The sequence below is a fragment of the Diadema setosum genome, chromosome 16 (genome assembly GCF_964275005.1).
Source record: "Diadema setosum chromosome 16, eeDiaSeto1, whole genome shotgun sequence".
Taxonomy (NCBI): domain Eukaryota; kingdom Metazoa; phylum Echinodermata; class Echinoidea; order Diadematoida; family Diadematidae; genus Diadema; species Diadema setosum.
Window position 1 is genome coordinate 31,312,431 of NC_092700.1, and position 72,089 is coordinate 31,384,519.

The 72,089-nt window shown below is 38.3% G+C and overlaps 5 protein-coding genes across 5 annotated transcripts; 4 read left to right on the forward strand and 1 right to left on the reverse strand.

The window, feature by feature from the left end:
* Positions 1–5,024: 5,024 nt before the first annotated feature.
* LOC140240070 (cytochrome P450 2J2-like) lies at positions 5,025–9,986 on the forward strand. The gene is made up of 5 exons (XM_072319879.1): positions 5,025–5,251; positions 6,268–6,419; positions 7,496–8,106; positions 8,585–8,912; positions 9,808–9,986. Exons 1-5 carry the CDS (start codon positions 5,025–5,027, stop codon positions 9,984–9,986), a joined length of 1,497 nt encoding a protein of 498 aa, XP_072175980.1.
* Positions 9,987–16,106: 6,120 nt separating this feature from the next.
* On the forward strand, positions 16,107–21,677 carry LOC140239821 (cytochrome P450 2J2-like). Its single transcript, XM_072319642.1, has 6 exons — positions 16,107–16,177; positions 17,128–17,380; positions 18,552–18,703; positions 19,824–20,434; positions 20,949–21,276; positions 21,499–21,677. Exons 2-6 carry the CDS (start codon positions 17,154–17,156, stop codon positions 21,675–21,677), a joined length of 1,497 nt encoding a protein of 498 aa, XP_072175743.1. The 5' UTR covers positions 16,107–16,177; positions 17,128–17,153.
* A 5,666-nt stretch (positions 21,678–27,343) lies between these two features.
* On the forward strand, positions 27,344–36,034 carry LOC140240069 (cytochrome P450 2J2-like). Its single transcript, XM_072319878.1, has 5 exons — positions 27,344–27,573; positions 32,789–32,940; positions 33,875–34,485; positions 35,220–35,547; positions 35,773–36,034. Exons 1-5 carry the CDS (start codon positions 27,344–27,346, stop codon positions 35,949–35,951), a joined length of 1,500 nt encoding a protein of 499 aa, XP_072175979.1. The 3' UTR covers positions 35,952–36,034.
* Positions 36,035–46,784: 10,750 nt separating this feature from the next.
* Positions 46,785–54,876, forward strand: LOC140240035 (cytochrome P450 2J2-like). The gene is made up of 5 exons (XM_072319846.1): positions 46,785–47,011; positions 49,392–49,543; positions 51,716–52,326; positions 53,440–53,767; positions 54,617–54,876. Exons 1-5 carry the CDS (start codon positions 46,785–46,787, stop codon positions 54,796–54,798), a joined length of 1,500 nt encoding a protein of 499 aa, XP_072175947.1. The 3' UTR covers positions 54,799–54,876.
* Positions 54,877–63,794: 8,918 nt separating this feature from the next.
* LOC140240034 (cytochrome P450 2J4-like) lies at positions 63,795–69,324 on the reverse strand. Its single transcript, XM_072319845.1, has 5 exons — positions 69,098–69,324; positions 66,489–66,640; positions 65,553–66,163; positions 64,557–64,884; positions 63,795–63,973 (listed from the first exon to the last, which is right to left on the reverse strand). The coding sequence occupies exons 1-5, from the start codon at positions 69,322–69,324 to the stop codon at positions 63,795–63,797; spliced, it is 1,497 nt and encodes a 498-aa protein (XP_072175946.1).
* Between the last annotated feature and the right edge of the window lie 2,765 nt (positions 69,325–72,089).

A 72,089-nucleotide genomic window follows, 5' to 3' on the forward strand; every position in this document is an offset into this window, starting at 1 on the left:
AATAGTAAACTTTACTCTTTATGTTCAGACTGAATTCATTTGTTCGGAAATTGCCCTCTAATTCTTTTCTTGCAAAATTGCTGAATTCCATTCACTTTTTACCTAATTTGTTCTTATATATCTGTAATCATTAATTACAAGTTAACAATGGGGTAAATTCCTCCTCTAAAACTATCACTATCACAGTCATGTGTGAAATTTTGTGCTGACAGTATACGTAATGTGAAAACTGTGGATCGATCCGTATGTAAGTGATGGGATTGATTTGGCGGAAGTGAATGGCGGAAGCGATGGATGGATGTTCATGAGGCCCATATTCATGAAACATAGACTATAGTCATGCAAGAATCTTCAACTTAAGGAAGGAAGCAGATTTAACCAGAAGAAGAAGAAGATAGTAGAGCAATGTAGATCCATCAAACACCATGATGAACACACAGTACGTGTTTAAAACACTTAACACACAATCAAGGTCGATCCCGCTTCATTCATTCATCGCGAAGAGCAGGGTGTTTAATCCGGTGAATTGGTCCCACCTCACATCCAACTCTACCTCATGGAAGACCAGGCAAGCATAGCTGAATATGGGCTATCCAGCCATCTTCTCAGATGGAAAATTAACAAACAAACTAATAGAAAAAAACAATTTACAATGGAAATATCTAGACTTGTACCCAGATTGCGTTTGAATGGAGTCTAGTGTATAAAATCACGGACCTCCTCTACTACAATGGCGCCGGGACGGCAAGACCGCCATCATCATGATCATGTCAGCAGCCACTTCATACTGGACGACATGGACGGCGTCCATCAGAGCCGGGGACTGTGGTAGATAATCTCACCTTTACATCACCATTATAGCTTTGGCTTAGATAGTCATTTTCTGCAGTTATAAACAATGCGCCTAAAATATCTGACTTCATTCTTATATACCTTCCATTGTATGTAGGTGAAACCTGTGGCCGGGGGAGATGATGTTTTCTCTTCCGTATGTTTATCTGTCCGTCTGTTTGTGTACGAGATAACTCGAGAACAGATGAACGGATTTTCACCAAACATGCAGGGTGCGTTCATAATGAAGTAAGAGAGAAACGATTGTAAAACTTAGTGGTAGTGAGGTCAAAGATCAAAGGTCATAGGGGGTCACACAGGATATAAGCTTCATCTCCTAATATAAACCCGGATAACACCGGATGATCAGAGTTTTACCAAATTCTTGTGTAGACGACCCTATAGTGGTATAGACCTCTACGTTTGTATAATGCTGTGATGATATATTATATACTGCCTATGAAATCATGGCTGCTTGGAAGAAGTGTGATCTTGGGAGTGCTCATCTAGTTTCTGAGTTTCTTTCTTTTTTCTTCTTATTGATATTTCTAGCACCTCTCCTTTCGTCCCGTCTCTGTCTGCTTTCGTCTTCTTCTTTTGTTTGCAAAATTCTTCCTCGCGTTCCTCCTCTTCATCACTTAGTCCACAGGATCAAATTTACTCAGATATAAGCTCTGGAAGGGACGTGTTAAGTGTATGTCCATGAATAGAGAGCTTTCCTATCAATGTTGAAATAAGCTATGTACACAATCATGACGATGTTTATCTGGTAATCTCTTAGAATATAAAGAGTATATACTCATATTTGATGTTGCGTAGAGTACACAAGAGAGAGCTATCGTAAAGTCAACGTCGCGAGAAAACTGAACCCTCACTCACCTTATCACTTGACGTCACAGTGGGCGTTTGTAAACATGTCGCAGAAAAAGGTTGCGTGACCTCTATTTTGTAGTCACAAAAGGTCGCACGACCTCTGTCCTTTACTCCATGTAAAGTATTATTATGGAGCTATAAGCTCCATGCTAATACTATTAATTGTATGGCTATACATCTATCGTAATCAACGCTTGTTGAAGAGGATAATCGATGATATTTGGGTTATGAAAGATGATGGATGTATATGATAACGTCATACAAACTGCATGGTTACAGCAGTATACACGTGTTATCCATGTTGTTTTCAAGAGATTCTAACATTCTATGTATCATAACAAAATCGTTGTTTCCTAACTAGTCTTCATTAACTTTCATCAAAAATGACAAGATAGCTGTTTAGATGGAACAAGTTTCCGTACTTTCAGTTACTCTGGAAAGGCCTTCGAATTTTTAGCTTTATGTCAACCATGTTCCAATTAATCAGTAATTACACTCTAGTAAAATGGAAACACTTTGAGAACTCTGCTGTTCTTTCAAGTCGAGTAATGTAAGAATGTCATAGTGCTAGATTTACACTTAATAACAATGATAATGATGATGTTGATAATGGTGATGATGATGAAATAACGATAATGATAATGATGATGATGATAACAATGATAATAATAATAATAAAAAAAATAAAAATAATAATAATAGTAATAATAAAAATCATATAAATAATGATAATAATAATGTTGAAAATGATAATACATACAATTTCTATAGCGCCACTTTCGATTCTGGTTAAATGCTCAAGGCTCTTTACACCGAAGCAAAAATCAAAACAAAAACAAAACCAAACAAACAAAACAACAACAACAAAAACAACAAAAACGACCAACAAAAAAGCAAAAAACAAATCAAAACAAAACAAAACTTAAAATACCATAAAAGAAGAAGAACAAGAAGAACAAGAAATGCATATCTGCTTGTGAAAATCAAGGCCATATTTTCATTTCTTAAGGTATCAAATTTTGAATGCAATGGCTTTTTTGTTGTTGTTGTTAGATCAACTACTTGCAGCAAAGATGATTTTTTTTTTTTCTATCTGCCTAAATTTCCGAGGGCATTTACTTAATCTGTCCCTGACACACCGAACGCTTTGTTCATTATCATTTTTCCAGAGCAAACACTTTTCCATACACTTTACTTCTATTGTGTTTGAAGTACATGGGTGCAAACACAGATATAAAAGGGCTTGATTTGCTGAAAGAAATGATATCGAATGAGGAGATTTCTTTCTTCATATTTGCCTAGCTCGACTGGACGAGGGTATGATTATTTGCAGGGCATATTCTTATCTATCAGAAACTTTTATTGGTGGACTGTGATCACGTGATTTCTTATCGCCGAGGGGGAGTTCTTTATGCTCCCTCTAACGAGGTTTCCTTTTGTCGATATAAGCGGCTATATGTCGGCGTTTTAAGATATTCATCGTCAGGTAATTGGTCTCAATAGGACCAATCTCAACACTCCGGGGTAAGAAATACATTTCTTCATTGTTGAATCAAAGTAAGTATACCTTTATCTAATTAATCTTCTGTTTGATTGCAATATATAGATGAGAGCCACTGGGTAGGCATTCATGTTTTGTAAACTAGTGTACGTGAAACAGGAACGTGAAATTATTGAGAATTTGAGTGCTGATTGTGGGGGCGCTGTGGCATAGTGGATAAGACTCCCGACTCCTGATCGAAGGACCCGAGTTCGAATCCTGCCCAGTGCTCTACGTCCTTGGACAAGACGTTTTTACCCGCCATGTCCCTCTCGACCTAGGTGTATGAATGGGTACCTGGCAACGCCAGGGTAATAATAATGGCAGGGCCGTCTGGTAGAGCAGTGGCAACACTAAAGAGGCTGCCCTGGGTAAATAAGACATTATTATTATTATATTAGGTCCCCCACATTTCATGTTTGTAAAATTGTCTTCTCTTGTATTCTTTGTAATTACGACGCTATGTCCAGTCTTATGTTCAATCGGTTGTATAATGTTACTTGTGTTTGAGATGTGGAACAACAAAATCAAATCAAAATTATTCAAATCAAATATCATTATCATAAAGACACGCTTATATCTGGTGTAAAACGGTGTAAAGACTTTTTTTCTTTGCTTTACAAGCGTATCTTCTCGAATGTCTAATATCTTCAACTCTCTGTTGAGACGTGGTGGCTTCATTCCTGTCCTCTCCGCTAGGGAAAAAAAAAACACACGCACATGCAGTGTCCCACAGTATGAAACACTACGTGAAACACAATTTGAGCACATTGTAGTTACAGTGTGAAAAATCTTCACACTGTTAAATTCAAGTGTTTTAACATTTTGAACACATTGTGAATTATCTATTCATATTATGAAACAGAATATCGCTATGTGAGCACTGTGTGAAAACCTACACCACGGTGTGGAATCATCTTCACACAGTTAAATTTGAGCGTTTTTACGTAGCCGAAAATTTGAACACACTATGAACATATTGTGGGACACTGTTCTTTGCAGCAGGGCTTATTCGTTGTGTGTGTTTGATTTGCATTTGCCCTTTTGAAATTTGAAAATTAATTTCTGTTGATAATCCCTTTGAATCGACACGTAGAGAACCTATAGTCATGCTATGTGTTTATAGAGCCAACAGCTGGAACAATTGAATGTGTTTGGTAGGGGGAATGTATAAGATTTTTATTGTTTTAAGCACATTTTAGGAATGTGTGTGGTACTTTTTATCAACTTACTGGATGGTGGTTTGAGAGAAGTTAAAGCGTAGAACAGCTAAAAGACATCGCCGGAAGACATCCCTTTCTAACTGAGTTTGGTCATCTTATTTAAGGAAACTCAGTAATCTGAGTTTCAGTCTTTAAAAATGCTCCCCCGGTTGGTCAGGAAATCATTCACCTGGTATATACTGCATCCGTTGCTTATCAAAATTGAAGTTTTGACTTAAAAGTTACTTTTTCTGTACAATAGTTTAGTAGGGTGGCATGCTTAATTTCGTGATGCGGAATTCCTTCCAATTATGTTCAATAACTATATATCTTTTTGCTTGAAATTTCGTGCATTACACACTTCTTCCTCGTGATACAAAAAATAACTGTAGGCACCGCGCAATAATGCATACGTTTGTGATATAATTCCTGATTTATTTTGTGTTATGTTCTGGTGGAAATAAATGAATTGAATTGCATTGCATTGAATTGAATAATATGAATTTACAAACTAAGTTCTGTAACATTTCTACAACATTTTCTTTTCTAAGGACGAAGCTCTCGTCATCGTCGTCATCATGATCGACCTCGTGATCAACGCGTTGTCGGAAATCGGACGAACCGGCGTTCTACTTGGTGTTGTGTGTTGTCTCGGCCTGAGTTGGGTGCTGAGGAGTACCAAGGGCAGTGGACGCTACAATCTTCCACCAGGGCCTACCAGCCTCCCCTGGCCCCAGAACTACTTCTTTGCGTTCTCTAGTATCTTCAAGAATCCGATTTTAGTCATCTACGACCTCTCCAAGAGGTGAGAAAAATAACCCAGGGCACACCACCGTTCTTTTTTTTCTTCACATAAATTACTTTCACCCGGACTTCAATGTGTATAGCTATCTTCGATGATAGTGGCGTTCCAAGGGCCTCTTATTTTTGCCGACGGACCATGCCAATGGAATTGATTGATGATTAAAAATCGATTTGTACAAAAGCGCATAGACCTAACTACAACCGAGAAAACTGGATGTTATTCGCCTTTTAGAACACAGTGGACCCAATTCGTAGTGTCACATATGAGATAAAATATCGTCATTTTGATCTTCCGGGGTCCAAGAAGGCGAAAGGGAAAGTTGTGAGATCTCAAATATCTCGTCGTTCAGAGAACACTGCCAGTTCCTTGTAAAAAGCTGAAAAGGGCTTTCGCTGGAGCGACCCAACGTGTTTAAAGTAAGCGCATATCAAAGTTATAAAAAGTACAACTCCGTGTCATTGATGCCACACGGTCGAGTTGATGAATCATATAACACTGCAATCGTGAAATTGGTATAGGTTTTGTTTTCTGTGTGTGTGTGTGTGTGTTTGTTTGTTTTTCTCAAATTCCTCTGGGAGGTCCTGAAAAAGATAATTTTTTTTTTTTTCATAATTCACGCTGAAGTAAATGTAGTCCCCTCGCCCTTATAGACATGAAATAAAGCATATCCAGCATTAAAACAGGTGATTTTTTTTTTATTTATTTTTTCTTGCAGAGGGGTAAAACCCTTAACAACCATGTGTAATGAGATATTTACATGATTGCACGACACTTTCCCCAAAAATCAATTATAGTATATTCTCTATTTAATACGAAAAAAGTTCCATTTTATTTTCAGTTGGTCAGTAATGCCAATTACTCCGGAGCCATCTCAGAGACCATGCAATGCGATGTTGTGGTGAATACACTAAGTAATAAAGCATGCTGTCTTTCCCTTTCAGATTCAATTGTTATTGTTATACCATCACCACTGCTCTAGTTATCACATTTGTTATGACATTTCTTACCATTTATAGATATGGAGACGTAATGTACTTCACCTTGGGTGATAGAAAGTTGGTATTCCTGGCAACCCACGAACTGGTGAACGAAATTCTCGTTAAGAAAGCTGACGTCACAACGGGAAGGGAGCCGGATTCAGAATTCAAGGCATTTATTAAGTACAACGGTAAGAGATTGTCTGGCATTATAGTAGTTATTTTCCTTACCCAATTATCTGGGGCAAATTATTTGATGTATAGGGCCGCAATTTTTATCTCTTTCTCTTCTTTCTTTAAAACAATTAACAACAACAACAATTATCTGTGCGCGTTTCATGTTTATACTTACATAATGTCAACCTATCTGTATTTATCTATCTTCCTCTTTACTTTACCAATGTATTTTTCAGTCTCCCCGTCTCTCTTTTACATTTCAAATCATTTCCCCTCACCCCTTGTCTACTATCATCAAGATTCCGTTCTCATCAAGTGTTGAAAATCATTATGATATCAACAGTGCATGGTCTTGGGGTACTTTATCTTATTTGTTTGAACAAACGTAAGAGAAGAATCACCCCTGGCTCCCTTTGATTATGAAATGCACCTTGTTTGACTCTTCATATTTGAGATGGTACATTGTATTTTGTTCAAACAAAGATCAACACTGTTATATTGATCAACGTTTACGTCTCTGGCTTTGTTGTAGAATGTATATCTGTCTAGTCAGTATAACAGCAAGCTTCCGATCTCAGTATTCAGTGCGTTTATTTTTCTATCCATCTCTCAAACCGATTACTTGATCATCTCCTATGGGGCGCCAAGTGTCGCATGGTCTTTTTCGTAACGAAATCGGTCATAACGTCGATGAAATGTTCACTTCGTCGTTGTTCGTTACGAAATGAAGCGTTTTATCGCAAAACGAGCTAACTCCGTTCTTATTAAGTTGAGACCTTTGTGATCAAAGCTGCTAAAAACAAAAGAAATTAGTTTAAAAATACAGGATATTTTAAACATAACTTCTAGAATATTTTTGTTATGTAATCAGAGAGGTATTACTGAAAAGGTTTACCTTTGATCTATCTGATGAAAAAAATGGCGCTTAGCTCATTTTCCAATAAAACTCTTTCAAATGTTCATTTCGTTACGAAATAAAGTCATTTTGTAAAGAAGTGAACATTTCGTCCACAAAATGGCTACATTTTCTGGACGAAATGACGAAATGTTCATGCAACACTTGGCCCCCATATTCTCCTACACTTCTCAGGTGGGGTGGTCTTCTCGGAGGGCGCAGATTGGGTCGACCATCGGCGATTCGGTCTTAACGCTCTGCGTAATTTCGGCATGGGGAAAAGGAGCTTAGAAAGTCGCATCAATGAGGAAGCGCGAATGCTGACGGACGACTTTGCAAGCAAGGGTGGCGCCCCGCTAGACCCACATGCAAACTTCATGTGGGCCGTCTCAAATATCATATGTGCCATCACTTTTGGACACAGGTTTGAATATTCGGATCCAGTCTTCCAGAATATGACGAGATACCTGAACGACATATTTGCTGAGGAACCAACTATCATCAGGTATTTTCCTACTTTTATTCGCAACGGGAGGAGAAATAAACTGGTCGGCGTCAGAGAATTTTTGAATAAGGCAGTGAAGGAGCACGAGAAGACCTTTGATCCAAATGACATCAGAGACGTGATTGATATGTACATCAACCAAGTACGTGAGTTGGAAAAAACGGGTCAAAGGTCGGAGCTAAGTTTGGAGAAGGCGACGACCGTCGCTTTCGATTTTTTCGTCGGAGGGACGGAAACGACATCAACAATAATGGCGTGGGTGATACTTTTCATGGCTGCGTATCCTGATATTCAGAAAAAGGTGAGAATATAAGTACTAAAAACATACAATTTAAACTGTTGCCATTTTCCTGTCACCGGTCACTGATAACTGCTATTCATTATACAGAGTGTTAACAGCACTGAAAAACTCGAGTGTGCTTTTCAGCCAGACTAAAATGAATCTATAGTGGAAGATGCTTTCAAAATAGCATAGTGCTACGTAGGCAGAGATTGCTCGGGTCCTGGTTGATGCTTATTAACTTGGAATACCAACAGAAGAAAAGACAAACTTGTCAGCATCGCACTATTATGTGCATATCTCATTGTTTATTTATCTTAATGTCAAGGGTTATTGACCTTTAGATTCTTTACATTAAATTTGCCTAAACTTTCCAGAAATATTTCATTAAATTTTTGCACAGTCTCCTTGTTGAGGACAAAAAAAAAAAATTATCTCTGATGTTCATTTTGTGTTTAAAAAGAGGAAAATAATCGTCATCTAAACGGAACGGTTTCAGGTCGTTGCTGAAATTCAACGAGAGATCGGATTCGACTCAGTGCCGTCATACGAGCATCAGAAGGTAATGCCGTACACTCAGGCAGTCCTCACAGAAGCGCTGCGATTTCGGCCTATAGCTCCTATCGGTCTTCCACATCGAGCCACGGCTGATATTAAGATCAAGGACTACGACATTCCAAAGGGAACAAACATCGGGATGAACATCTTGTACATCCACCATGACCCCAAGGTTTGGGGCGACCCTGAAGTGTTTCGACCTGAGCGCTTCCTGTCCAAAGATGGGAAAAGCTTTGTGAAGCACGACGCGTTCATGCCCTTCGGCGCAGGTGAGCATGACCTTTGCCCGGTTGATCGTTTTTGAAACTTAAAGAGGAAAGCCATCTAAAAAAAAAAACAACAACAATGAACTTTATAAGAAATAAAGAAAAAAATCCGACAGAACGTTGCAAAAATGACAAAAATCGGACATTTATTTTTTCGGCAAACATTTATTGACCATTCCTTTTGAATATTCAAATAAGTGAGTTGATGATGTCATATTCTCACAATTTTTCATGTAGGTTCTATATGAAATGTAGGAAATTTCTCTTTTCCCAACATACGTAAAAGCATAGTCCCATATACCAAAGTATATCATAGTTAATATTGGTTCTCATCTATTCTGGGTGGTTATAAGGCCAGTTCTATACTTATACAGCTGAAATGAATTTTTTTTTTTTGTATTCTGTATACATTCTGTATATTCTGTATACATTTGGTATATGATACGAATAAGAAATTGTGATGGCATGTCATGGCTTTAATGCTACAAAATAGTTCTCAAATGTGAGTTTGGGATAGAAACAAACAAGGTAAAAATCAATGTTAAGTATTGTTGAATATACAAAACGTGAATAATTGTTATAACTGAATTGTTTCTGTAGAATAAACAGTCCAAAATTATGGTTTATTGAGGAAAATAGTGATATCTCCTTTATATTTTAGGGTTTGTTGGGTAATTTTTATATGGTAGGATGTTTCGTTATACAACTGACCTACACATATGCATCAAGTGTGATAAACAGCATTTTTTTAATTACTGCTCCCAAAGATCTGTGAAGTGTATTTAAATATACTGATAAAATGATTCCTAATACTTATCATTAATGATATCACTATCATCTTCATTGTTATCATCTTTAATATGTTGATATGTTATTGATTTTTTTTTTTCTTTGACAGGTCGTCGCAAGTGTCTTGGTGAGCAGCTGGCCAAGATGGAAATGTTTCTCTTCTTCACCAACATCATGCAGCGGTTCAAGGTGTCTCTTCCCCCGGGAGCCAAGGCTGACTTTAGCTACGGCCACCGATCCTTAAGTTTGCTCCCGAAGCCCTATAAGGTGATATGTCAGGAGCGCTAAGGAGCGGATGCTCCCCGTAGGGAACCAAAACTTATAGGCCCGAAGTCACGAAGGTACCGTGGTACAATCTTGTCCATGGTTTAAGACCATGGAGTGTCAAGTGTCGCATGGAATATTTCGTGACGAAAACAGTCATTTCAGCGACGAAATGATTATTTTGTAACGAAATGACTGATTTCGAAACGAATATTCCGTGCGTGTGACACTTGGCGCCCCATGGTCTTTGTCCATGGTTTAAACCATGGACAAGATTGTAACATAGCACCTTCGTGAATTCGGGCCATAACGGCGGACAACAGCAACAAGGAGGTCACAAGAAATACAATTCACAAGGGGAAAAAAAGAAATAAGAGTGCCTATTATTGCTTTGATTTTGTGTTCAACCAAGGAGGTATGAGCTCCTTGGTTCAACATAACGTCAGTTTTGGTTTCCATGTAATAGCCAGAGGGTCACTTTCTTCTTTCTCAGTTGTAAAGATGTTACGGTTATGAAATACATTGTGGACATTGTGTCTTTATTGGAGGGATTAAAAGTTTGTGTCATTAGATGTGATGTACGTGTATGATTCATTTTGAATCGATTTGATTTGATGTGATTTAGTCACAAAATGCATATAGAGCTGTACATACTTATACACAAATATATAAATAGTTTGAACATGGAATAGGCCTGTATCAGATACATTTTGTGTGGATTGCCATAAAATATTTAAAGCTTGACTAGGACGTCAAGCATACAACTGTCATGACTTACGCACAATTATGGACAGAAACGTTACACAAAATATATTATTCACGCTCAGTAGTTTTTATAGCTAGGGATATAATCACTTCTCAGAGGAATAATCGTGTATATATACTGTAAAACCAGAAATATTCCGCTGCATTTTAATTTTGCAAAATTAAAATGTACGCGATACTTCTCGTCCACACCAAATGCATTAAATGCCAGTGACAATAATGCCGCGAAAAAGACCGTGGGCTCCAGTTCACGCAATTTTGATGCCGCCAAAATACTTTGCTTTACAGTACTCGTAAAATGGGTCATATACATGCGATGTTATATTTTTTTTATGGAACGGTATTGCCATAAAACTGTCATGTGACGTAATAAACATTATCATAGCTTAAATATGGACAATGACTAATGCTTTGATGGGCTGAATTGAAAGTCCATGAGATTCAGAATGCCACGTTACTATTCTTTTGTTTCAATTCAATTCAATTCAATTCAAAATGATTTTATTTCCATATAAAGTAATACTAAGTGATATAAATAATGCTGACATGAGTTCATAATATTCAAAGGAACTTTGAATCACGTAAGTTTTAACAAAACATGAATACAATTATCATAATGACATCAACTCTGGTTTGGATAAATAAACAAGTAAGCAAAACAATCTTAGTTTATAACTCTGCATGGAAAAGAGGAATTCACAAGAAAAGCGTGAACTTGTTTAATAGACAACAGGCAGTGAAATGTAAAGCGTTTGTTTTTCTCTCCTTTTTTGTCTACCTGTATAAAACATAATTTGCATCATACCCATTGATAAATTTTGTTAAAAGTGACAAGATTGTTGATTTAATCAAGAATTGATACTGTTTCACAGGATTCTGTACATTGTAATCAATCCTCTTGTTAATCATATAACATTGAAATCATGGAGGTGGTTGTGGTATTATATTACATTGGTTTTCTTCTGGAAAAGATGTACATGTAGTGAGTATCTGTCTGGTTTTCTTTTTCATGCTTGCTGTATTTTTAGGGAAAATAAGTTCGTCTTGAACATGTTGAATAGAGACATTTCCTAATCTGAATTCAATAGCTTGATTCTTTTTTTTTCCGGCAAGACATTAAATTCTTTTAGTCGGATGTGAGGGGCATTACACATATTATCTATGTCGTTAACGAATTGTAGAGTTAGTGTTGATGAATTCCAGCGCTCTCGCAATGTGAATGTGATGTCTAAATAGAAATAAAAGAAGAATTGAAGACTCGCATTTCCAGATAAACCCCCATTTATGTCGCACTCGTTGCTCACACTCGCCAAATCTTTAGTTTATGATATATATATATATATATATATATATATATATATATATATGTGTGTGTGTGTGTGTGTGTGTGTGTGTGTGTGTGTGTGTGTGGTCTTACATTCATCACATGTTTCGACAAATTAAAAATCACACACAGGTGTCCGACATTGACTGGAAAAATGTAATTACAACTATATAGAATTAATTAAAGGGAAGGTACAGTTTTGGTGGAGATGAGAATTGGGTTTTTAACTTTTTGCGAGATACCAAGAAAACACTTAGGAAATAGTACAGAGCATACCATTTTAAGAGGAATTCAAAGTTAATTTGATGAAAATCGGGTTTGGAATGACTGAAACATCCAAAAATAAATTAAAACAAAGCGATCATAATAAAGTGTGGGTCCCACACTTATTAGAATCGCTCTGTTTTGGATATCTCAGCCATTTCAAAACCAATTTTCATCAAATAAACGTTGAATTCCTCATGGAATTACATGCTCTTTAATATTTCATAAGAGGTTTCTCATTACCTCACCAAAAAATGTTAGAAACCTGAAATTAGGTCTCAACCAAAACTGTACAATCCCTTTAAGGTAATTTATATCTTTATTTGTGTCTTTATATTTATGTTATTGCTGTGTAATAGAAAATCGGACCATCGGTTCAGATGTTATGAACTTTTAGAATTTTGAATAAAGCTTTGTGCCGTCATCCCTATCGTTATGTATCATGTGTCTAGAACATCTGACTTCCTTTTTATATATACCTCCGCTAGAAGGAGAAACCTGCAGCCGCGGGGCGGGGGGGGGGGGGGATTATTTTTTCGGTTCCGTATGTTTGTCTGTCCGCCAGTCTATCTGTCTGTTTGTCTGTCTGTCTGTTTGTGTACAAAATAGCTCGAGAACAGAACGAATGGATTTTTACCGAACATGCAGAGTGTGTTCATAATGAAGTAATAATAATAATAATAATAATAATAATAATAATAATAATAATAAGGTCTTATTTACCCAGGGTAGCCTCTTCAGTGTTGCCACTGCTCTACCAGAGGGCCCTGCTATTATTATTACCCTAGCGTTGCCAGGTACCCATTTATACACCTGGGTCGAGAGGGACATTGTGGGTAAAAACATCTTGTCCAAGGATGTAAGCACTGGGCGGGATTCGAACTCGCGGTCCTCCGTTCGGGAGTCGGGAGTCTTATCCACTATGCCACAGCGCCCCCACAAGAGTCAATTAAATTAGGTGTCACGAGGACGCAAGGGCAAAAATCAAACTTCATTAGGGGTCATACCAGGACATAGGGCCGAATGCATAAAACAAGCAATTGCTTGTAAGCAATTAAGCAATTGCTTCAAGCAAAAACACAAGCTCGTCTATTAAAAGGTCTATCTCCAGCAATTGCTTAAATCCATACTATGCATAACATTTTGCTTGTGCTTATACCTTTTGCTTGTCCCGCACCAGCAATTGCTTGCGTTTTCAACAAAAGGGACGCCACGCCTGTGCGAACACAAGAACAAAAGCGAGTGTGACAGCATGTATTTGAAAGGGCGTGTGTGTACGAAAACATTTCCTGACATAGCAGAAGAGCTATGAAATGACACTCATAAATGCACACACAGACGCACACACACATCTATACGCACACCCACATCTATACGCACACACATACTGGCTGCTTCCCATCACTGCTTATAGGGTAGCCCGGATCTGCTAGATCGCACGTGGAGAGAGGTTCCTTGCTCTCCACCGAAGTCAGACATCCTACCTGTTTTTCATCACATTGTGCGTGCTATAACCACTGGACATTCCCGTTGTTGAAACAAAAACGTTTCTTACAACACTTGGGAATAATTTCTGGTGAAATGATAGTTAAAAGGGAACGGCCCAGTTAAGCAAAAGCTCAAGCTCATTTTACAGAGCTTGGAAAATCGTAAAGCAATTGCTATCAAGAACAAGCAAAAGGTATGTTTTATGCATACGTTTTTAAGCAAATGCTTTGCTTGTGCTTGCTAGCAAAAGCTTCTGCTCGCAAGTAATTGCTCGTTTTTATACATACGGATTCGAGTAAAAGGATAGCACAAGCAATTGCTAACGTTTATGCATCCGGCCCATAGAATAAGCTTCGTCTCCTAATAACCCAACACTGAATGATCAGATTTTTACCAAACTGTATACTACCTTATACCTTTAATTACGTTTTTGTAGATATACTGTGATGTATACTGCCTATGAAATCATGGCTGCTCTCCGGAGGTGTGCTCTCTCGGAGTGCTTTTCTAGTTTCCGTGTTTCTTTCCTTTTTCCTCCTTTTGATATTTCTAGCATTTATTCTTTCGTCCTGTCTTTGTCTGCTCTCCTTTTTTTCACGCATTCTTCACAGCCTTTTTCTTGCTATCACTTAGTCCACAGGATTAAATTCACAAAAGGACGTGTTACGTATAAGATCCATGAATAAAGGCCTTTCCTAAGTAATGCTGAAATAAGCCATGTACACAATCATGACGATGTTTATCTGGTAATGTCTTAGAATATTAAGAGTGCATTCTCATATTATCCTTGCACAGATTACACGAGGAGAAGTTATCGTAAAGTCAACGTCACGAGAAAACCGAACCTTCACTCAATGTCGTCAGTGGGCGTTTGTAAACATGTCGCAGAAAAAGGTTGCGTGACCCCTTTTTATGGTAACAAAAGGTCGCGCGACCTTTGCGCATTTCTCCATACAATAGCAATATACCATGTGGCTACAAGCTCTATAGTGCTACGAATTCAAATTCGCATAATATGGGCTAACGCGTTCATAAATGGAGCATTCAAATAAAAAAAATGCACGATGTCCATTAAAAATTCATAACTTATAATGCATTTTAAATTGAATTTTAAGGACGTCTACATCCGGATCACACATAATGACGCAAATAAGTATGTAAACTCTAATAAAAATCACAAGTCATTATGATGATTATAGTTGAAATTGATAGCTACGAGCATGATTTGATGATCTTATTAAATAAAGATGTAAATTTGAGATATATGTGATGACATGACGAAATGAGGATTTTATAATTTCTATTGAAGTTTACATAATGGCAATGATAAGCTAAAAAAAAAAATCTGGATGATCAAATAAACAAATATTGATCATGATGATGAATTTTAAGGTAAATATAAGAGTCACATTCAATGATCAAGTGGACATAATCTCTCTTGTATTATACATAAACGTGCCTTATGTGAAATTGAATGCTCAATTTTGAAAATCGTTAGCTAAAAACGAAATTGAAAATGCTTCTAAGTGCTTATAGAGTCCGTAGTACTGATTAAGTACACAAACTTGGAATCCATGCCAGATTAAGCTCGAAATTGAATACTTACATCAGAATATGAACTTGTGCCCCCTCATTTAATTGGGCGCTTAAAAAAAGAATTTGAAAGCACAGAAGTGAAATCATTTGACCAAAGTCACTTCACCGCTTTAAACATACGAATTTGAATGGAAATAAAATGAAAATGAAGGACAATTTTACGACATCGGACGGGAAAACGTAATAAAAGTGATTATGACTCTTCAGTCAAACTACTTGCAGTAGATGATTGGGAGGTCACGCGACCTTTTTTTTTTTTTTTTTTTCGGATGGAGGGATCAGACGGTTGACGAGACCTTTTTTTTTCTAGTTGCCTCAATTTCCGAGGGCATTTACCTAACCTGTCCCTGACAAACAAATGCTTTGTTCATCGTCATTTTCCTGGCCCAAACACCTTTCTATACACTTGACATCCGTTGTGTTTGAAGGTCTTGTGGATATATGGTTAAAAACAGTTGTGAAAAGGATTTGATTTGATAAAATTTATATATCGTTTGTCCATAGACGCGCAGCTCGACTAGATGAAGTTATGATTACCTGCAGGGCATAGTCCTATCCCTCATAAACTGGACGTCTTTTTATTGGTTGACTTTGAACACGTGGTTTCTTATCGCCCAGTGGGGGTTCTTATGCTTTCTCCAAACAGTGTTTTTCTGTTCTGGATATAAGCGGCTATAGTAGGCGTGTGAAGACATTCATCATCAGGTATTTGGCTCAAAACGACCAGTCTCCAGACTCCTTGAGAATTAGAAATTGCTTTCTTCATTGTTGAATCAAAGTAAGTATATCCATCCTACCTTTATCCAATTCGTATTCTCTTTGATTGCAATAATTAATATGTATATATAGATGAGAATGGGCTATACTGGCTAGGTATTGATGTTTTTAATCCAGGTGTGTGTAACGGGAACATGGAATTACTCAGCGCTTAAGTGCTAGTGAAGAAATGCTTACAGATGTAACGACTTTTTTTCTTTACTTTAAAAATCGAATAAGCATGTTTTTACTGGTGTTTTTTTGCTTTAGAAGCGTTTCTTCTCGAATGTCAAATTTCTTCAGGTCTCTGTCAAGACATAGACAATGTCTTTATTTTAGTTCTGATCCACTGTCCCATTTAAAACAGAGTCTAAGTTTGAAATTTATTTTCTCTTTTACAGTCCACTCGAATCGAAATGCAGACATATTGGCCAGTCAGAGAACCTATTCAACCCACATGCATTCGTGTAACAGCCGAATGTATTTTGATCGGGGAATGTATAAGATTCCTATTCTTTTTAAGAAGGTGTGTTTTAGGGGTTCTATAGATCTACTTGTTACCGGATGGTTGTGTGTTAATGAGAGAAGTCAGGGCGTAGAACAGTTACATTGCACGAAGACATCCCCTCCTATAATGTCATATTAAATTAATCTTTACGAAAAATACTTGCCCCCGTTGGTCGGGAAATGCTTAACTTGCTGACTTGGTTTACCGGATACATTGCTCACGAAAATTTAGGTTTTTGACTTATAGTTGTGATTATGCAGGTATGATGGTGTAGGAGGACGATATGCTCACTTTCGTGATGCAGAATCCCTCCCAATTATGTTCAATTATGTCTTTCTGCTTGAAATTTCGTGCATTACAAACTTCTGCCTGGTGTTATAAAAAATAACCAGGCACCTAGCAATAACATGATTTCACAAACTAAGTTCTATAAAATTTTCAAAATATTTTCCATTTCTTTTCAGACGCAGTTCTCGTCGTCGTTATCATCATGATCAACCTCGTGATCAACGCGTTGTCCGAAGTCGGGCAGACCGGTGTTCTACTTGGTGTTGTGTTTTGTCTCGGCCTGAGTTGGGTGCTGAGGCGTACCAAGGGCCGTAGACGCTACAATCTTCCACCAGGGCCTACCAGCCTCCCCTGGCCGCAGAACTACTTCTTTGCGTTCTCTAGTATCTTCAAGAATCCGATTTTAGTCATCTACGACCTCTCCAAAAGGTGAGAAGATAGCTCCCACCATCGTTCTTATCTTTCCTCCTTAACCATGTTCACCTTCACATAAGTTACATTCATGCGGACTTAATGTTGTAAGCTATCTTCGATGATAGTTGTGTTCGAAGGGCCTCTAATTCAAGGCGAGGGGCCATGCAAATGGCATTGATTGACATATCAATTTGTACGAAAGTGTATACGTCTAACTACCGCCCTCGAGATTGGGTGCGATCCTTCGTCTTTTAGAATACATTTGATACTTGGGCCCGAGTTAGTCGGGCAGCGTCATGATATCGTCATCACGATCTTTAGGGGTCCGAGAAGGCGAGAAGGAAAGTCTTGAGATGTCATCTCCCAACCTCGCCTTAAAAGGCGTGAAGTCGAGACATGAAATCTCGTGTTCTTGACACATCACGAAAGTGAGAAAGGGAGATGTGAAGATGCGATGCTATCTGCTAGCTTTCGTTTCCGGACTTGAAGCCGAAAAGAAGACGAATACTGGTCTTTTCAGAAAACACTGCCAGTTCCACTTAAAAAGCTGGGAAAAATGCTTCCACTGGATTGACCCATAATGTTTAAAATAAAGAACATGACAAAGTTATATGAAATACATCCGCGGTTTTGTGTTATTCTTTTAACACATTCAAGTTGATCAATTTATTTCACTGCACTCATGAAATATGCATGGTCTTGTTTTGTTTTCTTCTCAAACTCCGCAGAGAGGCTATGAAAGAAAGACACGGCTTTCAACTGAAAATCAATATATAAATGTCTTTCTTTTTCTTCAAAATTGTCGCTGACGCGATATTTCCTCTGTAAATTTGAAATAAAATCATATGAAGAATTAGAATAAGGTGATTTTTAAAAGGGCTAGTCTTTAACAACTATACATATGCTTACTAAGCTCATGACAAGATAGTGCTGACTTTTAATATCCAGATTGATTATTGCATAATCTTTATCTAATACGAACTAAGAGATGAGGGTCGGGTGGTTCGTTTTATTTTCAATTGTGAGAGCACTGATGTTTAAAATTTCGGACCCCTCTCAGAAAGTAAGCAATGGAAATGTTTAGGTGAGAACATGCTGCACTGCAAAGCATGTTATTTTTCCATTTCAAATTCAGTTGTTATTGCCAAACCGTCACATTTGTTATGACATTTCTTGCCATTTATAGATATGGAGACGTAATGTACTTCACCTTGGGTGACAGAAAGATGGTGTTCTTGGCAACCCACGAACTGGTGAACGAAATTCTCGTTAAGAAAGCTGACGTCACAACGGGAAGGGAGCCGGACCCAGAATTCAAGACATTTGTGAAATACAATGGTAAGAGATCGTGTGACATCACAGTAGTTATTTTCCTTACCCAATTATCTGTGTGCATTTCATGTCTATATATATTATGTCAGCCTATCTGTATGTATCCATCTTCCTCTTTACTTTACCAATATATTCTTTGTCAGTCTGTCCGTTTCTCTTTTACATTTCAACCGTTTCCCCCTCATCAGCACCACTTGTCTCTTTAACATCAGGTCTCCCCATCATCAAGTGCTGAAGATCACATGATATCAACAGGGCATAGTCTGCTTGCACTTAACTTTATTTGAACAAACGCAAGAGAAGAATCACCTTAGCTTAGCTCCCCTTGGATAATGAATAGCCCCATGTCTGCCTATTCATATTTGACATTCAAACCACAGTTAACATTGTCATGTGTATTTATCAGCGTTAACGTTTCTGGCTTTGTAGAGTGTTTGATTTGATTTTGATTTGATTTATCGGTATTATCCTGTATTATCATTGAATATGCACATAATTGTACATGTATATGTAATTATTGGTGCCATACGTATACATAAACATAAGTTGTCAACAAAGAATATTTTCTTCATTTCCTTTACAATGTACAGCAAAACGTATCAGCAATAAAAGGAAAAATACAGAAGGGCTACAGCTTAAGCGTGGCTTGAATTGCATGTAGCCCTTGTACCTAAGCATATCGAAAAAAAAAAAAATAGGAAGGAGGGATGACTTTCGTAGAGATAGGATAGAAGGGAGAAAAAAGGAAAGGATGTCTGTCTGTTTTCACTAAAAGTTTACAAAAAGTTAGATACTTTGATCACTGATCAGAAAGGCATGGCAAAATATTTTCTCACCGAGGTACAGGTGTGTATCTGTCCAGTTAGCTAGCTAGTTTCCGATCTATCAAATACGTTAATCTTACATCTACTAGTATGCATCTCTCCAACCGCCTGGTCAGAGGGGTCACAACCGGCGCACGCCCCCTCTTTTCGTTAAAAACAAAAGAAAAAAATGAAACCCGGAAGTGGCACCAGAATTATCAGTTGCGCCCCCACCCCCCCCCCCCTTCACAGAATTCCTCGATTCGCCCCTGCGATTGTTTGATTATCTCTCATACATTCTGTATTCTCTTACCACTCCTCAGGAGGGGTGGCCTTCTCGGAGGGCGCAGATTGGGTCGACCATCGGCGATTCGGTCTAAACGCTCTGCGCAATTTTGGCATGGGGAAGAGGAGCTTGGAAAGTCGCATCAACGAGGAAGCGCGCATGCTGACAAATGCCTTTGTAAGCAAGGGTGGTGCCCCGCTAGACCCACATTCCAACTTTATGTGGGCCGTCTCAAATATCATATGCACCATCACCTTTGGACACAGGTTTGAATATTCGGATCCACTATTCCAGAAACTCACGCAATACCTGAATGACATAACTGCCGAGGAAGGAACTCTAATCAGGTACTTTCCTACTTTTATTCGCAACGGAAGGAGAAATAAAATGGTCCGCGTCAGAGAATTTTTAGATAAGGCAGTGAAGGAGCACAAAAAGACCTTTGACCCAAATGACATCAGAGACGTCATCGATATGTACATCAACCAAGTGCACGAGTTGGAAAGAGCTGGTCAAAGGTCGGAGCTAAGTTTAGAGAAGGCGACAACCATCGCTTTTGATTTTTTCATTGGAGGGACCGAAACGACATCAACAGCAATGACGTGGGTGATTCTTTTCATGGCTGCGTATCCTGAAATCCAAGAAAAGGTGACCCACGAATTACTAAAAATACTCCTTTAAACTACTACCATGCTTCTGCCAATGGTAACAGCTATCTATCATGAAATATCATTAAAAAAACACCATGTAATCATGAAAATCGACCGTGTGCCGGACAGAAAAATAATATACGAATGGTTTTTCAAGAATTGCATAATGCTACGTAGGAGTAGCAGTTGTTTGGGCACTATTAGTTTTTGCTTATAAACGTGAAATAACACACAAAAAAGCTTTGTCAACATCGCCAACTATAAAGAGAGCACTATTGGCGCATATTCAGTTGCTAATCTTTCTTAATCAGAATTACTTTCATCTCTATAGATGGTATAACTTTAAAGTTTGCCTGAACTTTCCAGCAATATAAGCCATTTTTGGTTCAACCTCCAAGTTTCATGAACACGACAATAGACAAACCAACACGAGCGTATTTTGAGCTTTAAGTGATTACTTTCCAAACTTGACATAGAGCAAAATAATCGACATATAAATGGAACGTTTACAGGTTGTTGCTGAAATACAACGAGAGATCGGACTGGACACAGCGCCGTCATACGAGCATCAAAAGGCAATGCCTTACACCCAAGGGGTCCTCACAGAAGCGCTGCGATTTCGACCCATTGCTCCTATCGGTGTCCCGCATCGAGCCACGGCTGATATTAAGATCAAGGACTACGACATTCCAAAGGGAACAAACATCGGGATGAACATCTTGTACATCCATCATGACCCCAAGGTGTGGGGCGACCCGGAAGTGTTTCGACCTGACCGTTTCCTGTCCAAAGATGGGAAAAGTTTTGTGAAGCACGACGCGTTCATGCCCTTCGGCGCAGGTAAGGATGACCTTCATCGTGTAGATTGTTAGTGAGACAAATTTACTTGGAAGACACAAGCAGGTGCATTACATTTTTTGTCAACAATATGATTGTTAATAATTTCATAATAACATTATTGATATCAATTCATCTTTATTATCGTCGTTATAAAGATGTTTCTCATCATGATAATCATTATGATAGTTATTGATTTCTACTTTTTTTTTCTTTGATTGACAGGTCGTCGCAAATGTCTCGGTGAGCAGCTGGCCAAGATGGAAATGTTTCTCTTCTTCACCAACATCATGCAGCGGTTCAAGGTATCTCTTCCCCCGGGAGCCAAGGCTGACTTTAGCTACGGCCACCGATCCTTAAGTTTGCTCCCGAAGCCCTATAAGGTGATATGCCAGGAGCGCTAAGGAACGGATGCTCCCCGTAAGGAATCAAAACTTATAACGGCGGACAACAGCAACAAGATGGTTACCAGAAATACAATCCACAAGAAAGAAGAAATAAGAGTGCCTTATTGCTTTGAAATTGCGTTCAACATACCGTCAGTTTTGGTTTCCATGTAATAGTCAGAGTGTCACTTTCTCCTTTCTCATTGGTAAAGATGTTACGGTTATGAAATACATTATGGACATTGTGCCTTTATTGGAGGGATTAAAAGTTTGTGTCAATAGATGTACGTGTATGATTCATTTTGAATCGATTTGATCTGATGTGATTTAGTCACAAAATGCATATAGAGCTGTACATACATTATGCACAAATATATGAATAGTTTGAACATGGAATAGGCCTATATCAGATACATTTTGTGTGGATCGCCATAAGATATTTAAAACTTGACTAGGACGTCCAGCATACATGACTTACGCATAATTATGAACAGAAACGTTACACAAAATGTATTATTCACGCTCAGTAGGTTTTATAGTTAGGGATATAATCACTTCTCAGGGGAATACCCGTGTATATACAAATACCGTAAAACCAGAAATATTCCGCTGCATTTTAATTTCGCAAAATTAAAATGTACGCGATACTTCTCGTCTACACCAAATGCATTAAATGCCGGTGAAAATTGTATGCCGCAAGAATGACCGTCGGCCCTAATTCGACGCCAAAATGCCTTGCATTACAGTACTCATAAAATGGGTCATATACATGCGATGTTATATTTGTTTATGGATTAACGGAATTTCCATAAAACGGTAATGTGTCATATCATAGCTTAAATATGGACAATGACTAAAATTTAATGTTTTGATAGGCTCAATTGAAAGTCCATGAGATCCAGAATGCCACGTTACTATTCTCTTGTTTGATAGACAACAGACAGTGAAATGTAGAGCATTTGTTTTTCCTCCTTTTTTTGGTCTACCTGTATCATACGCGTTTATAAATTTTGCTAAAAGTGACAAGATGGTTGATTTAATCAATAATTGATTATGTTTCACAGGATTCTGTACGTTGTAATCAATCCACTTGCCAATTATGTAATATTGAAATCATGGAGGTGGTTGTTGTATTATATTGCATTGGTTTTCTCGTGGAAAAGATGTACATGGAGTGAGTATCTCTTTGGTTTTCTTTTTCATACTTGCTGTATTTTGAGGGAAAATATGTTCGTCTTGAACATGTTAAATAGAGACATTTGCTGATCTGAATTCCATAGCTTGATTCTTCTTTTTTTTTAGCAAAACATCAAATTCTTTTAGTCGGATGTGAGGGGCATTACACATATCTATGTCGTTAACGAATTGTAGAGTTTTTGTTGATGAATTCCAGCGCTCTCGCAATGTGAATGTGATGTCTAAATTGAAATAAAAGTAGAATTGAAGACTCGCATTTCCAGATAACCTCCATTTATGTCGCACTCGTTGCTCACACTCGCCAGATCTTGTGTATAGTTTATGATATATATATATATATATGGTGATATATATGGTGTTGATGAATTCCAGTGCTCTCGCAATGTGAATGTGATGTCTAAATAGAAATACAAGAAGAACTGAAGACTCGCATTTCCAGATAAGCCCCCATTTATGTCGCACTCGTTGCTCACACTCGCCAGATCTTTTGTATATTTTATGATATATATATATATATATATATATATATATATATATACATGTACATAATATTATATATATACATATATATATATATATATATGTGTGTGTGTGTGTGTGTGTGTGTGTGTGTGTGTGGTCTTATATTCATCACATGTCTCGACAAATTAAAAATCACACAGGTGTCCGACATTGACTGGAATAATGTAATTACAACTATAAAAAATCAATCAAAGTAATTAATATCTTTATTTGTGTGTTTATAATTTTGTTATTGGTGTGTAATAGAAAATCGGACCATCCGTTTAGAGGTTATGAACGTTTAGAATTTTGGATAAAGCTTTGTGCCGTCATCGCTGTCGTCATGTACCACGTGTCTAGAACATCTGACTTCCTTTTTATATATCTCCGATAGAAGGTGAAACCTGCAGCCGGGGGGGGGGGGGGGTAATTATTATTATTTTTTTTTTGGTTCCGTATGTTTGTCTGTCCGCCAGTCTATCTGTTTATTTGTCTGTCTGTCTGTTGGTGTACAAAATAACAGGAGAACAGAATGAACTGATTTTCACCGAACATGCAGAATGTGTTCATATTTGAAGTAATAAAGAGTCAATTAAATTAGGTGTCATGAGGATGCGAGGGCAAAAATCAAACTGCATTAGGGCGTCATACCAGGAAATAGAATAAGCTTCGTCTCATAGCAACCCAACACCGAATGATCAGATTTTTACCAAATGTATTGTATCTACCCTATCTGCCTTTATGTTTGTGTATATACTGTGATGTAGACTGCCTATGAAACAGGAAATCATGGCTGCTTTCAGGAGGTGTGTTCCCTCGGAGTGCTTTTCTAGTTTTTGTGTTCTTTCCTTTCTCTTCTTTTTGATATTTGTAGCATTTATTCTTTCGTTCTGTCTTTGCCTGCTTCCCTTTTTTTCACACATTCTTCACAGCCTTTTTCCTTTTTATCACTTAGTCCACAGGATTACATTCACTCAAGTAGGTTTTAAGGCATAAGCCCACGAAAAGACGTGTTACTTGTAAGGTCCATGAATAAAGACTTTTCCTAAGCAATGCTGAAATAAGCCATGTACACAATCATGACGATGTTTATCTGGAAATGTCTTAGAGTAAGAATATAATTATGTAAAGATTGCATTCTCATATGATTATCGTTGCATAGATTACACGAAGGACAGTTATCGTAAAGTCAACGTCAAGAGAAAACCGAACCTTCATTCAATGTCGTCAGTGGGAGTTTGTAAACATGTCACAGAAAAAGGTTGCGTGAACCCTTTTTATGGTAACAAAAGGTCGCGCGACCTCTGCGTTTTTCTCCATACAATATAGTAATACCATGTGGCTACAAGCTCCCTGGCATTGCTGTTTTTTTATGGTAAACTCTTCGTGTGTGTGTGTGTTTTTTTTTCAATTCCGATTCCCCCCGTCGCCAGCTCTTTCCAAGTATTCAAATTCGCTTATAGGCTAACACGTTCATAACAGGAGCATTCAAATCAGAAAGTCTATGGTCATTAAAAATGCATAACTTATATGCTGCATTTACAATTGAATTTTAAGGACGTCTGCATCCGGATCACATATGATGATGCAAATAAGTATGTAAACTCTAATAAAGATCACAATTCATTATGATGATTATAGTTGAAATTAAGATGTCCCTCGGATAGGACATAAAATGGAGGTCCCGTGTAAAAGAGAGTCACAACTCATGCATGTGAAAGATCCCGCTTCATTCATTCATCGCAAAGAGCAGAGTGTTTAACCCGGTGAAGGTCCCACCTCACATCCAACTGGACCCCATGAAAGACCAGCTTGGCATAGCTGAATATGGACTATCCAGCCATCTTCTTAGTCGGAAATGAACAAACCAACAAAAAAAAAAAAAACCAACAAACAATCATAAGCTACAAAATCTGGATGTTCAAATAAACAAATATTGATCGCGATGATGAATTTTAAGGTAAATATGAGAGTCTCATTCAATGATCAAGTGGACATAATCACTCTTGTATATTTATACATAAATGGATTATGGAATTGAATGCTCAATTTTGAAAATCGTTTGCTCAAAAACGAAATTGAAAATGCTTTCACGTGCTTATCGAGTCCATATTATAACTAATTGAATACATAAACTTGGAATCCATGCCCAATTAAGCTCGAAATTGAATGCTTACATCAGAATATCAACTTGCGCCCCTCATTTAATTGGGCGCTTAAAAAAAAAAAAAACGGGCGCTTAAAAAAAAAAACGAATTTGAAAGCACAGAAGTGAAATCGTTTGACCAAAGTCACTTCACCGCTTCAAACATACGAGTTTGAATGGAATGAAATGAAAATGAAGGACAATTTTACGACATTGGACAGTAAAACCTAATAAAAATGAAAATAACTTTTCAGTCCAACTACTTGCAGTATAGATGATTAGGAGGTCGCGCGACCTTTTTTCCGGGGGGGGGGGGGGACCAAATGGTTCGCGAGACTTTTTTTTTTTCATACTTGCCTCAGTTTTCGAGGGCATTTACCTACCTGTCTCTGACATACGAATGCTTTGTTCATCGTCATTTTCCTGGCCCAAACACCTGTCTAAACACTTTACATCCGTTGTCTTTGAAGTTCTTACTAAAATAGGGTCAAACACAGTTGTGGAAATGGTTTGATTTGATAAAAGAAATTCTATCCAGACGCTCAGTTATGATTATTTGCATGTATAGGGCATAGTCCTATCACTCGTAGACAGGTTGTCTTTCTAATGGTGGGCTTTGATCACGTGGTTTCTTATCGCCAAGCGGGGTTGCTAATTCTTCCTCGAACAATGTTTTTATTTTTGGGATATAAGTGGCTGTATGCAGTCTGGTGAAGTTATTCAGTATCAGATAGCTGGTCTCAATAAGACCAGTCTCAAGACTTCGGGGCAAGAATTGATTTCTTCATTGTAAAATCAAAGTAAGTATACCTCATCTAATTCCTCTCCTGTTTGATTGCAATGATATTTTATGTATAGATGAGAAAGGGCTACTGGCTATCAGGTGTTGATGCTTCGTAAACCAGGGTATGGTCGAATGGGAGCATGGAATTTTTCAGAGTTTAAGTGCTAATGAAGAAATGCTTACAGATGTAACGAGGTGTTTTTTTTTTTCTTTACTTGAAAAGTCGAGTAAGCATGTTTATTTACTGGTGTTCATCGCTTTACGAGCGTTAATTCCTTCTCGAATGTCAAATTTGATTATGTCTCTGTCAAGATATGTGTCTTTATTCCAGTTCTGATCCGTTGTGTGCGTGTTGTTTTTAATATCCACTGTCCTGTATAATTTCATATCGTCTAAGTTTAGAATGTGTTTCCTCTTTTACAATCCACTCTAATCGAAACGCAGAAAATCTATTCAAATTACATACGTTAGTGTTTTGGTTATTTAAGAGAGCCAACAGCTGGAACAGCTGAATATATTTTGATCGGGGAATGTATAAGATTCCTATTCTTTTTTTAAGAAGGTGAGTAGTAGAGGTTCTACTTGTTAGAGAAGTAAAGGCGTGGAACAGTTAGGCCTACAGGACATTGGTGGAAGACATCCTTTCCTAATGTTACAGTATTGTTATCTCATATAGTAAAAGGTAAACCCAGTAATATAGATATTAAATTTACTAAGAAAAATGCTTACCCCAGTTGATCAGAAAATTCTTCAACTTGGTCTACTGGATCAGTCGCTTACCAGAGTTAATAGGTTTTGACTTATAGTTATGATTATGCTTGTATAGTATAGGAGGACAAGGTATTATGCTCACTTTCGTGATGCAGAATCCCTCCCAATTATGTTTTATGTCTTTCTGCTCGGTAATATTCGTACATATACAAACTTCTTCGCGAGGACATATAAAAATTAACTAGGCACCTAGCAATAATATGATTTTACAAACTAAGTTCTGTAACATCTTTTAAAACATTTTCTTTTTTTTTTCCAGACGTAGTTCTCGTCGAAATCATCATCATGATCAACCTCGTGATCAACGCGTTGTCCGAAGTCGGGCAGACCGGTGTTCTACTTGGTGTTGTGTTTTGTCTCGGCCTGAGTTGGGTGCTGAGGAGTACAAAGGGCCGTAATAGACGCTACAATCTTCCACCAGGGCCTACCAGCCTCCCCTGGCCGCAGAACTACTTCTTTGCGTTCTCTAGTATCTTCAAGAATCCGATTTTAGTCATCTACGACCTCTCCAAAAGGTGAGAAGAAGCACCCACTATCGTTCTTTTCTTTCCTCCTTAAGGCGGTGTCACACCTGTCCGGGCAAGCTACGCGGGCTTGTGGCGAGGAGGTAGTTTAAAGCACGTAGAAGATTTTCCGCGGGCGGGCAAGAATGTTTGCAATTTTTGCACTTGTTTCTTACTTACTAGACGCGTGCTATTTAGCTTCTACTTGCGTGCGTTCCGTGTGACTCGCGTGAGAGCTTTGAAACGATCCATTTTCTGTTACGAGCGACTTACGGGGATTGCGAAGTACCTGTTTTGGAGTTGCCTGTGAGGTGCTACCGGTAAGAGTTTCCTACTTGTGTTCTGCGCGTACCTCTACGGGCAACTCCCGTGACTCTTCCGGAACAAGTTTTGAGCATGCTCAAGGCCTTGTCATACCGTATCTGGGGAAGTTTTGCGGCTTGACTTGCGGGGAAACAAATTTGCTACCCAGAGCTCTCCGCAGTTGGCCCGAACTTGACAGTACCTAGCACTTATCTCGTCCTTAGTTGCCCGAAGGTGCGCACGCTAGTCCAATTTTCCCGCAGCAAAGTTTTGAGCATGACCAAAACTATTTCCGGATGAGTCGCGAGGATTGCCCGAAGAGTTCCACGCAGAACACCCGTAGGAGGGCCGTAGCCGCCGCAATTCACAGGCATTTGACCCACTTGAAGTAGGTAAGTTGCCCGCTGATCTATGCCCATGTGAAGGGAGTGCGTGTCATTTGTGGGCTCATTCTCTTCTTTGTCCTCTTTGTCCTTTCGGACAGGACTTCATCCGCCGAATGGACTTCAGCAGCAATTTGATGCATTTGCTGTGAATCTTCCGGGCTTTGTGGCTGTCCATCCACTGGACGTTCTCTGCCCTTGTGCACTTTCCGTCTACGGGGCATCTTCACTTCTTGAAAGCTAGTTGACAAATGATTGTTTGCCCATCCACTCGAACCAGCCTATTGTTCAGGCTAGCACTCACCTCGCAGGCGACTAGTACGCAGATAACACGCAGTTGTGGCGCAGGTACTTCGCAGAGCCCGTATGTCGCCCGTAACTGACATAAAAGAAGCTATCACGAAGCTATCACGTGACACCCACGCGCCTAACATGCAGTTCAACGGAATACACGCAAGAAGGACTTAGGTATCACGCGTTTATCATGTAATACCCACGCCAAACTCGCCCTAAACCTTGTCCGGCCGCAGAAATTATTCTGCGTGCTGAAAAATCCCCATACGCAATAAGCCCGCTTAGCTGGTGTGACAGGGCCTTTTTTGGCAGCGGGTAAAAAGAGCCAGCGTGCGCACCTCCGGGTAACTACTTTTCAGATACATGCTAGGTACTGTCATGTGCGGGTCATCTGCGGGGACCTCCGGAGAGCAAAAATGTTCTTCGGAAGTCGCACGCAAGGCTGGTGTGACACGGCCTCAACAGTCAGTCGTCACGGCGTGCGAATCTCGCACAGAGCGCGGAGGACGTATGCACGCTCGGAGCGGTCATGAATGCATAATTAACTGTGCTGTGTTCTTTTTAAACTATCGTTGTGCAGACCTAGCATAACATTTACAGCTCATTTTTACATTAAATGAAAGAAGAAAGCTCAAGGTCTAATTTAATGACAATGATTTGATAATACTGGAAAGGGAATTAGGGTAAAAATACGAGTAATTTCACGCGTTGAAAATACAAAATTTAAACCCGAAAGAAGTGGGTCAAATACGTTCTTAACCACCTTGCATCTCTTTCAAACTAAATAAGTAGGATACTTGATTATCTTATTTTCAAAATATGGAAAAATCAAGTTACTCTATCTTTAATACCTCATGGGATCTAGCAAATTACAACACTATGTCTTTGTTCCAAATCGTCCATTAGCGCCTTCGTACAATGCTGGATCGTGATTGGTCAGAAACGACGGTCGCATGACGTCATCACATCGTCTACTACTGTGGTTTTTTCTACTTCCTGTGTCGGGTCTCGAAGACTGAAACTCGGCTTAAACGTGTATATGACGTGTTTATTCTGTCATATTCTGTCAAAATTTCGTAGACAATTATTTAAGGATTCGTTATCGCCACTTTGTGTTCGTATGGATTTGTTTGACTTCTTGCAGATACGAGCACGTCAGCAATTTCACACGTTGTAAGAAAAACACTTGGGTTTAGTCCCGTATACTAATATTTGTGTTACGATGTTTCTCATGCCTTTTCTTTTCTGAACTGTTCCATTGTGATTTTCTTTTTTAGTTTTACATCAAGTTGTCTTGCAAGTTACGTTTTAATAAATAAAATAACCTTGTGTCTGCTTTTTTCCTTGGACATTCTCACTCCTTCAAATTATATTTCTGGTTTTGATGATATGTCCGCTAGATTATGATTTATCCATTTATTTCTTTATTTTGTTTTTTGTTTTAACTTGAACTTGGAAGCTGCAGCTGGGGACTACTGGTGATTTGCATGAATGTTAATCTCAAATAATCTGATGAACTATTAATCATGCCACATGTTTTTATTATTATCATTATGTTATTATTAGTATCGTTTTTATTATTATTATTATTATCATTATTATTATTATTGTTGTTATTATTATTATTATTATTATTATTATTATTACTATTATTATTATTATTATTATTGTTATTATTATTATTATTATTATTATTATTATTATTATTATTATTATCATTCCAGAGCACGAAGGCCTGGATTCATGAAGCAAGCAGTTTCGTTTTCTTTTCAGTGTGATTATTTAAAATGTTAATTTCCCCTTCTTTTTTTTTTGGGGGGGGGGGAGGGGGGAGGGGGGGGGGGGGGGACTCCCGATTCCACAGAAGACTCTCTGGAAATGAACAATTATGAACCAGCATAGAATCAGAAGCATGTCACTGAACAATCTCCCTGATAATTGCATTTCAATGTTGGCAGCTCTATATTATGAATGCAAACAATCCCCCCCCCCCCAAAAAAAAAAAAAAAAAAAAAAAACACATACACACACACACATCTCAGAGAGAGAGAAAGGGAGAAGGAACATGAACAAACAATCCCCTCACACAGCAACAAACATTAGTGAATATATTTGACTACACAATCAGGCTAAAGAGGAAGAAACCTGAATATGATAATAAACTTGTGAGGCAGAGTTTAGAAAAAAACAACAACAAGGTTTTATTTGTGGACAATACCACCACAGAAGTAAACAGGAATACATGGAATGTAAAAGAGGTAAACAATGTGCACAAACCATGTGCAATTCATTCATCCATCAAGGTGTAAATAATGTGAATATTCAGGAGGTACATGTGCATGAGGCAAGATGATTTTATATCTTCACACGTGAGTTAAGGTCTTTGGCAATCAGACAATTTGCATAAAGTTACTATTCCTGAATTTTCTCGATACCTCTTTATCCTTAATACTGTCATTGGGTACAAGCTTTTCAAAACTTGTTAGCTGCTTTAGCTCTGTCATTTCTACCACAATAGACTAACAAAATGAATACTTTCAAGGACACGCCAAGCTTCGCGCCATATGTAGGAAAAATCTTGACTTCGGCGATCGCAACTTCCGGTGCAAGTCTCTTTTTAGTCAGTTTTTGAACGAATCTTTAAGTAACTTACAGATATTGCATCTTTTCGATTTTTAAAACAAGTATCGGTACATGCTTCCTCTACCGAATAAAAAAAAAAAAATTAGAGTATGAAAATTTTATACCAGCCAGGATCCAGCAAAATAGAGGTTTATGTTTCGAATACATCAAAACTACGAGCAAAATATAAGGTAAATTTAACGAGAGATGAAACATTGAAAATATTTTTAAGTATGGACAAATTTTATATCAAAATAAAGAGTACGAAAGGGGTAATTGGACTCACCCCACCATGTCGAAATCGTATACACTAGCGCTAACTGCATGGCAACTGTATTGGAGCTTGTACAGAGTCTCGCAAAATCCCGTGAAACCTCAAATTCGCGAGACGGTCATGCGCATCGAGTAAACACTGGCACACGGAACCTCATTATGCCTAATTTGCATACGGCGTGACGACTGACTGCTTAATCTTCACTAAGTTACGTTCATGCGGAATTAATGTAATTAGCTAACTTTGATGAAAATTGCGTTCCAAGGTCCTCTACCCCTTAGGCGAAGGGCGATGTGAATGGAATTAAGCAATAATTATATCAATTTGAACGAAAGCGTACAGGCCTAACTATCGGAAGACTGGATGATTCTATTCGCCTTTTAGAATACTCTGGTCCGAGTTAGTCCAACAGCGTAATATGACTGTATGAGATAAGATCGTCCTCATGATCTCTACGGGTCAGTGAGAAGGCGACAAGGAAAGTTTTCACCTTCAAGAAGGTGAGAACTCGAGGTATGAAATCTCCTCTTCTCGACACGTCAAGAAAGTGAGAAATGGAGATGTGACGATGCGATGTCATTTGCTAGCTTTCATTTCCTGACTTGAAGCCGTAACGAAAACGAATACATGGTCTTTTCAGTAAACACTGCCGGTTTCACTTTAAAAAGGTGAAAAAAATGCTTCCTCTGGATTGACCCATAATGTTTGAAATAAAGAACATTAAAAGTAATATGAAATAATGCATTGTTTTGTATCATTCGTGTCACACATTCAACTTCTTTCACTGCACTCCTGAAATATGAATGGTTTTGTTTTGTTTTTCTTCTTAACATGCTTAAACTCCGCTGAGAGGTTGTGAAAGAAAGACACGGCTTTAAACTGAAAATCAATATATTCAAGTCTTTTTTTTTCATAATCGTCGCTGAAGCAATATTCCTCTTGTAAAGTTGAAATAACAACCTATGAAGCATTAGAATAAGGTGATTTTTGTAGAATGGTAGTCTTTGACAACATTGCTTACTAAGCTCATTGCTAACTTTTAATATGCGGATTGATTATTGCAGAATCTTTATCTAATACGAACTAAGAGATGAGGGTCGGGGTGGCTCGTTTTATTTTCAGTTGTGAGAGCAGTGATTTTAAAAATTTCGGACCCCTCTCAGAGAGCACGGAATGGAAATGTTGAGGTGAATACATAGTACATTCGCATCAAATCAAATCAAATCAAATCAAATCAAATCGAATCAAATCAAATACATACTACACTGCTGGGTAATAATGAGATAAATTTCAAATTCAATTGTTATTGCTAAACCGTCACATTTGTTATAACATTTCTTGTCGTTTATAGATATGGAGACGTTATGTACTTCGCCTTGGGTGACAGAAAGATGGTGTTCTTGGCAACCCCCGAACTAGTGAACGAAATTCTCGTGAAGAAAGCTGACGTTACAACGGGAAGGGAACCGGACCCAGAATTCAAGGCATTTGTTAAATACAATGGTAAGAGATCGTCTGGCATCACAGTAGTTATTCTCACCCAATTATCTGTGTCCTTTTCATGTCTATATTTATTGTGTCAGCTTATCTGGATCCATCTTCAGCTTTACTTTACCAATATATTTTTGGTCAGTCTGTCCTCTCTTTTACATTTCAACCGTTTCCCCCTCATCAGCACCACTTGTTTCTTTAACATCAGGTCTCCCCATCATCAAGTGCTGAAGATCACATGATATTAACAGGGCATAGTCTGCTTGCACTTAACTTTATTTGAACAAATGCAAGAGAAGAATCACCTTAGCTTACCTCCCCTTGGATAATGAATAGCCCCATGTCTGCCTATTCATATTTGACATGTTTGAGCTCGTTACATTGTCTTTTGTTCAAACTACAGTTAACATTGTCATGTGTATTCATCAGCGTTAACGTTTTTGGCTTTGTAGGGTGTTTGATTTGATTTTGGTTTGATTCATTGGTTCCTGTATTATCACTGACTGTGCACATACATGTATATGTAATTATTGGAGCCATACGTATACATAAACATAAGTTGTTATCAAAGAATATTTTCTTCATTTCCTTTACAATGTACAGCAAAACGTATCAGCAATAAAAAGAATAATACAGAAGGGCTACAGCTTAAGCGTGGCTTGAATTGCATAAGAATATCGAAAAATAGGTATGACTTTCGTAGAGATAGGATAGAAGGAAGGAAAAAGGAAAGAATGCCTGTCTGCTTTCACTAAAAGTTAACAAAAAGTTATACCTGGATCACTGATCATAATGCAGCAAGGCATAGCAAAATATTTTCTCAACGAGGTACAGGTGTGTATCTGTCCAGTCACTGCCTGCTAGTTTCCGATCTATCAAGTGCATACATCTCTTCATCTCTCCAACGGATTGCTCGATCATCTCTCATCTGTATACCTTTTCTCAGGTGGAGTGGTCTTCTCAGAGGGCGCAGATTGGGTCGAACATAGGCGATTCGGTCTAAACGCTCTGCGCAATTTCGGCATGGGCAAGAGGAGCTTGGAAAGTCGGATCAACGAGGAAGCGCGCATGCTGAAAGACGCCTTTGCAAGCAAGGGTGGTGCCCTCCTAGACCCACATGCCAACTTCGTGTTGGCCGTCGGAAATATCATATGCGCCGTCACCTTTGGACACAGGTTTGAATATTCGGATCCAGTATTCCAGAATATCACGCAATACCTGAATGACATAGCTGCCGAGGAAGGAACTCTTATCAGGTATTTTCCTACTTTTATTCGCAACGGAAGGAGAAATAAAATGGTCCGCGTCAGAGAATTTTTAGATAAGGCAGTGAAGGAGCACAAAAAGACCTTTGACCCAAATGACATCAGAGACGTGATCGATATGTACATCAACCAAGTGCATGAGTTGGAAAAGATTGGACAAAAGTCGGAACTAAGTTCGGAGAAGGCGACGACCATCGCTTTTGATTTCTTCGCCGCAGGGACGGAAACAACATCAACAATAATGACGTGGGTGATTCTTTTCATGGCTGCGTATCCTGATATCCAGGAAAAGGTGACACACGAATTACGAATAATACTCCTTTAAACTACTAACCATTCTCCTGCCAATGGTGACAGCCAGTTATAATGATACAATGTTTCATAGTTACTGACAATCTGTACTACTGAAAATCTGCAGTGCCTGGTGAACAAAATAATGATGTACAAATTGTTTGCTTAATGTAGGTCCCGTCATTTTTCTCTCTGTACAACCCGAGATTTTGACCAGTTATCATTATGACTACTGTGTATACCATATATACATTGTATATTGTTTTTTGTTTGTTTTGTACATTATTGACAAGGTATAAGAACTTGTGCTATCACTTTTTGATGTAATAATATACGAGAAGTATGAAATAAAATTAAATTGAATTGAATTGAATCTAAGAATTGCATAATGCTACGTAGGAGCAGTAATTGCTTAGGTCCTTTCAGTTGTTGCTCATAAACATGAAATAACACAAAAAAGCTTTGTCAACTTTGCTAACTATAAAGAGAGCACTATTGGCGTATATCGAATTGCTAATCTTTCTTAATTAGAATCAATTATTTATCTCTATCGGTGGTTAACTTTAGAGTTTGTCTGAACTTTCGAGCAACATTACGCCATTTTTGGCTCAACCTCCAAGTTGCATGAACACGACAATAGACGAACCAATAGGAACGTATTTTGAGCTTTAAATCAATACTTTCAAATACTTTACATAGATTAAAGTAATCGACATCTAAACGGAATGTTTACAGGTTGTTGCTGAAATTCAACGAGAGATCGGATTCGACTCAGTGCCGTCATACGAGCATCAGAAGGTAATGCCGTACACCCAAGGGGTCCTCACAGAAACGCTGCGATTTCGGCCTATAGCTCCTATCGGTCTCCCGCATCGAGCCACGGCTGATATGAAGATCAAGGACTACGACATTCCAAAGGGAACAAACATCGGGATGAACATCTTGTACATCCATCATGACCCCAAAGTGTGGGGTGACCCGGAAGTGTTCCGACCTGAGCGTTTTCTGTCCAAAGATGGGAAGAGCTTTGTGAAGCACGACGCGTTCATGCCCTTCGGCGCAGGTGAGTATGACCTTTGCCCGGTTGATTGTTATTGAGAGAAACTTATAAATCGGGAGTTACAAGAAGATTCATTAGATTTTATCATCAACAAATACGATTTTTAATCACTTCATACTATTATTGATATCATTTCATCTTCATTATCATCATTGAAATGTTTCTCATCGCGATAATCATTATGATAGTTATGGATTGCCTTTTTGTGTGTGTGTCTTTGATTGACAGGTCGTCGCAAGTGTCTCGGTGAGCAGCTGGCCAAGATGGAAATGTTTCTTTTCTTCACCAACATCATGCAGCGGTTCAAGGTGTCCCTTCCTCCGGGGGCTAAGGCTGACTTTAGCTACGGCCACCGATCCTTAAGTTTGCTCCCGAAGCCCTACGAAGTGATATGCCAGGAGCGCTGAGCAGCGGATGCTTCCCGTATGGAATCGAAATTTACAACACGGCGGACAATAGCAACATAAAGGTCACCAGAAATACAATTCTAAAACAACAGCAACAACAACAACAACAAACAAACATAGATATCGGTTTATTTCGTCAAAGCAGGAATGGAACACAGAAGCCCAGATGCTGAATTGCGTCCAATTGATGGAAATGTACATACAAAATTATACAATAATCCTTCACAATAAGCATAAAGAGAATCCATAGAGGAAGTACTATATTAAAACAAATACTATTCAATTTCAAAATACGATTCTACATAAAAAAGTTAATAACACTTAAATAATTGAATCTGAAAAAGTAAATCCACTGATTTGGAAATATGTATATAATAATGTATTAAAGCTAAAGGTTTAAACTTTACCTAATAATATGAGTTATGAGTTTATTGGTCACAACTCAAAAATTGTGGAAAGTTATTAATAATTCATCGCAATACTATGTGTAAAGAGCTTTTAAAATAATTTGCCGTAATGTAATAATGTGTTCAACATACCGTGAATTTTATTTCCATTAGATAGTCAGAATTACCGGTCTCTCGAAGGGTGTAAGGACGTTACGGTTATAAAATACATTATGGACACTGTGTTTTATAAGAAGGATTTAAAGTTTGTTTTGAAGGATGTACTTATGTGCTTTCTTTTCAATCACTTCCTTCACAGAGGACTGATCGTGTTTATACTGTGAAACCAAAATGATCGCATACATTTTATGTGCTTATAATGTCATTGTATGTAATTGTATTGTATTTGAAATTCCCTCGTGGAAATATCGCCGTTGTGAATTTATTGCGTAATGTTATGTAACCGACCATGACCTGTAATTATTCACCTGTACCTTGGTGAGAAAATACTTTGCCATGCTTTACTTTTCAGTGATCCAGGTGATCTAACTTTGTGTATTAGCGCAAGCAGACAGACCTCTCCTCTCTCCTTTCTTCTATCCTATCTCTATGCAAGTCACCCCTCCCTCTTATTTTCCTATTAATGTTCTGTATTACGTACGAGGGCTGCATGCAAATCAAGCAATACTTAAGCTGTAGCCCTTCTGTGTTATTCATTGCATCGCTGATATGTTTTGTTGTACATTGTAAAGGCAATGAAGAAACTTACTTTATCAACAATTAATGTTTATGTATGGCACCAACAATGTATATAATATATGTGCATGTATCTGCACGAGCAATGATATAATGCAGGAACCAGTAGAATCAATTAAAAAAGATCAATCAATTCTAATGTAAAGACGCGGGAAATTAAACTGCAGCAGACACACCATGAATGTGCAGTGAACGGGTCTCTTTATTCGTCACTGTCGAGGAACAGCCTCTGTTCAACAAGCAAACAAAAAGCATTACAAAAGCAAGGTGCAACATTGTCAAATTCAATCGGTGTGAGATGAACGCATCTCTCTCTATCTATACACAAGAAAAGGTTATGATCAGAACCATCCAGTCTAGTCAGTGTAACAACATTAAAAAAAAAAGATGTGTTTCAAATCATTCAGTACTGTCTCCCTTAAAGCAATCAGAACTCGCTTTATAAAGAAGGAAACCATGCAATTCTCCGTATCTACACACAGTATTGGCCTACATTACACCTGTATATGTATTCAAAGTCACACCTCATATTTCTAATAGCCCTCAGGACTACTACTTCCAGTAATACCTGTGATTTGCATCACGGAATACCAATCATGATAAATGGCATACATTCTGTACTGTACCAAGCAACTATCCCCTGCATACTTTGCTGCAGTATGATGCATTAATTGCTACTTCGTCCCTACTTCTTCCATACAAGAACCAGTACAAGCAATTCACATTCCAAAAAAAAAAAAAAAAAGGAAACAAGTGCACAGACAACCATGCATTTAGTCATATACACTCCCCTAACAAATGAGAGATCTAACACCATTTCTAACGACACATAGCTGACTAACATGAGCAGTATATAACGGCATATTATGCAACCGAACAATTAACCATCTGGCCCCTTTGGCATACGAGCTGAGCTTAGAGTGCTATTAAAATGACTTCATATATCCTGTATCATATCCATCCAGTGAGTGCTAGCTTAAAGCATTTATACATCACTATGAACACAATTGTCCCAATGTATACACAATGACTGACATCAGTGTACATTCATCTCAGTGTCACTCACCAGTCCTGCATGTACCTCTCAGCGTTTACTTAGCACCATGCCGATCCCTGCCACAGAGCAACTTGTCACGTTACAAATGGACAACTGGCCCTAGAAATATGAGGTATAAATATACTAAATGCTAATGTGCACAAACCATGCCAGTACTCGTTGTACTTATCCTCATTCACTTAGTGAGTTTGGTAACATAGCATTAAGAATGCAAAAGGCTATCTACATCATGAAGACAATTTGTGTTCAACTAACACTTCTGCTGCCATTCAAATAAGTCGATGTGCACATCATAACTTCACAGTATGTACATCTCAGACCACATGCTCACAACTCTATGCAAACACAGAGCACCTGACCTTGTAAGTGACCTTGAGCTAAATCAAAACTATCCCTACAAGTACAAGTACAACTACACTTGCAACTATTAAAGCAAAGGAAATGTGTAATAAACTGTATACTCTGAGATTCATTCTCACATCACCCTTGGAACCAAGATAAGTGACTTCTACTATCCTCTTTTATCTACAGGATATACCTCTAACAATATTAACAACAAGTCTATTGATCAGAAATGATTTCACAATATGTGATTTGATTACTGTGCTTCAAGTATGCAGCATATCACTTTCCATGCTTATTTACTACACAGCTTAGTGCACCAGATCTAGTATGGTAGGGGTCCAACCCACCGACCGGGTCCATAACGACCGGCCGCGCATTATAATGGCATTGCGCGTACAGAAAGAAAATGTACGCATGGGACTACGCGCAACGGTGTTCGATTCTTCACTGGGCTACGCTACCGAGTAAAATGTGGCGAAAACAACTAAGTATTCCCTCTAAATTATCGAAATTTAGCAAAATCGAATAAGGTTTATCGTGTAACTACATATAACTAGGCCTACCTTTGCTGACTCGTTGTTAGATGTAGAGGCGTATCCTTCCGTAATAAATTTGACGATTTTGACCGCAAAATTGTCACCGCCGCTTGTACGATCGTGCACAGTACGTTACACATACACATGACATAAACATTTTGTCGCCCGCTTGCGCTACGACCGTACGAGTTGATGCAGAAACGAGAAATGAATACCGTGAAAAAACAAACCGACTCATCTAATTTATTTCAATTACGATGAAAAGTTTCCTAATGAAAATCAAGGCAAATTCATCAAACAGTCCTTCAAAAGTAATATCGAAGGATTCAAAATATATTCAAATATTATTGGGGAAAAAATTACGACTAGAAAAAAACAGCAGCTTGTCGAAAAAATGCGTTTAAGTACGCTTTATACGTATTGTCAATAGAGGGCGGGGTGGTCGGTCGATATGAGCCGGGCAACTGAGTGCGGAAAAAATGACACCCCACGCGTTCGAAGCCGCCATCTAGAGCGCGTACCTCAGATCGCATTTTCAGTGCGCGCTTGTGAATCCGGAGTATTTTCTCCACACGTGAGTAAAATTTCAGGCAAATTGTGAGATTTTTCACGTTTCTATTGATAGAAAAACGTTAGATGTCCGATATTATGGACACCCAACCATACAATGCAAGAACTCTTGGGCAAGCCAAGTTACATCAACACAATTGTAGACTTAAGGGTGTATCCCCCGTATGTCACAAGAGATGAAAAGTTACTAGATAATGATACTCACATTCACTGGTGATGGATTTTAACCTGTGAAATCTGCCTTTAGACACCACATAAGGTCGTTCAAATGCAGTCTTTGTCTCAAGAAAGTCTTGACCACCTGGTCATTGCATTGTTCCACACAACCAGTTGTTCTTGGGTGTGCAGTGTGTGTCTTGAAACAGTGCATTCACAATACATACATACACACATTTATCTGTGTCCCCAACTGTCTGAGGCCAACGCCAAGTTCATGTAACAATGTGAAGGAAAAAAAAAAAACCACGAAGTGTTAGTCTACGATACTAGACCTTTACACCACTATAGGCATTTCTTCATGTGTAAAAAAAAAACAAAACAAAACAAAAACTTGTTTGAAAGGCATGGATGATGCCTTCTCATTTTGTTATTATTTTGTGTATTGTTATATATCTTAAAGAGTTGCAATTTCCTTTTTTAGTTCATGATGTTGATATCAGGGGCGGATCCAGGATTTTGTAAAGGGGGGGGGGGGGCGTGATTTTGAAAACAGGAGGGGGGGGGGGGCCTTCGTTTTGAAAACCGAGGTGGGGTATGAAATACTGCGAGCACTGCAAGTGCCGCTACAGACGGGAGGGGGCATCTTCTATAAGACAATTTTAAATTGGTAAGATTTAGTTTCCTGCAATTTGGTGTATATTTTTTTAATCAATTTCTGTGAATTGTTTCTTATATCTCTATGGACTGAAAGGGGGGTTGGGGTGTACGACCCCCCATGACCCCCTCTGGATCCCCCCTGGATTCAAAAAGAATATTAATTTTTCTAGACCAACTATATGAGAATTATGTGCCCATCAATGATCCCATTTCATATTTTTCATCATTGTATGCTGTTTTCAGAATATTTTTCCATCTCTTTTGATTCTTTAAATTATATGCTGATTTGAGTAGATTTTAAATCTGATTAATGATTTATTAACAAACTTCAAGTTGATGATTCCCCTGTTAGGCACGATGTCAGTGTTTATGTCTTGAAAAATCATGTGGGTTTGAAAGAAAGGAGGTGGTATGCATTTTTTTTAGAATAGGGTATCATGATTGGTAAAAAAGAGAAGACATTGGAGTACTCAAAAGTTTGTTTTATTTCTTTCTAAAGGTCAATTGTTGAATTACAGATAATGAGACAGGCATCATGAATGGTTAATGCATGCATGCATTGTCTATACTAAAACGTAGATATATCATCTAAAGCAATGAATGTTTTCTTGTCGGTATAAAATTCCTTTCCTGACATCCCTGTTAGCTTTGTTGAAACCTTTGTCAAGTCGTTATAGTTGTTTTGATTGTTTTCCAACATATTTGCTGCACACTTGCCAGTTGTTATTGTTGCTGTTGTTACCTTTGTAAGTTTTGTAAGTTTTAAGTGAACAATAAAAAGGCTCATCCGTTGGAGCAGTTTTATCACTAATGATGATAAAATGTTTGTTGATTTTGTTCATTTTCTTGAGTATTCTTCAAAATACTCATGATTGTGAATATATATACGCACCATCACAAGTGAATGAAATAATTTTGTTTGGCGAGCGTATAATGATGAGAATGCACCTAAATGAGTAATATATTCATTCAACTCATAGGTGCATTCTCATCATCATACTCACCAAACTAAGTTTGTTTATTCACTCGTAATCGTATGTAAATAATATTCACAATCATGAGTATTTTGAAGAATACTCACTAGTAGTACTCACCAGTGTGTCATTATAGTGTCAATCGCAAAAACTCACCTATCTGCATTACGTCGGGAACTCACAAGATGAGTACTACAGAATAAACTCAATTTGATGAGTAAACTCTACTCATTTGGTGTGTCTTTATAGTGTCAAAATTTAACTCCTGTTTATGAGTAAAGTTACACGATTTTGTTTTTGTGTGTACACTAATTTCGTGAAATTTAAATGCACGCGAAAGTTCTTATCCCATATGCATTGAACGCCAGCGACAATTCGCGAAAATTTCATGTCACCGCGAAAAAGATCGTCGGCTCCAATTGTTGCTTTAGACTACTTGAAGACGGTTTATGTACATTCTGTGTTATATTAGTTTAAGCTATGATACTATCATGTGCCGTAAATAAAACAACTTTATCAGAGTACACTTATATATATATATATATATATATATATATATATATATATATATATATATATAAGACCAATGATTTCATTGGCTGAATTGGAATTCCATGAGATCCTTAATGCCCCCTCCACTATTCTTGAGTTAGACAACAGACAGTGAAATGTAGATCTATTGTTCTTCTCCCTTGTTTTGTCTATGTAACATCACTCGCATTTTACACATTGATACATGATTATGTTGAATGTGAGAAAATGTTTGATTTAACCAAGAATATTTGCTATTTGATTGCATTCTACTGACAAAGTTTCAGAGGATTTGATACTCAAAAATGGCTCCATTTGTCTATGAACACTTTAAGCCTTGAAATGATGATGGGTGTTAATTGTAATCTATTATAATGATATTCTTTCTGAAAAAAATGTAAACTCGAGCGAGTATCTTTCTGATTGACATTTTTATACTTGCTTTTTAATTTGGAATAAATAGTTATGTCTGTCTTAACCAGTGTCATTTCTTGATCAAGACTACGTAGCTTGGATATCATTCTTATTCTTTTCCCTCCACAAGAACCAAATTATGTTAGTCTGACGTAAGTAATGACACTTATCTGAATGTCGCTAATGGTCATGTTGGTGGCAATGAATTTCAATGCCCTCATAATGTGATTGCAATGTCTAAACAGAAACATAGAGTAGAGTTAGAGTTACATTCCCGGACAAGCCCCCATTAATGTCACACTCGCCGGTAAGGAGTACGATGTACAATACATATGTGTGTGTGTGTGTGTGTGTGTGTGTGTGTGTGTGTTGGTTAGTTAAAGTATGATCTCAATGTATCCAACACATGTTTCTAGAAAGAAATCGCATACAGGTGTCAGACCTTGACTTACAACCCCTCTTGAGTAATTAATTTATATGTTTGCCTGTGTCTTTAGATTTTTTATTTTTATTTTTTTTTTTGGAGGGGGGGTGGAGGGAGCAATGAAACAGTCCATTACCACTGTCTATGTAACAATTTTCACAGTGCAAGACAATAGGGGGAGACCTAATAATTAACATCATTGTTGATATTTGATAATGTACGGGTTCAGTGCAAAGTATATGCAAAATATGAGTGGACTATCATATGTCAGTACAGTTTGAACAAGAAATCGGAGTATCCGTTCAGATGTTACGAACTTTTATAATATTTATTTCGGTTCTGGTCACTGCTGGCTTCAAAACATAGTGAACCTTGCCTATAGGAACTTCAAAGGATCAGGAGAGATCCTTCGCCCTTATGTGAATTTCGACTTTATAATAGAATTAACCAATAAATCATATTTACATTGATCTAGAATATAATTTTTCTTCGACATGGGTATTTCCTGTACTTGTGAAAGGCTAATTTAACACAAGGCCAACTTAACACAAGGCCAACTTACACAAGGTTGTCGCGGCATGAAAACGATGTACAAAAGGCATGAACAAAATTACACACATTTTCATGTTACTAGCACGATAAAAGATCTCTTGACCGACAGAATAACATAACTTTTTTTTTTAATTTTGGCAGAACAAGCCGAGAAAATGTACCTTTCATAAGAGAGAACTAACTTTTGTGGAATTTTGTGGATTTTCCATTCCATCTTCCCCCTATTGTGACGTCACGAAAGGTTGTAGTCTTTGTTTCCGGTGATGGCAGCTCGTGCATTAACAAGGGAAATTTTGTACCAGTTATAAAACCTTATTCTGAAAAGATATCATGAAGTTTTGCAATTACAATGTGAAGTTTAGTGGGTACAATATGTTCTAAATAGGACAATGTTAGTAAAATTGTGAAGTATCCCTATAGTCTTGACTAATCAGATCATGCAACTATTACCATAAATATTCAGATAATCTGATAATGGAGCTGACTGTCGACACCACCTAACAACTTTCCATCGATTCCGTTACAGAAACGACACAAATTTGGAGTTTTCAAAAATGTAAGACAAAATGTCATATATAGTCAAAATGTATCAGCATTTGAAACTGGGCTGAGTTGCGTTTTAAAGAGAGAACCCCCCCCCCCCCCCCGAAATTTGAAGATTTTGTGTACAAACTGAATGGCAAGTTCTTAGGCGATGTTACTCATATGCGATATCACTCATTTGCATATTCATATTCAAGAACCATTTTGTGAAAATTTCCAAAATGCATAACTGTCCTAATATCTTTCTTATACCATAGTCAAGTTTTAATTTTTGTTCTTTATTAGGAAACTTTTTACTATTTCTTTTTCAGACTTACTTGTAACAAATCCAAAAATTTCCCTTTTAAACTTTTCAGACTAATAAATTTTGATATTTTTTCCAGGTTACTCACACTTTACAGTTTTGTTCTCGTAATGTGTCTACATTATTTTGACTCCACATCCGCGTATTCGTAAATTCTCCCCTCTAAACTGTCAGCGTCATAATTTTGTGGGAACTTATTGTCCGGATTTTGAAAGTTGTTGCACCCGTGTGCAAGTGCTGAGATAGATTTGACAGAAGTGCCATCAACTATTATATGCACGAGCGACGGTTATTGTAAAGTCAACGTCACAAGAAAACTGTACCTTCACTCAAAGTCGTCAGCGGGCGTTTGTAAACATGTCGCAGAAAAAGGTCGCATGACCCCTTTTATGGTAAAAAGAGGTCGCACGACCTTTATAGCATCATCGTGATAATAAGTGTACGTCACGTAGGGCCTGTTTTTTTTTTTTTTTCAAGAGATTCAACCATTTTTGTGGGGGGGGGGGGTTCCGAAAGTGGCTTATGTGCACATATAACTGTTTTTCAGTTGTTTAAGGCTTCTTTCGTTTTTAAAACGAAATAATGCATAAGCTTACGCGTTGAATAACAATCTATGGAATTCATGTTCAAGCAAAGAATGAACTTGCGCAAAGCATTTGACAAGAATGGTCTGGCAATTAACATTAGGAAAAACATACATTTCATTGTTTTGCATTAAATGTACTAAGATTTTTTTTTCCCATGACATCGTTAAATACAAGACATACGATTATCAAGGATTACATTAGTAGTCATTACACAGCAGATGCTTATCTAGGTGAATTCCATACCGACATGGCTTTTGGTATAAATGACCTTTTTCTGCTCATGCGCAAAGTGGAATTATAAACTGGTATATTAACGATTTTCTTCACCTATCATTAGTGCACTCTAAATTGATGGCATCTCCTAGTGAAATTCAATGTCATCTTACAAGTACTTGATGCGCACCGAAAGCTCAACGTAGTTTTTACCATCTTTTTAAAACAACTACTAGTATCAAAATTGGAATGCTATGGATTTTATACGAGTGCAACGAATAGGATTGAGAGGTCAAGCGACATTTTAGCAATTGTTTAGCGAGCACTCCGTCATTAGAGGGTTTACGCGACCTTTTTCCCATTTATCTCAATTTCCAGGGGCATTCTACTTGCTTTGGCGCTGTCGCCTGTCTCCTTGACTGTCAAGTTTCAGGAGCAAACTTTTTTTTTCTACACTTTACAACTACATGTGTGTTTAAAGTTGTTGTTTTCTTTTTTTGCTGAAGTATGGGGCAAACATCGATTTGAAAAGGGCTCGTTTTGATAAAAGAAATAATATTCAATGAAGAAAATCCTCTAGTCATGTTTGTCTAGCTCAACTAGACGGAGCTGTGATTATTTGCAGGGCATACTCCATTATTCCTATCTGTTAAAAGATCGTCGCGTCTTTTTATTGGTGGACTGCGATCACGAGACTTCATGTCGCAATGCAGGATGAACTTTGTGCTTGCCAAAAGCAGCGTCGTTCTTTACTGCACAATATAAGAAGGTAGATGTAGGCGTGTGAAGATATTCATCATCAGGTAATTGTTTAACACCAGTCTCAAGACTCCGACGCAAGATATCAATTTCTTCATTATTTAGCTTGTGTGAGTATACTTTCGTATAATCAATTTGATAAATTTGATCAATTAATCTCGTTATACATATTTATACATTTATTATAAATAATTCGAACAAACGTTTACAAAAATTACAATCTTTCGGAAAGTCGAAAAAGCATGCTTCTTAAACTGTTCTCCTCTTTACATTCCTGAAAGCTTTCTTGGAAAGTCAAATTTCTTCAGGTCACGTATAGGATGTGTCTTTACGCCCCTCCCCACGCTAATCTGTGTTGTGGTTTTTAAGTTGTACTTTCTTACTGCAAGCATATGTCAGGCGTTTGCCTCTTTGAGGCCTTCTATAATCCCCTTTGAATTGAAACACACAAAACATATATCCTACTTTCGCTTCTGTCTTAGGTCTATTTAGAGAGCCATAACTGTAACATTGACAGTCGAAAGTTTGCGATTGGGGAATCAGTTTGATTTCGATTCTGTCTACTTACGGTGTGTGTGTTGATCTGTTATCATCATACTGGATGATTGTATGGTCAATTGGAGAAAAGTAAAAGCCTAGAACAGCTACACTACAGGAAAAGACTCCTTAGTGATATGATTTGATGCCATCTCGGATCTTATTATTCAAAGGTATATCTGATAATTTTGATATTGATCCTTAAGGATTAATGGCACCTCCGGCAAGTAAGAAAATCGCTCATCCTGTTGGTATTGGACCCTTTGCCTAAAGTTTCGGGTTTTGACTTTAATAGTTGTGACTATTCCAGTATGATAGTTCAGATATCCCAACTTTTCTGAAGCTGAATTCCTTCAAATGATGTCTGTTTGGGGTTTTTTCGATTTTTTTGTTTTGTTTTACTTGAACCTTCTTCGTCAAATAAAAACCAACCAATCAAACAGGTCTCGCCAAACCGGGCCAGAATGATTTCATGAACAAACTTGTATAACATTTTTTTTTTTCAAGTCCAGTCCTTGCCGTCGTTATCATGATCAACCACGTAATCAACGCCTTGTCTGAAGTCGGGCAAACTGGTGTTCTACTGGGTGTTGTGTTTTTCCTCGTCCTGAGTTGGATGCTGAAAAGTAACAGGGACAGGAGACGCTTCAATCTCCCACCGGGGCCTTCAAACCTCCCCTGGCCGCTGAACTACATCTCCGCCTTCGCCAGCATCTTCCAGAATCCGATTACAGCCATCTATAACCTCTCTAAGAGGTAAGAGACTAAGCCAACTAGGCTCCGCGACAATTAGTTTTCTTCCCTCATTGCTACTATTACTGTCCACATAAGATACGTTCAAACGGAGCTGCCGTAGATTTAAGTTCTCTCAATTAGCATAGGTTAAGGACCTTGCCATACGGAGACTGGTCGCCGACACCAGTAACCAGAAATGACCGGCGACCAACGACATCATCTAATCTAAAATTTCGGTGCGGCGAAAGCTTGCAGACCAGTTACTGACAGGTTGCTGACCATTGTCAAGCCATTTGGTAATGATAGGCAACGGAAATGTGAATTGTTTGCTAACACACAAACAAACAAAAGAAAAACCTGATGATGACTAGTCGACTGCAAGTAGAAAGGTATGCACATAGTCGGCAAATGTTTGTCGACTGATCAGCGATCTAATGAGGACCACGAGAAATTGGTCACTGATCTTCGTTTAACAGCAAGTTGAGGATTCCTTTCCCTACCTCAGTCTCAGAGGCAGAAGATTGTTCGATCCTGTGAATATAGCTGCTGTCACTGTCATTTGGCAGCGATCTTCCCCGTCATTTTTCCTTACCCTTCTCCGCTGAAATTGACTATGGCATGTTTTTAAAATTGTATAGGGGTTGCTTTGTGTGGTCAGGAAACGGCGCGTGAATGAAAGTGGACTGCATCAAACTCCTTCGTTCTTGGCACGTGGATTGAGCATGTGGACGCAGATACCACAGGAAAAAAAAAGTTTGTAGCAGTAATAATCAATTGTTATAATCTGGTGCGCCACCATATATAACAACTCTCTGCAACCAGACTTTAATTGGTCAGCAATTGATCGGCATTTGTTGCCGACCAATATCTTTATGCCAGAGGCCAGAAATCACTGAAGACCGGTCCTAAAGAGGTTGATAGCCACGCAACGACCTTCTGACGACCAATTAAATTCCTCTTGCCAAGAGCTACATTGTATTATACACGTATAAAGTGCTTCTAGTGCGTCTAGATCTCAAATAAAACGTGTCCAGTATCCATTGAGTTATAATCAAACCTTATCAGTTTTTAACAGGCTTGTGCGATTTTATTTTTGTGTATCTTTTCAAATTTATTGTAGTATCTTTGGCTCGAAAAAATAAAAAGTGATAGGGTTCGAATTGGTCTACATCCAGGTGTGAGAGTAATAATGCTGAAACATTGCAGAGCCTTCTGGGAAGGTATTGCAAGTATTGATTGGATAGATTAGGTACTAAAGCATGTTATGATTATTGCTATTTTTTTTCAATGCAGTTTTTCATTGTTTATTTATTCATTATTTATTATTATTTATCAAAAACATCTTTATTCAGGATTACATGATCAGCAAATGTACTGATTTTCATCAAGGTCCTGAGATACAAATACAATGTAATATAATTTATGATATATACAGATACATGCTAAAAAAAGTTCCAAATCAGCTACAGTTTCATCGAAATAAACAAAATGCGAATTTAATAATAGATATTTTCATTTTATTAATTTTCGATTAAAAATAAATTTAACATTTTTAACACTTGAAAGGAGAAACTCTTTTTCAGTTGAGATCAAAAAACTACCGCACAGACACACACACAACACACGCGCCAGCACACATGTACACACACATAATACACACACAAACACACACACACACAAACACACATACACATACACACACACACCCACACACACACTCACACAAACCGATACATAAAAGCCAGGACACACATGCATACACAGCAGTCCATTACATACAAAAAGTTGAAATGGAAAGACATATACTACAGCACACCATAACCATGCAGGCACACACTCGCAACACACGATAAGCATAGGTTACTCACTGAAAAAGAGGGAAAACCTTTCAAGTAATCACCAGGCAATGTAAAAAGATGATCATATATATATATTAAAAACGGAGATCAGAGAGAATAATTTCCTGTAGCTGAAATGTTTACAAATAGAATTACAACTACGCAAAACAGTACTATGAGAAAAATGTAATCAGTCAAAACAAAGGTCAAGTTATACATGTATATAATTCTGACATACAGAGATGATTAAAATGTAATGATCAGCTATAAGAAGCACTAATTTGTTTGAGCATCAGATTAAAAATATCTTTCTTTATATAACATTTTAAAACTGGTTAACGACTGAACATTTTGTAAATCTTCAGATAGATTGTTCCAGACTTGTGCACCTGCATATCTAAAAAGATCTTTTAAAACACTCCAGATTTGGTTTTGGAACCGTCACTTTTAAGGAATTTGCATTGCCAGTGTTCATTCCGTGTCGATCAAACACCAGTTATTGTTATCATCATCAGTAATTCTCCTAATCATTACTCTCATTGTCCGAATCTTGTCACCTACAGATACGGAGACGTGGTGTACTTCAACTTAGGTGAAAGGAAGATGGTGTTCTTGTCAACCCCCGAACTGGTGAACGAGATTCTCGTTAAAAGAGCTGACGTCACAACGGGAAGGGAACCTGATAAAGAATTCAAGGCAGTCTTGGATTACAGCGGTAAGAAATCATGGAGCATCACAGAAGTGCTTTTCCTCACCTATAATCTGTGCTGACAAGAAAAAGCCCAACATATAGATTGTAGATTTAGTTGAAGACCAACTCTCTATGTCACTAAGAATCGCTCTCAAATTATAGTAGTCTTAGATATAATCGCTCTCTCATTTTGGATCCATTTATTTATTTATTTATCTATCTATTTATCTATCTATCTATCTACATAACTCTTGTCTGTCTTTCTGTCTATCGATTTTCATGTCTACATCAAATATGTGCATTCTTGGTACCCTGGAGGAGGGCCTTCCAGATAAAAATCCGTCATTTCGTTGATTTTAGAAAATTATTTGTATTATTGTTACTATTGTCTTTTTATTTGCCCGGCACCCTAAGTTATACCTGTAGTTATATCTGTGTAAAATCGTTTCAAAACAATATGATCTCATAGAAATATGAATAGTGTGGTTATCTTTATCACTATTATTGTATTAATACGGTTAAAAAATCAATAACAGGTCTGAATCTGTAATGGAATCGTTATCACCCAGTGCTAAATTTGGCAGCCATTATCTAAGAAGCACGAAAAGTGTATTTGATGAAATTGGATCTAAATTGGCTGAGATACCCCAAAACAATGTAAAACAAAGTAATCTTAATAAAAGTTGCTTAAGATTGTTATGAAATCCTCTGTAGTCTGGATGTACCTAACCGTATTTTGAACAATTCAACAACAACAACAAAAAAGTGCGCATTCAATTTCTCATGATGATAACGTACATTCCATTCCCGTGTCGGACACTTGTTATCTATTACCAATATTTATATAATATTGGATGGCCTTGAGATTAATACAAGGAAATATTGGACGAGCTATGCACAAATATTGGACGAGTCGAAGACGAGTCCAATATTTTGCTTAGCGAGTCCAATATTTCCTTGTATTAATCGAAAATAGGACATTCAATATCATCATTATTATCCTACAGAGGATTTTAGCAAAAAATGTTTTCACTTTGGCCTACCCTTTCTGTCTCCGACTCCGAGTGCTGTTCCCACTGTGAAGTGATCCTGAGATGGGGTATGGTACATGTACACTCTTCAGTGCAAGTTAATCCACTTCAGTCTCTGATAAAACAGTGATCTATGTATCCAAGGTAGCCGTCATGTTACTGTTTCAATAGACCGAGATGTAGCTAATTTAGACCAGAATTAGATGTATTTGTATCCGAGATCTGAGAAACAATCCACGTCACATCTACCGTAGATCGTGAAAGATCGAATTAGGCTACTACACCACAACTAGTCCTACTGTGCTGTATGTATATAACGTACTTGTACACACGTACGTACATGTACAGTAACTGTAATATGCATATCGCGCATGCAAATGCAAGCGCAGCGGCGGCGGCCGGCTACATTTTATCGCGCGCGGGCTATCTAGCAGTAGCGCTGACATGCAGAACTGCAGATCAATCGTCGCCTTGCGCCTGCATGCACAAAAAAATGCAACTTGTTTTCATCAAACCTATATTCAACTTCCTGTTATGAAATTGATATTTTGAAAAATTGTCTGAAAAACAATTTCAACTAATTGATATATAAAATTTGTTTGCATAAACACAGAATTTTAGAAGAAACGATATTCTAGTTAATTCGTGATTGACCAATCACAGACGTTTTTACTTCTTATTTCAGGTCATCTCGTATATATCTCAACCAATCACGGTGCAGTTTATAAAAACTTTGGGGAATCCCCCTCTTGCCGTCCAATATTTTAAATATTGGTCGCCTCGGCAAAAAATATTGGTCGAGTTCAACAAACTTTTTAAGTGGGTTGGAGGTTATGAGGTGCGTCGACAAAATAACACTTGTATTTGGGCTCTAAAAATCCTCTGTATGGATAATAATGGGTAATATTGTTCAACCGATTTACAAGCGTCACAATATATAGCAACTTGCGTGATAAACAGAAAGTAAATACGAACATAAGCGTTATTTTCCAAAATACGATTAACTGTCATTCGTAAATGTTGAGGCCTTTGGACTTGAATTCATATATTTGCGGAGTATCTACTTAATTTCCGGTCTATTCATTCCTCTATCAACAGATCAATTACAATAACCTATGTCACGGACTTCTTTGATCATTTCTCATCCGTATTAATCACTACTCAGGTGGGGTGATCTTGTCTGAGGGTGCAGAGTGGGTCGACCATCGACGATTCGGCCTAACCGCGCTTCGCAATTTCGGCATGGGGAAGAGGAGCTTGGAAAGTCGCATCAACGAGGAAGCGCGCATGCTGAAAGACGTCTTCTCTACCAAGGGTCGCGCCCCGCTAGACCCTCATGCAAACTTTGTGTCGGCAGTCTCGAACATCATCTGCGCCATCACCTTTGGTCACAGGTTTGAATATTCGGATCCATTGTTCCAGAAACTTACAAAGGACCTTAATGACATCGTTGCTGAGGAACCAAGTATTATCCAGTACTTTCCTACTTTCATTCGCAACGAGAGGAGAAACAAGCTGCTCTCCATCCAAGACTACATGAACAAGGAAGTGAAGGAGCATGAGAAGACCTTTGACCCGAATGACGTCAGAGACGTGATCGATATGTACATCAGCCAAGTACGTGAGCTGGAAAAGACGGGTCAAAGGTCGGAGCTGAGTATAGAGAAAGCTTGGACGATGGTCTTTGATTTCTTCCTTGCGGGGACAGAGACGACATCAACGACGATGGTGTGGGCGATTCTCTTCATGGCTGGTTATCCTGATATCCAGAAAAAGGTGAGTGATGATTGTAGTGTCAAGAAAGTGTGTAATCCTTTAACCTGTTGATATTTGTTCTGGCACCGGAAGTATAACTTACATATTGTCATATAACGCATCGTATAACTGTGGAACTTTGTTTAAGTATTGACATAGTAATCATTAACCGTTTTGTCAGCAAACATGTACAAGACTACCGAAATGCGTATCCGTTGTGAGAACACCGTGGCTAAGTGGTTAAGGTTTTAGCAGGAGAATTTGAATTCCTTATGTCCTTAGCAGCTAATTCTCGGTATCGCCAATACCTAGGTGCCGTGCGCAGAGCAGCGCTTGTGATGCATTATGGGATAGCTCAGGGACAAATTTGCCCCGGTTTTGGCTGCATATGCTTTCAGATCACGTTCTGTCTTTATCCAGGGGCATATTTTTGTTGAAGATTAATTCTTCGCTTTCCATAATGTGACCAGCACATTGAAGCCTTGCAGTAGTGAACCATGATTCTAGTGACCGCAAATCAGTAAAATTTAGAAACTTGCAACTCTTTTAAAGCTGAATTATAGCCAGGAAAAAAAGGACTAACAACGTGAAAGAAGACAAATGTAATAACTTCATTGAATCGTATGGGAACTGCGACGCGCGCGAGACAATCGGAAGCGACAATGGCACCGAGAAATACCACACGAGCATCGACAAGGCTCTTCACTGTTTTTCTGCGCATCGATGATACCGAAAATTGTAATTCCCTGTAGTTACTTTAAGTCATGTATGATGAGCTATTACATATTTCCCATAACCTAGGGGTAAAAAGCAAAGAACAAAAAAAAAAAAAAAAAAAAAAACCTCAAGACAGATTGCAAAAAGGCAACTGGCTAACTCTTTGTTTCTATTAATTTACCGGTGAATTATAAACAACATTTCTTTTAACTTTTTTTTTGCAGTATATTTGTTATTATTTGAGCAACATATTTTAAGCAGTATGTTATGACTATTTACAGTCTCCTACAAAAGTAAACAAAAAACAAAATTTTCTCTGATGCTCACTAAGGAATGGCTTTCAGATTTACTCATGTCGTTGGACTGAAAGCGAAGTACTCACTTTGCCTAATCAGAATCAGAACGGAACATTTACAGGTCGTTGCTGAAATTCAACGAGAGATCGGATTCGACACAGCGCCGTCATACGAGCTTCAAAAGAAAATGCCGTACACACAGGCAGTTCTGACAGAGATTCTGCGATTTCGGCCCATTGCTCCTATTGGTGTTCCGCATCGAGCCACGGCTGATATGAAGATCAAGGACTACGACATTCCAAAGGGAACAAACATCGGGATGAACATATTGTACATCCATCATGACCCCAAAGTGTGGGGCGACCCTGAAGTGTTCCGACCTGAGCGCTTCCTATCCAAAGATGGGAAGAGCTTTGTGAAGCACGACGCGTTCATGCCCTTCGGCGCAGGTGAGGATGAAGTGTGCATGGCCAGAGTAATGCAACTCGGGGGATCGCAAATAAATGCTCTGATTCGACTGTAAATGTACACTCAAGATGGTTAGAAGCCTAAATATATTTAAATATGTTATAGGCGTAAATTCTGCCCTGAAAGAGTTTTTGATTCAATAAACGACAGCGCATGTAGCTATATGATAATCGCGTGGAACCAAAGGATTTTGGCAAAAAAACCTCAACATTTTGAGCATGTTTTTCTTCTCACAAGAAATGTGCATGCTAAACTTGCTGGTCAGCATTGCTCGTTATATCTATGATTTATTATCACATAAGTGTTCCCATCAGCTTATCACAGTCTTGTCAAATAAGGGTCTACAGTTGCGGTATCTTGCCATGTACATGATTTTCCACGGACACTTTGTTAAAGCATAAAACAGGTATACATGCAAGATGAACGTAATACAGAAAAGATTCAGTGTCTTTCGTGTTTTGTATCCAAGCACACCAACGCATTTAACTCCAGTCCTGAAATTTGCAAGTGGTCTTTTTCTGCTTAAACTGCGCAAATATGTATCTTAAGAAAGACTACGGTTAGGTTTTACCACTCGAGAAAATCAAGTGAGTCTTTAAAATCTACACTGAAGAAACATAGTCCCCAAAGATTTAAAATGAAAGCGTGTGTCAAACTCTCAGATGAGGTTGTGTTATTCTTTTTATACGGGTCCACCCTCACCAGCCATTCTCTCTCGCTCTCCCCCCTCTACCTCTTTATATATGTATGTGTTCATACACATATTCATATATTCAATTATTTAAGATAATTCACATAAAGAATTGATGGCTGTTTTCTTTGATTGACAGGTCGTCGCAAGTGTCTTGGTGAGCAGCTGGCCAAGATGGAATCATTCCTCTTCTTCACCAACATCATGCAGCGGTTCAAGGTTTCCCTTCCCCCGGGAGTCAAGGCTGACTATAGCTTCGGTCACCGTGCCACCACCCTCCTCCCGAAGCCCTACCAGGTCATCTTCGAAGAACGCTGCTGAGCAGTGGATGTTATCTGTAACTATGGCAACCATGACAGGAGCGCGGCATGCAGGCGGAACCAACCACTATTAAGAAGATGCATGTAATCGCAAGGATACTCTGCCAATTGCTATGAGCGATGGCGTGAATGATAGCCTGCAACCAAACGCCAAAATAAATTTTTAGCAATAATTAAAAAAGGAGGACATTAACATTAAAGGTGAAATCCACCCAAAATGAATAAATTTCAAATGAAAGAGAAAAATATTCCCTATAGAAGGATATAAATATGACAAAAATTGGATGAGATGAGGCAGATATATTTTGAAATTTCACATTTTTTTTTTCGGAAAACATTTCTTGTCCAGTCCTTATGAATATTTAAATGAGCAAGTTGATGATTCATGCTCTCACAATACTTCTTATTCATTTCATATACAGAAGTGACAGAAGTCTCATATTTCAGCTGAATTTATATAAAACTTCCCTAAAGACCACCAAAAATGGAAAAGAATAAATGTTAACTCTGATATTTTTATGCTTTTACTTGTGTAAACTAAAAGTAGAATTTTTCGAAATTTCATATACAGCATACAGGAAAAATGGTTAGGATATGACATCATAAACTCCCCATTTGAATATTCATAAGGACTGGTCGAGAAATGTCTCCCGAAAAACTAGGAAATTTCAAAATGTTATATCTTCTTATTTCTTATCCGATTTTTGTCATCTTTGTATCGTTCTATGACGAGCAATTTTCTCTTCCCGTTGAACTTATTCATTTTTGATGTGGATTAAAGTTTGCCTCGTCACCTTGCATCTAATTGAGGAATAAGGTTTTATTCCTTTTTTGAATAATGAATTCTATTACAACAATTTTTCCTTTTTTTTTTTACATGGTATTATTAGGTAATGGGACAGAATCGCTGTTTTTTTTGTTTTTTGTTTTTGTTTTGTAATTCCAGATGATAACCTCTTCCTCATCCATGCATATTTAGTAGGAATGTGTCGGGGTGTGAAGGTGTGTATGTGTGTGTGTGTGTGTGTGTGTGTGTGTGCTTATGGCTGTTTTACCCTTTTCTGAATTGTTTAATTTCATGGCTCTTAGAATCAGAATGCAAAGAAAGTTAGAAATAATTAGAAATAAGAGTGGTAAATGTGTAATAATCTTTTAGTGAGGGAAAATAATGTGTCCAATTATGAAATGTCATTTGTGCCTTATATTTGTACATACTGTCATAAAGACTTTATTAGGCAAAAAAAGAATATGCACATATAGCATGTATTGTGAACAACATTTTACGCCCACTAACTTCAAACCGTTTATTATACACTCTTAAAACATCCGAGTCAGAAATGACCCGAAACTGGGTCTTTTGGGGTCACACACCGTTCCGGGTCAAAAATGACAAGGAATGGGGTCAGATATGACCCATTCAGAGTCATGAACTGGGTCAGGGTGACCCCATTCGGGGTCTTCATGACCAAATTCCAAGTCATTTTTTACCCGGAACGGTGTGTGACCCCAGTAGACCCAGTTCCGGGTCAGTTCTGACTCGGATGTTTCAAGAGTGTATCATATACCCCTTTCAGGTAATCGTGGATGCGGATAATAGGAGGACAAGTCGTAAAATTTCGATTACATGAACGGGAGAGGACTAGAAAAGTGCGCATTATTTTTATGCTGCTATTATGCGCATAATTGCAGCATGAGGATCAGATCGAGAATACATGAACGCGTTTTACGACTTATCCGCACTAACATTCCACAGTTCGGTCAAAGGTCACTCGATTTCCCGCACAACCGCTGATTGCTGAGCTTGAGCGCGCGAGAGGTGTGCATACACGTGAGGATATTCACCGGAAACATTACGTCATTATAGAGGCGTGCGCAGTAACCATGACAAATAACTCGCACAAATAACTCGCACCATTATATGAACGGGTGCTCGTAAAAGTAGTGCGCACTTCATGGGATATATGAACGCGATTTTGACTACTTCATCCGCATTATTTGGATGCGGATAATTGAACCGCGATTACCTGAAAGGGGTTATAGTAAACCTTCTGTACAATGCTGTCTTTGACATGTTGTAATACAGTATTCAATTTGCTGTGGCTAATTAAAATCCTCCCTTTTGGACAGATTGTCTGATGTATCCACTTATCTTTATGCACTCCTTGAATTCATTTGATATGTTTAGGGAAATTTTCTCTCAAGGATTGTACGATGGTATATGGTAGATATTATATAATGATAATAGTAATAATGACACTCGTGGTGTGTTGTGTGTGATTTTCTCTTGTCTTTGTTTTAATGGTATTTTCCATCCCTTGTCAGACATTAATACACGAAATTATCATTTTGCATAATTCGAGATAATCAATACAATTCATTTTTAAAAAACCTTCATTGTTCACTCTATTACCGAAAAAAAAATTGTTGTCCTCAAAACTTCATTATTTTTCTAATTTTCAACATGGGGTATTGTATCCTATAAAACATCTCGTAATATAACTTCAAAATTGTATCACTCCATATTAATAACAATATTAACTTGAAATTAATTAAGTGATTTTTCTTTCAACTTAAAATAGCTGATACTCGAAATCAATAAAGACTTAAAATCATATTTTCCCATCCCAATACACAACGAAGGGACATATACAACCCTTATCCTGTACACTTCCCTCATATCACAAATACTTTTCAAAAACATTCCCAAGGAAACGTAGCCCCCTTCTTTCTACACGCACACACACAAAGAAAAAAAAAGACAGCGCACACACACTCCCACAAACACGCACACGCACATATAAATTCATACATGTAAGCACCCTCCACCCATCCAGTGCCGGCTCATATTGTGACTGTACATATGAAGAAAAAAAAACACGAAACAAAACAAAACAAAAACAGAACAAAAACCAAAAGAGAATAATTCCATTAAAATGGACAAATCCATCGACTCGTTAACATTTTAGTAAATGCATATTGAATTTCCCCATTTTATTGGCTATAGGTTATCAGCTCTATTGTCTTTCATAATATACATGACTTTTGCACAATTATTATGGAAAGTAGCTTTTTTCTATAACTATGAAGAAAATAAATTTACTGAAAAAAACACACACACAGAATTAGTTACAATTATTCTTTCAGTTTTACCGGATAACTCCATAAAAACAGATTTTCATCTCTAAGAACTATTCTTAGATAAATCCGATTTAATTCCCTCGTTTTATAAGTGTTTAACATGAATTCGTAAAGATAAACAGTGTGTTTCTACGCTTTTATCTACACAAGGAACAGAAATAATCTTACTCCAAACCAAATTGAAAACTCCTGTTTCATACATATATATATTTTTTTTTTCAATCTTGTGAATCTTCAATTCAATTTTCCAATTCGGAGATCCGATTAACAGTGTCTCTCAGCAATCAATAATCTGTTTCATTATTTCGCATGTAAGGCATTCACAATATTTCTTTTATATTGTCAAATGCAAGGCGTACTGTCATGTGGATGCACTAACAAGCTCCATTTATAAGAATAACATGAATAATAAGTGTTCATACAACACCTAAAAGGAATGTAGCTAAGCGATTGCTTGATTGTATAAAAGAAATACAAAAGAAATAACGGTGTATTAAGCACGTTTTTTGTCCCGCTGCAACGGATCAACATTCAGGGTGCGGTTTACAGCCTATACCTATGTCTGCATAATTGCGCAGACAATGTTCCATGTTCAGTATTTGATTTGATTTGATTTTATTTGATTTTATTGGTTCCTGCATTATATCATTGCTCATGCAGATACATAAACATATATCATATACATTAATGGTACCATACATATAAATAGATATACATGAACATTAGTTGCTAACAAAATGAGTTTTTTTCATTACCTTTAGAATACACAGCAATACATTTCTTCATTGCCTGTACATAAATGTTCAACAGAACAGTGATGCAATGAATAACGCAGAAGGGCTACAGCTTAAGCATTGCTTGATTTGCACGCAGCCCTCGTACATAATACATAACATATAGGAAAATAGGGAAGGGATGACTTGCATAGAGATAGGGATAGGAGAAAGGAGAGAGGAGAGGTCTGTCTGCTTTCACTATTACACAAAGTTAGAACACCTGGATCTCTGAATAGCAAAGCATGGCAAAGTATTTTCTCACCGAGGTTCAGGTGAACAGTTACAGGTCATGGTCGGTTACATAACATTACGCAATAAATTCAGAACAACGATAATTCCACGAGGGAATTTCATATACAATACAATTGCAATGACATTATAAGATCACTGATATCCAGAGAGCAGCATTGTCTTTACAGCTTTCTTGAAAGAATACATAGACTTTAAAGTTCGAATTTCTGAAGGAAGAGAGTTCCAAATATCAGGTCCAGTGTGTCTGATAGATTTCAGAGCCATCACCGTTTTAGGATTTTGTAGATGAAATTTATCAGATTGCCTTGTGGGATAAGAATGTATATCCTTGTTCAAATGAAATAATGAGAAAAAAGAAGATGGCAACTGACCGTTATACAAACGAAACATAAAAAGTGAATTTTGCAAAAAATTGATATCATTTACCTTTAGTGTTTTTAATTCTACGAACAAAGGATCTGAATGGTCCCGATAACCTGAATTGGTGCATATACGAATTGCTTTCTTTTGCAGAAGCAATATACTGTCAATGTGACTTTTCGCAGTTGCCCAAACAATGTTACAATATGAGATGTTCGATAATATCAAGGAATTATAAAGCATGAATAAAATATTCTTTGGGACATAATACTTAAGCTTACAGAGTATACCAACGTTACGAGACACTTTATCTGAGATATATTGCTCATGAGCATTCCATTTCAAATTTTCATTGATATATATTCCAAGGAATTTGACACTTTCTTTTTGTTCCAATAATATACCATCCACCATAATATTCAAATGGTGCATTTCATTTTTATGCTTCTTATTGTGAAGATGAATAAAGTTCGTCTTTTTTAAGTTGAGTGACAATCTATTGCTCTTAAACCATGTAGATAATTTCGGCAATTCAGTATTAAGAGTTCTTAAAAGCGACTGAAAATCAGAATTGGAACAAAATACATTGGTGTCATCGGCGAACAGAATATATTGCAGTAACTTAGAAGAATTTGTGATATCATTTATATACACTAGAAATAGTAGTGGTCCCAATATGGATCCTTGTGGGACGCCACAATGTATAGGTAAAACTTCAGAATTTACCGATTCATAGTATACATATTGCTGTCTATTCGATAAGTAATCATCAAACCATTCCAGTGGAATGCCACGAACTCCATAACAATGTAATTTGCGTAAAAGGATACTAGTAGTGTAGTCAAGAGTGTCGAATGCCTTGCTTAGGTCCATGAACACACCAATAACATGTTTTTGTTCAGCTAAGGCAGTCGACACTCTGTCATACAACTGGGCTAGTGCCATATCAGTAGAATGAAATTTCCTGAAACCATATTGGTCTTGGTTCAGTACATCATTTTGTAACAAAAAATCATACAGTCTGTTATAAACGAGTCTTTCTATGACTTTAGAAAGGGGACTAGGAAGAATAGAGACAGGTCGGTAATTCGAAACAAAAGAAGAGTCATCTTTTTTGTATATTGGAATAACTTTTGCAATTTTACATGCGTTCGGAAATACACCAGTTGACAACGACAAATTACAAATATGTACTAAAGGTGTCAATATACTCCCAACAATTTGTTTTAAAAGAGACGTGCTCATTTCATCATGACCACATGTATGACTTGATTTTAAGGAATGCACAATATCAAGAATCTCACTAAAATCTGTTGGTTTGAAAAATAATGAATTATCGTTTGACGTGCCCAAGTACTGCGAGAAATCTGTCTGTGAATGATCAATGTTAGAAGCTTGACTAGGACCTACATTAACAAAGTACTCATTAAAACAACATGCTACATCTTTAGGATTACAAAACGTTTGTCCATTATTCGTAATTTGAGATGTTGACACCTTCTTTTGCTTACCAATGACGTCATTAATAACCTTCCAGGTGGCTGACATATTTCCAGTAGCATTTACAAAAGCTTCCGTATAATACATTCTGCGGGAGAGCCTAATAATCTGTGTAAGTTTATTTCTATATAATTTATATCGATTAACATTATCTTTATCAGGATACCGTAAACTACTTTTATATAAAGCATTTCTTTTCTTAATGGAACGAAAAAATTCCCTTTGTTATCCACGGATTTTTTCTTTTTTTTATTGTTTTTCTTTTCAATTGTGGGGATATGTTTGTCAAAATAAGAAAGGAATATATTCCAGAAGGTGTCATAAGCACTGTTTGGGTCTGCAGAAAGCAATACATCATCCCACGTTTCCGTAATTAAATCATCGTTCAGTAATGATATATTTTCTAGTGTGAATTTCCGCTTTTTCTTACGTTGTTTTTGCTTAACATAAGAATTCTGTGTGTCGCCACAAATGAAAAATATAGGTAAATGGTCAGAAATATCACTATACAAAAGACCAGATTTCGAATAATCTGTGTCAATTTTCGTAAAAATATTATCGATCAACGTTGATGAGTCGACCGTAATTCTCGAGGGCTTATCAATTGTAATATTACAAAAATTTGCTTGCAAAATATTGCAAAATTTATTTCTAAGAATATGCTCTTCTCTCGAGAGATCAATGTTAAAATCACCCATAATATATACATCTTTGTTTTCTTGATTAATCAGCTCTAATAAGACATCAAAATTATCCAAAAATGAATTAGCATCTGTATGAGGGGGCCTGTATATTACACAAAGTATTATGTTTTTTCTATTATACATATTAATTTCAACACAGTCATGTGCAATCAAATTCATTTCCATTGTACATCAAATCAGGCCGTTCTTTACACGATAACGTGTGTGATAGGAACAGGGCGATTCCGCCTCCTCGTCCGCATTTTCTATCAGAACAGACAACGGAATATCCATCAATGTTATATAAAGTGGGTATTCGAACGTTGGTGAAATAATTTCCTTTTCTTTAGGCATTCTACCGTATATATTTCCTTCTTTTTATGGTACAAAATCAACACATTTTCTCCAAAAAAAACAAAACAAAAAACACTTCACTCAAGTTGAAAAACATTCAATATTCAATATTCAACTTTATGTTCACTTCCATCAAATAAACAAAGAAATTATATACATTGCATGTGTACATGTCGGCATAGTATCTCGATCCATTGCTTGGCAGTATCGCTCGTCGGCTATTGACTGGAGAAAAAAAAAGGGGGTGCGGTTAATACACGGTTATTCATGGTAGTATACAGTGGTATGATAATGGTGTGTACTCGTGCAATAGAACAAGATTTTCCACTCGTGACCATTCACTATTTGTACAGTATTATAGATCCTGATCTCGGTAGATTTAAAAGCCAACATGCCTGTTCATACTCGGTGGATCTACACGATCATGAACGATCATCATTTATTTATCAATTCATGCACTGTTTCAACGCTTTGTTTGTATACATCTATGTTAAGGTAAACCAAGGTTCGATACTTAACAGGGCCATCAAAATCAATCAATTTATTATTATTATTATTTGGTTGCCCGACAGTGATATTTGGTGGCCCGCAAATAAAGAACAAAGAATCTTTCACCGAAGCATGAAAATAATTACAATTTATAACAACTGCGTACAAGGAAGTAAGACAGAAGAACGAAATAATTGGAATTATTTGAAACATGTTAAAACATGAGTTAAAATTGACAGATCATAATAGGGCTTCAAAATATCAGATACAGTAACCAAGTTTACTAAGTCTAGAGTATCAAATATTGACTTCAGGCAAAATTATGTCTTTCCGTTTCCCATAACACCACGTATTCATGAAATGATCATATAGGGGTAATTACAATCATTACCTCCTTTATCTCGAGGTAGATAAAGCTTGTCGAAAATAACCACTATGAAAAATTATAAAGCAAAAACACTTTGGCTGAATTTGAGTGCAGAATAGGCCGAGTTTGGCATTGCTAGGACAGCTAAACATTTTTTAGCAACCTGTGTCAAAGCATATAACTGAAATGTATCCAGTTCAATACCAAGCCCCTAGCATACTGCTGGCATACTCACGTAAAACACAGCAAACAATGTTCGTAATCACAAATTGTTCGTGCCCCGATCGGGCCACCAATGACCAAAGCAAACCAAAAGAACAACGAAAAGACATTACATCAACAATAGGTGTATGGCTTTCTTCGTGACAATCGAATCATACACCATCCAATTATCAAATTAGCAAGCAAAGATTTCACCTTTATAATCCATGGCACGGGTGAAACAGCTTGTCTTATAGTTAAAAGAATATCATATGGAAACCATCAGTAAATGACATACATATCTAAGAACCAATTGCTGAACTATTTAAACTTCTTTAACATATTATTTCAATCAATGTATCCATGACTTGATGGCGATGACTGTTCACACCTCTTCATTCCATATCATGACGTCAACTTCTGATGAATGTGGTGTTGGAACAGTCTTATGCGAAAGTTTTGGCTTTAATGAGGGAAGGAAACTGCTTAAAAATCTGAATATTAAGGCCTGCATACTCACTCATTCACACACACACACATTCACACACACACACACACACACACACACACACACACACATATATATATATATGTATATATATATATATTTATATATATTCAAAGACATTTATACAATATAAATGTATATCATAACAAATATCATGCTTACCTTCCATGACATAGGTTATGAGCGTTATATCCAGAATCTAATCTTGTTATTAAAATTTACATCAATCATTGCCAACAATCAACAATCAACTTGAAGAAGTCACATTTGTTACTTCCCATATACGTCTGGTTTTTCCGGAAAACCCCCACATTCTGTCTTCCTTTCTTCTTCCTTTTTTTCGAACAACAGTAGAGTGGGATAGCTCTCTTAGCGCTCCTCGAAAATGATTTCGTAGGGTTTTGGCGCCAGCGTGGTGAAGCGATGGCCAATGCTATAGTCCGGGACGGCACCGGGTGGAAAGGTCACTTTGAATCGCTGGAGGATGTTGGTGAGGAAGAGAAATATTTCCATCTTGGACAGCTGCTCCCCGATACACACGCGACGACCTGAAAACGTATGAAACATCAAAACATCAGCCTCGTCATGATGATGACGACATTCGACATTGATGCCAAACACTCGAATTTATCAGTGAATAGAGATTTCACACTGTGATCGCAATCTGTTCACACTGTGTTTTACATAGTGTTTCACACTGTGAGAGACTGTTCTTTCCAGCAGGGTATGCCTGCTAGAATAGCATTGCCCGTCACCAAATGATACGAGCGACCAATCGGTAACGTTCAACTTCAGTTGAGATTCTTCGGCGGCATAAAGTGCGCATGCGTACAAAGCTGCTCACAATTCGTCCTGAGAATATCACAATTCATCCGAGTCAGGCCAGCCAGCATTCCCAGCGCATGGGTCTCCCTATGCTAGTTAACTGATCTTAAAAGTTTCAATATCGTAAAACTGGAGGTGAACTGCAGTGTCAATTCTTAGCATGAATAAAATGGAATGAAAATGGGTAAGAAACATTTTTTTTAAATAAAAATCATATGAAAATTGATTTACCTAAAATAATTAAATCGATTATCAAATTGAAAAATAAAACAACAACAACAAACGATCATATGCAGTAAAACTCACCAACACCGAACGGGAAATACGCTTCGGGCTTGACGATTTCCTTGCCGTCCTCCGACAGGAAGCGCTCGGGTCTGAACACTTCCGGGTCACCCCACAATTTGGGGTCGTTGTGGATATAGAGTATGTTGGCGCCGATGTTTGTGTCCTTCGGAATGACGTAGCCGCGGACCTCCATGTCCGCCGTGCATCGATGCGGGACTCCACTGGGTGCGATGGGGCGGAACCGTAACACCTCCATTATGGTGGCCTCCGTGTAAGGCATACTGGTGCGATCTTCATACTCGGGACTCCTCGAGTGGCCGACAACGTCATCGATTTCGGAACAAATCTGCATTCGAAAATAACGGGGGTGTTTTCAGAAAAATCACTAAAATAGTGACATTTCTGAGACTTCTGGTAATGACTGTCCTGATTATAAGAATTCTTCTTGCTCCGATGACGGAAATTTACAACTGTATTGTACACAGTACATTTCTTCATCTAAAGGGTGGTAATAAAAATATGTAAGGCAACTTTTTGTAAGGACAAGTGTTTTTATCCTATATTGTATGATGCCATCACTGTTCGAAATCGCATATACTTATAATTAAGACGATCTGTGCACTTTTCTAAACTAAAATTGCCTAAATCCCGCATTCATCAGGTAGTCTGTCCCGCTATTTGAAAACGTACTACACTGTAATTGTTCAACAGATAAAGGAAATTTTCGAAAATTTTCCGAAACCTGTCGCCCTTTGCAATTGTTTCGTAAGGCCCTACTTTAATACTGGATTACTTTTTCTTTCTCTTTCAATTTCTCTCTCTCATGTTGAACTCGAATTCTAATATATGGTGTTGATTGATGCACTTTCCTGTTTCCAATAGAAATCTATGTATGAAAGTGCCAACAAAACTCCGTTCATTTCAAGCATACACAGTTAATCGTACGGGTCTTCCCATTAATATTCAGTAGAAGCTCATTACTGAAGTAAAACAGCCCTATCTTTTTTTTTTTACCTTCTCTTGGATTTCAGGATTCCCAGCTAGGAAAACAAATGCCCATAACAATGATGCCGACGACGTCTCTGTTCCACCCAGGAAGAGATCGAATATCAGCGTCCATGCTTTCTCCATTCCAAACTCCGTCTTTTCCCCGGATTTCTGGGCACGCTGTACTTCCAACAGGTACCTGTCGATTGCGTCTCTGATGTCTTTGGGGTCAAAGTTCTTCTCGTGTTCTCGGATCTCGTCCAGCAGGAACTTTTTGACCTCAAGGAGGTTTCTTCTCCGCTCGTTCATGAAAAAGGCAGGCAGGTTAGTTAGGATACCTGGGTCCTGGGATGCGTAGCTTTTGATCCGGTGGGTCATCTCCGTGAACTTCGGATCGGAGTACTCGAATCGGTGGCCGAACGTGATGGAGCAGATGATGTTGGAGACAGCTTTGCTGAGAGCAACTTCGGGGTTTAAGGGAACACCAATGCTTTCAGCAATTGCATCAACTAGAATGCGCGCCTCCACATCGATGCAGTGCTGTAAGCTCTTTTTGCCCTTGCCGAAATTACGGATGGATGCAAGCCCTAATCGACGGTGGTCAACCCACTCTTGACCACTGGAAAATATGATTCCTCCTGTAATAAAAGGACAGAGCGTGTTTACATGAGATGGGTGACGGCTGTCAAAAAAGTCTGGCAAAAAGTATGTTAAATCAAGACTCATGTGTTCATATCCGGGACATTATACGGCGATCTCAGGATACTAATTACATGATCACAGTCATCATCCTGATTATCATGATTATTACCATTGCCATTATCAACGCGATCATCTCCATGAACACGTCCGTCATTATATTCATTTTTCGAGACTAAAAGAAAACAGGTTTGCTTTTGGCATAGCGAAAATACACCTAGACAAAAAAAAAAAAAAACATTCCCGCAAACCAATATCATATACCTTTATAATTTGCTACAGCCTTTAACTCCCACAGTTCCTCTCTCGCCGTAGTGACGTCAGCCCGTCTGATCAAAAGGTCCTTCACCAACTCATAACTGGCCAGGAACGTGTACCTATAATCCCCGTCACATATGTAGACGATGTCACCGTACCTTATGACAGACGGGAAATGAAACATTTTTCAGTTCAACATGTTCTACGAATGGAACCGTTTCATCAACTCGAAATTAGAAAGACTATTCCTTTTCACCTGGGCGCTGTGTGCGAATGAGGCATGATCTCATCAATACTGCGATAGACAAGAATCTGTATACGAGTCACGAGCTGTGTTAGACATCGCACTGAGTTTGTGTCTGATACTCACAAGTGAGAAATATATATATATTTATACATACATACATACATACATGAAAGTAAGAAAGTGATACCCTGTAGCTTGTGCGTGACAAATGTACGTTCATGATTGACACAATCAGGGAGGGGAGTTCTTTCGTCTCACCTTCCTGGCAGAAAGGAGCATGAAACACATCTTCCAAATTGGTGTTTCTTTCATTTTGTATATCGGACGTGCATGATATGTTCCACTTGCGTGAGAGGTTGTTGTTAGAAACACTATTATCTTATAAAAGGAAATTCCTGACCTGACTGACGCTAGAGATGGTTGGCTTGGTCATCACAGCACTTTCGTTGTATTAATGTCATTATCTTTAGTGAGTTAGAATATAAGCCTAATAAGTTAGAATATAAAGCCATCGAAGGGGGAAGATAAGGAAGATTATATGCTTCATGCAGAAAAAACGTTTGAGTGAAACCTTGAATGCGCATATCATAATATTATTGTGTAGCTCTCTTATTTTACCAAAGTTACAACTCCATCTTTCGACTCACCAGCGCTGCCTGCCAATGAACATTGAACAAGGACCTGAAATTGTCTTGAGGCATCTGAAACTCTTTGTGGCGCATTATCATTCAAACATAGCTCTATCTCGGTATGATCATGAACCTAATATACAAGGACATTCATCGTATCGTTCATTAATTAATGCACCTGTACATCTCAAAAGCGCCACAAAGACATTTTTAATATGCTTCACTGCTTTAATCCCATGATCGTCACCGCCAGCAAGCCGGGAGAAGAACAAGATGGAGATTCGAGAAATCTAAAACTATAGGCGCAGAAGAAAATAACTCACAAAAATCAGGTAAAGAGAATGTGCAGTTGTGGTGTATGTTAGGAAATCATGCCTCAAACAATTTCGCTTGGGTGAAGCAGGCGGTTTTTTAAAAGAAAGCTAACATTTTGGCAGAATGATTTGAAAGTCATTTGTGATCTCAATATTTCACTTTTCCGCCAGCTTATTCCAGAGCAAAAAGTGATGGTAATGGTAGAGAACAGGTATATCTTGCCATTAGGCAAGGTCTTACGCGTATGCGAAAATGTGCGAATCAGAAATTACCCATCTTTTGACGCAAAATTTGTCACGTTCTCAGGTTTTGCTGCTCCTCATCATCTGTATTTATTCAAAGACATTTCCGTCCGAAAAAGGCACACCACCGAAACAAGACTGAAATGAGGAAAACGATTTATTTGTTTATGAAGAAACAGGATCACACAATTGTTAATGTTCAGACACCTGAATGTACTCATTAAGATGCACATAATCCGGTGGCGGTGGTGATGATGGTATCAAAGAAAGACCTCCGTCCATTGTCCATGTGTAGTAGGTCCATGGTATGTTTCGATGGGTTAGAATTGTGGGCAGGAAAAGGCATATCGCGGTCAGTTGATGCCGTTAACAGGTACAACCCTGCAACTATCAACAGCTTACAAAATCAGAACGCAAGAAAATGTTCTGCCAAGCAACCAAGCAATCGTGAAACCATGAGACCCTTTCAATCCTTCTAACCGTGCAACCATACAGCCGTACAACCGTGCAACTGTGCAACTGTTTTGTGCAGATGTAGAATGCCTGTATGGCTGTCACTTATACTGGACGAAGAGCCACAAAACATATTTATGCATGCATTACCGAACGGCGGTAGGGTTTACACCAGTCGGGATGCTAAACACAACCTCCTGCCATACAGATCAGGATGCTATAAACTAGACAGCTATTCCTTCTTGTATCATATGGACAATGATTGTAAGGTTTCGGCCAATCAGGATGCAAGAAATCGTACAGCTGTTCCTTTGGGAGGCCTCTATAATTAGTTTTATGACTTCAAGCAATCAGGAGACAGCCAATCCTCGCACATCGACGAAGGGATGAAAAGTTCTAACCAATGGGGATGCTACAAACCAACCAGCCATTCCTCCCTGCTGCAACCAGCCATCCCTCCGTGCGGCAGCAGGGAGGAATGGCTGTCTAGTTTATCTCGCCTTCTGATCGGATGGAAAAAAAAACACATTAGTTATATCGATGTAAAGTTGCTCGGTTGTACGTATTATTAAACGGCAACGACAGCCCGCCACAGACACGCATTTGTTCATCCACACGCATCAGTTACACGTAATTCATTGTAATTTGTAGCTAATTTTGACCTATTAGCATGACCTCTGGTATTTGTGCCAAGAGCCAGATTGCACCATCTCGTATAGGCCTACTCACTGATCGTGGAGTTCCCTGATGAGTTCGAGGGGGTTCTTGAAAAGACGGACGATACCCGTCAGGTAATTGAGAGGCCACGGGATATTGATGGGCCCAGGAGGAAGGTTCAGCCGTTTCGACCCCGTCCGTTTCCGCATGAACAGCATGAGGAGGAGACTGACTACCACGCCCAAGAGTATGCTGCTGTATCCAACGTCGGAGGCGACGTCGACAACGAAGCTGGCCATGGTGTGGCTGATATCAAAATCAAGTCGATGCCGGTTAAAACTTCTCCAGGTGGTCACTGGAATCAACACAGAGAGATTGCGGAAGCATGAGTAGAGATAAAAAGTATGAACAGGAGTAATAGAGATTCATTGGTACACACTGACACATTCCGTGGTGGAATATAATAGGCGGTTTTCCCATCCTCATCACGGACGTAGAATTTGCGGTCCGTGCGCAAAAATCGACACGTTACTATAGTAACAGCGGGCTGCCTGCCGTAGAAATCTGGAACGGATCTTATGTCGGTCGCAACGAGGCCGGACACAGAATCAACAACCAATCAGCTCGCCTGTGGACACCACGCACGCATGATTGAATCACGCGTGCAGTGCAAGCCTCTATATTCAGATCCGGGTTCCGTCGTCTCTATCCGGGTGGTTTGGCCTTATAATCTGACACAATGGATTCGACCAATTTTCAGAGCTCTACAAGTATGGGTATAATTAAAATGAAAATGTTATAATATAAATTTGAATGAATTGAAGTAACTATGAGGAGCTTAACAACATCGAAGAACAAGGCTCGCCGCTCGTGAGTCGTGAGATGTGCATTGTGAATCGTTTGCATAGATCTGCAAGCTGCAGCTGCAGCTGCATGCATGCAAATTTGTGTTAACTCCTTGGGCAGTCTACGTACGTCCGCGTTCAGCGAAACCACTTCGTAAGGAGTGTTCTTTGAGCACGGCGGACATAGCAGGAGATCGCTCCCACGTCGTTGAAACCCCCGTACGTCGCTGAGCGAAAACACGCTAATGAGGGATACGGAAGAAGATTAAAAGAAGAAAAAAAAGGAAATGATCAAGCATTTATTGTAAGAAGATAAGAGACTTAAAAGCAACGCTATTTTCTTCAGCTCGTCAGATAAATATGCAGACTAAAGCTCGGCCACATTTTTTTTTTTAAACCCGGGAGTGGCACCAGAAGTTGCATTGAAGGCCTTTTTTGTTTTTTGTTTTACCTGATAAAACCCGGAAGTGCCACCACCCTTCAAAAAACGTGGCGCCTGCCATATTAAGTCACAAAGTATGGCTGTCACTTCATACAAATTTGAATGAATTCCGAGGAGGCTGAGTATACCTTTTCCCGTTCGGTTTTGCACTTAGTGCTCGCAAAAGTTCATGCAAAAGTGTAAAGGCTGTGTCACACCTTTCCGGGCAAGCTACGCAGGCATGTTGCGAGTGGGGATTTTCCAGCAGGCAGGAGAATTTTCTGCGGGCGGACAAGAACGTTTGCGAGTTTCGCACTTGTGTCTTACCTGCTAGACGCGTGCTACTTACCTTCTACTTGCGTGTATTCCGTGTGACCTGCGTAAGAGCTTTGAAACCGATCTGTTTTCTGTTACGAGCGACTTACTGGTACTGCGAGGTACCTGCGTCGGAGTTGCCTGCGAGGTGCTGCCAGTAAGGGTCTCCTATTGGTGTTCTGCGTGTAATTCTGCGGGCAAACCCCCGCGACTCACTCGGAACAAGTTTTGAGCATGCTCAAGGCCTTGTCATACCGTATCTGGGGAAGTTTTTGCTGGTTATTGACTTGCGGGGAAACAAATTTTCTACCCGGAGCTCTCTGCAGTTGGTCCGCACCTGGCAGTACCTGGCGCGTATCTCGCCTGTAGTTGCCCGGATGTGCGCACGCAAGTCCGATTTACCCTCAGCCAGGTTTTGAGCATGACCACAACTTTTTCCGGGTGAGTCGCGGGGATTGCCCGCAGAGGTCCACGCAGAACGCCAGTAGGAGGCCCTTAGCGGCAGCAGGCAACTCCCACGCAGGTACTTCGCAGTCCCCGTATGCGGCCAAGATAATGACATTCTGTGGGACTTCGGCCATTCCTTCAGAGGAATTCCTTCGCTGAGTTGTCAGCCCCCACGCGCCTGGCACGCAGGTCACACAGAATGCCCGCAAGTAGAACTTAAGTTCTAGTAAGACACGTGCAAAACTCGCTCAAATCCTTGTTCGCCCTCAGAAATTGTCCGGTATGCTGGAAAATCCCCACACGCAACAAGCCCCCGTAGCTTGCCCGGAAAGGTGTGACAGGGCCTAGACATGGTTGCGGGTAAAAAAGATTTGCGTGCACACCTCCGGGCGACTACGGGCGAGATACGTGCTAGGTACTGTCATGTGCGGGTCATCTGCGGGGACCTACGGGTAGTAAAAATTGTTCTTCGCAAGTCGCACGCAAGGCTTGCCCGGAAAGGTGTGACACGGCCTTCATCAGGGTTTGTTTGTTTTTTTTTTCCCCCCAATATCGTAGACAGTTTAACCATAGGCGCTGATCGTCATTCAAATTCGTTATAATTATTATAAGGCAGCTAAAATCGTCAATCGGCATTCAAATTCTCTAAGGATGGTCGACGGTCACCCGAAACGTCGTTTATCCCGATTTTCATTCTAAGTTTGATTTTGAGATTTTCAGTCATTTCGATAGTGGACATTCCGTTAAAAATGGAGTGAAATTTTCAGTTTGTAAGTTGATGTGATTTTTGTGTAATTATCACATTTACAGAATCTTGTCATTTCATTTTTTTTTCATTCCCCCATAGGCGCGCGCGTAAAAAAAAAAAAACAAAACAAAAAAACAAAAAAACACACACACACAAAAACACAAAAAACACACAACGATATACTTAAGTATACGGCTCGGATGACCGCAAACACACGGATTGCGCGGGGTCAAACCATCGCACATCGGCGCATTGACTTTGCGCGTATTATACGACAGTTCGGTGGCC

Bases quoted from the DNA above. Each gene is read 5' to 3' on its own strand.
- LOC140240069 (XM_072319878.1), top strand. From the start codon at position 27,344: ATGATCAACCTCGTGATCAACGCGTTGTCCGAAGTCGGGCAGACCGGT. The intron at 27,574-32,788 runs GTGAGAAGAAGC...TGTCGTTTATAG, and splicing joins ATCTACGACCTCTCCAAAAG to ATATGGAGACGTTATGTACT. The intron at 34,486-35,219 runs GTGACACACGAA...GAATGTTTACAG, and splicing joins ATCCTGATATCCAGGAAAAG to GTTGTTGCTGAAATTCAACG.
- LOC140239821 (XM_072319642.1), top strand. From the start codon at position 17,154: ATGATCAACCTCGTGATCAACGCGTTGTCCGAAGTCGGGCAGACCGGT. The intron at 20,435-20,948 runs GTGACCCACGAA...GAACGTTTACAG, and splicing joins ATCCTGAAATCCAAGAAAAG to GTTGTTGCTGAAATACAACG. The intron at 21,277-21,498 runs GTAAGGATGACC...TTTGATTGACAG, and splicing joins GTTCATGCCCTTCGGCGCAG to GTCGTCGCAAATGTCTCGGT.
- LOC140240070 (XM_072319879.1), top strand. From the start codon at position 5,025: ATGATCGACCTCGTGATCAACGCGTTGTCGGAAATCGGACGAACCGGC. The intron at 6,420-7,495 runs GTAAGAGATTGT...TACACTTCTCAG, and splicing joins GGCATTTATTAAGTACAACG to GTGGGGTGGTCTTCTCGGAG. The intron at 8,107-8,584 runs GTGAGAATATAA...GAACGGTTTCAG, and splicing joins ATCCTGATATTCAGAAAAAG to GTCGTTGCTGAAATTCAACG.
- LOC140240035 (XM_072319846.1), top strand. From the start codon at position 46,785: ATGATCAACCACGTAATCAACGCCTTGTCTGAAGTCGGGCAAACTGGT. The intron at 52,327-53,439 runs GTGAGTGATGAT...GAACATTTACAG, and splicing joins ATCCTGATATCCAGAAAAAG to GTCGTTGCTGAAATTCAACG. The intron at 53,768-54,616 runs GTGAGGATGAAG...TTTGATTGACAG, and splicing joins GTTCATGCCCTTCGGCGCAG to GTCGTCGCAAGTGTCTTGGT.
- LOC140240034 (XM_072319845.1), bottom strand. From the start codon at position 69,324: ATGGCCAGCTTCGTTGTCGACGTCGCCTCCGACGTTGGATACAGCAGC. The intron at 66,164-66,488 runs GTATATGATATT...CTTTTATTACAG, and splicing joins GGCTGTAGCAAATTATAAAG to GAGGAATCATATTTTCCAGT. The intron at 64,885-65,552 runs GTAAAAAAAAAA...TTTCGAATGCAG, and splicing joins ATCCTGAAATCCAAGAGAAG to ATTTGTTCCGAAATCGATGA.